The sequence below is a fragment of the Sciurus carolinensis genome, chromosome 1, assembly GCF_902686445.1.
Source record: "Sciurus carolinensis chromosome 1, mSciCar1.2, whole genome shotgun sequence".
Taxonomy (NCBI): domain Eukaryota; kingdom Metazoa; phylum Chordata; class Mammalia; order Rodentia; family Sciuridae; genus Sciurus; species Sciurus carolinensis.
The window spans coordinates 97,197,671-97,269,759 of NC_062213.1; the positions used below are offsets into that span (position 1 = coordinate 97,197,671).

General features: G+C 40.9%; 3 protein-coding genes and 2 pseudogenes across 4 annotated transcripts; all 5 read left to right on the forward strand.

Moving 5' to 3' along the window:
* Positions 1 to 4,976: 4,976 nt before the first annotated feature.
* Crnn (cornulin) lies at positions 4,977 to 10,245 on the forward strand. Its single transcript, XM_047559588.1, has 4 exons — positions 4,977 to 5,066; positions 7,156 to 7,306; positions 8,452 to 9,117; positions 9,478 to 10,245. The coding sequence occupies exons 2-4, from the start codon at positions 7,169 to 7,171 to the stop codon at positions 10,081 to 10,083; spliced, it is 1,410 nt and encodes a 469-aa protein (XP_047415544.1). The 5' UTR covers positions 4,977 to 5,066; positions 7,156 to 7,168; the 3' UTR covers positions 10,084 to 10,245.
* A 9,861-nt stretch (positions 10,246 to 20,106) lies between these two features.
* LOC124989653 (60S ribosomal protein L5-like) lies at positions 20,107 to 21,219 on the forward strand (annotated as a pseudogene).
* Positions 21,220 to 42,077: 20,858 nt separating this feature from the next.
* LOC124989667 (60S ribosomal protein L7-like 1) lies at positions 42,078 to 42,836 on the forward strand (annotated as a pseudogene).
* An 8,359-nt stretch (positions 42,837 to 51,195) lies between these two features.
* LOC124989640 (apomucin-like) lies at positions 51,196 to 54,727 on the forward strand. Of its 2 annotated transcripts, XM_047559575.1 has the most exons (3): positions 51,196 to 53,023; positions 53,291 to 53,372; positions 53,451 to 54,727. In XM_047559575.1, exons 1-3 carry the CDS (start codon positions 51,332 to 51,334, stop codon positions 54,578 to 54,580), a joined length of 2,904 nt encoding a protein of 967 aa, XP_047415531.1. In that variant the 5' UTR covers positions 51,196 to 51,331; the 3' UTR covers positions 54,581 to 54,727. The 2 variants fall into 2 exon arrangements, with proteins under 2 accessions (XP_047415531.1, XP_047415525.1); XM_047559569.1 differs by having other exon boundaries at positions 53,291 to 54,727.
* LOC124989635 (uncharacterized) lies at positions 54,590 to 60,058 on the forward strand. Its single transcript, XM_047559558.1, has 2 exons — positions 54,590 to 54,794; positions 55,017 to 60,058. Exons 1-2 carry the CDS (start codon positions 54,725 to 54,727, stop codon positions 59,915 to 59,917), a joined length of 4,971 nt encoding a protein of 1,656 aa, XP_047415514.1. The 5' UTR covers positions 54,590 to 54,724; the 3' UTR covers positions 59,918 to 60,058.
* The last annotated feature ends 12,031 nt before the right edge of the window (positions 60,059 to 72,089 follow it).

Consider the following 72,089-nt stretch of genomic DNA (forward strand, 5'->3'; position numbering starts at 1 on the left):
TGTCACATATTTAGTACAAACCAGTCTTGTCCTCAAAAAGGGGCATAATCTACAAAAGATGATTAAGCAAATAAACAAGCAATAATCATGATACAGTGAAATAAGTGCTATAAAAGATGCACCATCAAGAGTATTGAGAGCAAGCTAAGAGCTCAGAGGTTTAGGAGAAATCTCAACTGTTTGGGATAACCTGGAAATCTATTATGGAGGAAGTGATATTTGAGTTGTTCTGAATGGGAGGAGGGCATCTGCATGAGGGAGATGGAGAAGCATTCAAAGCCAAATGAAGAGTTTGCAGAAAGTCAAGAAGGCAGTGAGAGCTGTTATGAGAAGGATGGTAGGTCCACAATTTTGATGAGGACCAAGGACATAGTGGTCCCATTATATGTAAGCCAATAAACCTTTGGCAGCACCAGCACATTGCAGAGTTCTGAGAAAAGGCAAAACAGGAAAAGGAAGAGTTCCCCTCCCCCAACACTCCTGCTGTGATCTTTCTTCTTTTCCAGTGGGAAGGAGGAGGGTAGAAACGTACACTTGCTTGTTCTAGGAGCTCTGTGTAGGGATTGGACACCTAGATCTGAGATATTCAGAGTCCTTGAAAAATGGACAGTCCAAGTTTCTTGCCCAAATCATGTGCCTCTGCCTGGACTAGAATTCAGAAACAACAGGGCCAACATAACCTGTCAAGTCAGGTATTAAACCCAAAAGGTCTCATAGATCCTCACTAAATTACTGGAAACTATGTCAACAGGGACATCTCAGGTATTTGCCTAATCCTTCCTGGTATTTCCAGGGCTGAACTTGATCACCCAGGCTTCTGGGATGCTTTGACTAGGGCCTATGTAGGGTGTTAGGGGAGAACAGGTTCTTGTTGAAGTAGAGAGAGGATAAGGAATCCTAAAACTGTTCACTGGGATTCCCTGCTCCCCTTGCAAGAATATGTACCCAACACCCAATCTTTCAGTAAGGATATATGGCCAACAGGTACCAGATAATTCTCTCTTTACCCAAGCAACTTCAGACAACAGCTCTCTGGCTTTCAGACTTTTTCTTCATTAAAGAATCAAGATTTTTCCAGCTGCTATTTTGGAGGGGAGATATGAATGGCCACCCACTAGCCATCCCCACTGACAGCCCCTCTCCCACGTCACCACTGAGTACTTCTGGATAAAAATGAAGGTGTCCAGTGAGCAGGTTGCTTCAAGGGGGTGGTTTTGCTGCTGCTGTTATAATGACAGCTAAGCTTCCTCAGAGTTAGCAGTTGTTAGGGTCCAATATTGACAGATCCCCAGAGAGTCAAAGTGCACACACGGTAATGCAAGACACACAACAAGGTTTTATCTCAAGCTCGAGCTTGGACCACAACCAAGCCCCTCAGCCCACTACAATGGTTGAGTGGGGAGCGGCCCAGAGGGGTGAGAAAGCACTCTATTTAAGGGATTTTCAAGTATTCACACACAAAGACCTGTACATACTTGGTTAACATTTGAACAGCTAAACATTTATCCCCTTTTGGTTGGGTCCCGCCAATCTATTTGAATCTTATTGGGTCCCACCAAAACTGAACGGTCCTGGAGGAAGAAGGGAGGAGGGAAGGGGTGAACTTATGGGAAGCCCAGGGGCCCAGCACATCCTGTTTGTCCTGTATTGTGGCATCCTGGTGATTAAGACAGTTCTTCATTCCTTAGTGTTTGAGTGCACCTTCCCTGTGGGGGTTTTACAGGCCATTTCACGAAATGGTCTGTTTACCCAAGATGGCTGCACAGATGTCACCCTGTTCTCAACACATTCACTTGCCTGATCCCAGAGAAGCCAGATGACTTACCCTGGTACCTCCCTATTCCTCCCATCCACCAACCAGTAGGATATGGCAGTAGATATTGATGAAGATGCAATGGCAGAGATGCTCAACTAGACAGATGAGGTTTACTCACAGAATACTCTACATTGGTCCCTTCCTCTTTGGGACAAAGCTTTGCACAGTCAGGAAATGATGACGTGATGATGATGTGGGGCAGGATAGAAACCAGGGAAGGCACCCTCCACAAAAGTGGTTCTCCTGGGCTGAGCTTATGGATGCTTTTGCCAAAAGTTCCAGATTTTGCCCCTGAAGTACAGGGTAGGGAGTAGTGGACATCAGTGTGCAGAGGAATTCTTCCCTCGGGCTTTGCCCGCAGGGTCCACAGAGCCCCTAGATTTGTGAGCTTGCCCTACTTGTTACCCTCTATGGTCCCTCAAGTGATCCACTTAGGGTTGAGATGGAACATGCCACTCCAAGCTGGGTTTAAGTCAAAGGAGATTCATGTTCAAGAAGCCCAGGGAAGAGGCGGGACAGAGGGGCTAAGAGACTGGGTTCTGAAGTTGGATGGATCTAGGTTTTATCCTACGTTTGCCATTTATCTGCTGTCTTTGGGAAGTTCAGTTAGTTGTTTAAATGGTAGTTTTTTCCATTTTTCATTTGCAAATTGTGAACTTGGAATAATACCTTTGCTGCTATAGGGTGCTTGTGATGGTTAAATGAAATGATGCATTTCAGCTCGTCATCCTCATCTGCATATTTCTGAGCACCGATCCTTTTTCACATAACTCATGGTGTTTGACTACATTTTCCATTTTAGTATTTTATGAAATCTTTCATTATTAAATAGTTGTTATTTTTGGTGTGTGTGTGGCCTGTTCACCCAATTAGACTGATTTTCTGTAAAGCAGATCTTATCCTTCATTTGTAGCCCTAAGTTTAGCAAATCTTGGCTGTATTGAATAATAGTTAATCAAGTAGAGGTCAGCAATGAATTGTGGAATAAATGTGTAAGAAGGAATCAAAGTGCAAAAGTGAGAGCCTGTAGCTTTGAGGGGTTTCTGTTTGCTAGAAGGTAGAGTGAGCAGAGCAATTGACTCAACTTCTGATCAGGTCCCTGGCATTTCTCTTTCTCCAGCAAACCCATAAAATATAGATGTCACTAATTTAAAACAACTCTCTGCAAACTTTACAAAGTAACAAATTTACACACTCAAAAACTATCAGTCCAGTCTATCCCACCTCCACACCCCGCAACCCTACCCACACAGTTTTGCCAACTCCCCAACTCAACACAAATATACTTCAGTTAGTTCTACTTCTATGGTGCCCCAGCAGCTCACAGCTGGCCACACTGCAGACTCAGTCCTGCCCCAGGCACAGGTAAAGACAGGCTTTGAAGGTAGGTAGGCCTAAATTCAAATTCAGACGGATCACTTTTCTAGAGGTATATGACTTTGGGTATCTTACTAAGCCTCTCTGTGCCTTGGTTTCTTCATGTATAAGTTGGGTGTGAAGATACATAACTCATAGTTACCTCATAGATAAAGCATCTGGCTTGTTACTTTCTTAACTTACTTTCCCTTGGCTCCCAAATCTTTCTGGAAGTTACAGGATTCTTCAGATAAATCTTAGAACATAATCCACAGAGGAAAATCTAAACTGCTGGAGACTCTCTTGTTCCTCAACTCCCCCCTCTCTTACCAGCCTTCTCTTAATTAGTTACCATAGCAACCTCCACCTGCTCCTGCTCCCAAATGTTGGTGCCACTACTCTGCTCTGTCCTGGTCAGTTCCCCCACACCACCTTTGCCCTGGGACTGGAGTCAGCCCCTTCTCATGTGAACAGTCTTCTCCAATCACAGATCCTGTGGCCTGACCTGCTGCAGGATGCAGCCCACCCAGGGCTCTGCCCACCAGATGTGCTAGAGATTCTGCTGCCCTCTCCATGCCAGTGCCTTCCTTCCTGACTGCCATTCCCTCTTCCATCTGTTGCACACAGATGTATAAGTAAGGGTGGTGAAAGTGGTGGTCCCCATCCAGAGACATGAGAAGCTGTATCTACTTCCTGCTGAAGCTCCCATTGGAACTTGTCTTCAGAGATAGAAAGCTTCCTTCTCAGAATCCTCAATGATGGTGGCACTTCATGAATTGATGATAAATTTGATGTTTGTAAAGTGTCAAAAATCTATGAGACAGTGTGCTGTAAGAGAACCAGGGCCTGGAGTCGGAGGGCCTATAGTCCAGCCCCATCCCTTCTTCACTGAGTAGCCACTTCTCTGAGGATGTCTTAGTGTCCTCACTTATAAAAATGGGCTCAGTCATATCACCTCAGAGGATTGTCAGGTGAATCAGGAAAAATGAGATGGTAATGAAAATGAAATCAAATCAAATCAAATGGTAATTGTCATTATCATTAACCTCTCAGGGAGTCTCCCCTGCTACAATCAGGTTGTAAACTCTGAGAGTTGAAACTGTTACCATCTTATTCCACAATGTGTTCCCCACAGGGCCTTAGCCCTATGTCTGAAATGGAGTGGGCTTTCCATAAAATTTGTGTACTAGTTAATCAGTTGAGTTCCCCCTTTCCAGTGAAGACCATGTTAGACTTCTTATCAGCTATAAAATGGTACCTACTCATAGCATGGGGTGGGAGGAATGTTTAACCTTTTATTTTTGTTTGTTTTAATTAAAAAAAAAAAGACACCAAAACCCTAAAGAAATGAAACTAGTTTTCTTGTGTGTCAGAAACTAGGTAAGAAAGGCAATTCCAAAACAAGAATTCAAAACATATTGTAAGTAACAGCAATGTAACCCGAAAATATACTTTGAAAAGAACCCTTGGCACACAGATATATTTTTGGTTGTTCACATAAAAAATTAAAAAGTGTCCTAAGATTTTGCAGGCTTATAAATACAAGGAGTGATAGCCATGAGCCCCAACCTGTGCCAAGTATTGCTGAGACCAGCTCATTGGAAAGGAGCATTCTTGTCATGAGCAGACAGACCCAGCTAGAGTGACCCCAAATGTGGTAGGAAAGACCTACCAAGTAGGGAGATACAGCCACGGGTCAGAAGGTGAAATAGAGAAGAGAGGAGGTGGGGCTGGGTTGGGCTGAACCTTGAATGAATCAAGTCTTCCTGTAGGGTGGGGACATCCTGTCTAAAACAGGAGCTTGATTAAATCCCCTATAAAAGGTTCTCACCGCTGACCTGGGTACTTCATTCGAGGCCTAACAGCCACTTGCCTCATCCTGCCTGGACATTAGGTAAGTCTCCTCCTGAGGAACCTCTTTCTCATTTTCAGTGTCTTGGTGATCTGAGCTCATAAAACAAGGCTGTCAGATATGAGCTGTACATCCATAGGTGCTGACTGTGGGCAGAAAATGTTCCTTCCGGGCCTCAGGCAGACCTGGAGCCAGACCCATTGGGAAATGATGCTTTCCTGTAGCAACCAAGCTTTCTCTTCCTCCCCCGAGGCTGGTCTGGCAGCAGCTCCTCTAACTAGGAAGCTGTGTGGGCAGCAGCAACAGAGTCACCCATTTGCCCTCCTAGATCAGCAAAGATCTCTTGCTCCTAAGGTCCTGGAAGGTTCTTTGCAGTGCCTGGAGTCCATGTGATAATGAGCTCAAGTCATTTCATGGGTGAAGGGGCTTACATATCTCTTCTCCTCTACCACAGGGTGATAAATTTAGGTAAGATGAGTTTGTAGATCTCTTCTAAGAATCAGAAGTATTTTTGCTATTAATGGTTCAGTGTTAAAGTCTGCTACATTAATATCTAAAATATTAGAGATTTCCATCTAGGTTGAGGAACAACGTTCTCAGTTCTGTACCCTAATGTAGGCTGATATTGTTGGCTATCAGGTCATAGAAAGGAGCTTGATTAAATTTCCTATAAAAGATTCTTACCCACTAAACTGGTACTCCACCAGATAGCACACCTGGGGTCTGTACCTGCTTAATCTTTCTAGCCACACTGAAGTGCTTTTTCCAGCATCCAAGTCTCCATTTTTCCTTTCCTCTCAAGCTTCTTTAGCTATCCTTCCCATTTCCCATGTTCTTCCCCCTTACATTCCCTGGTTTTCCAGCTGTCACCTTGTCATCTTCAGTATTGTCCCTACTTTGGTTTCTTTGGGGATCCTGCTTAATACATCTCTCAGTCTCCCTACCTCTTGACCATTCAGCCACACTTAGGCCTCACTCAACCTACCTCCAGATTCCTGGTTAATGAAAATGGAAATCTTTCCTCTCAGTTGGGATCTGCTCCTCTTAGGTCACCAGGACTCTAGGCTTGATGGAGCCACATAACTGTTGTGCAAGCTCACCTCCTGAGAAGTCTCAGGGCTCAGGGCAGAGGTCACATGCAGAGAAACTTGGACCCTCAAAATGGAAAGATCAAACACCCAGAGAAGACACTCCTCCTCACCATTCTCAAGAGGTGGTAGCTCAGCCTTTTCCTGAATACCTCCTCATTAGGAGGCAGGAGAGGACAGAGTTAGGTCCCTGAATTTCCAGCTGGGCTCCCAGCCAACACAGAGGTCTACCCATGAGTGTGCTTACCACCTTCTAGCATTCCCAGTCAGACCCTAGGCACCCTTGTGAAAGGTAAATGAGCCTTGTCCACAGGGTACATTCTAGAAAATCTATTGCATTTGTGTTGAAATGACTTCTAGGATTTCTTAGTCCCTTAAATGCTGTGTGGTCTTGATTTAAGGAGGCAGTAAGTAAATCAAGGCCTTCCAGCACCGAGGGCAGTTGTTCAGGAAGAAAAAAAGAGCACGAGACAATCATGAGAGCCCATGTGGTCTGAGCCCATTTCCTCACCTATAAACAAAAAAGTGAGATAATAAGGATTACAAGAGATGATGCATAAGAAAATGTTTTGTGAGCAGAAGTGTATATGTAGATATACACAAATTATATATGTACCTATGGATATAATAACAATAATGATATTTAATAGCTAGTACTTAGTCTAAGCCAAGCATCTGCCAGTGCTTTTCTTTATGAATTATCTCTTTAAATCTTCACAATAACGCTATAAAGTAAGTACTAGTGTTATTTTTATTCACAATTAGTAAACTGAGGCATGGAGAGGTGAAATGACTTGACTCAGCTCACATGACAGGTAGGTGTCAGGGATGGCACTTAAATGCTGACTTAAGATCTTGCCTCCAACCACTGTGTGTGCCTCCTGCCCATACTTAAAATACATCATGGAGGAAGGAGGAAGGAAGGCAGAGAGACCAGAAGCAGCACTGAGTATTCAAAGAGAGGATGGACAGAGGAGCAGAAGTACTCTGAGGAAATGATGAAGCCGACTGTGGATGCTCACAGGGATTTTCATCTTTTGCAGCCTGACTTCAAAGATGCCTCAGTTATTAAGAAACATTAACGGGATCATTGAGGCCTTTGGGCGCTATGCCAGAACGGAGGGCGACTGCACAGTGCTCACCCGAGGGGAGCTAAAGAGACTCCTGGAGCAAGAGTTTGCTGATGTCATAGTGGTATGATGGCTGAGCCAGGGGAGGGACATAAAAAGAGTGACCCGTACCTGAAGAAGGTTTACCTGGGGGATTTAAGGAGGCAGTAAGTAAATCAAGGCCTTCAAGCACTCAGGGCAGTTGTTCAGGAAGGAAAAAAGAGCACGAGACAATCATGAGAGTGGACAGGTCCTGATCCTTAGAGACAGGACAAAGTTCTTGGTCCTGGTTCTTGGTTTTAGTTAATTCTAATTTGAAGACAAGGTAAAAGGACACTAAAGGGACAGCTGAAGGAAAGGAAGATACTTGAAATGTTCTAGAAAAGAATGATTACTGCTTTCTGCTTCTTAAATTTGGTGAACATTTCCCAAGCCTATCTGAAATTTGATCATCCATTAGGCATTCATTAGAAACAGAGTTTTGTACCTTGCACAAAGAAGTTATTCAAAAAATTAGCTCACCACTCATTTCAGAAGTGATATTTTGAAGCATATGTTATTAACAGGTGGAGGGAGCATCTACCCAACAAGCTAGAACCGGGGTCTTGTGCACTTTCCTGCCTTTAGTTTGAATCTAAAGTAGGCTGAAGAAGCCTTGGGGACAAGGAAGTGTTGGCCCAGCCAGATGTTGCCTCTGCATGCTCAGAGCAGCCCTATGGTCACACAGGCAGGGTCACAGGCAGGGTCCTTCAGAATGCCCCCTACCCCCTGCTGTTGTCACATCCCATCTTGGTGAAACATTGGAGCCTCAGTGAGCTCTCAGAACTCCCTGGGATCAGGTTCCTGCTAACCTTCTCTTTGTGTGGGGCTTGCTGTAGAGAATCCAGCCTCTGTGACAAAGGCAAGGTGCCAAGGACAGTCCCCAAAACCAACCCTAGAGTTGCATTATGAATGCATGTGTTCCATTCTTTAATACAGCTTTACCCAATTATCCTGTAGGCCAGAAATTGTACCAGACAGAGAGGATACAAAATAAAAGGTGCTTCCTACACTTGAAGGAGAGAGACAGAACTAAAAAAGATACAGGCAATTAAGTATTAATGCTACTATAGTAGAATGTGTGCAGAGCTAGAGAGTGGGCTCCTGGTCAGGGGGTGGAAAGCCTAGAAACTGAGTGATCTGTCCTAATCACATTTCAGGGATGCTGACTTGGCCTCACCTTCTTTCTAGAAACCCCATGATCCAGCCACTGTGGATGAAGTCCTGCGCCTGCTGGATGAAGATAATACAGGGACTGTAGAATTCAAGGAATTCCTGGTTTTGGTGTTTAAAGTTGCCCAGGCCTGTTTTAAGACACTGAGCCAGAGTCCTGGGGGTTCTTGCAGATCTCAAGAGTCTGGAAATCAACACTCTGGGTCCTCAAAAGAGCTGGAGGAAAGTCAGAGAAGTGGCACTGAAGTGGGAAGTGACAGGCAAGGTCAACATCAAGAGAGGAGCAGTGGTGAACAGAGCCAGCAGACTTCCAGAGGGCAGGGTGGGACTGGGACTCAGACCCAGGGTCAGGACATTAGCTCTACACAGGTCAGCAGCCATGACAGGCAGGTTGAGTCCCAGAGGCAGACACAAGTAACAGGTTCTGTGGAGCAGACCCCAAGAGTAGGAGACAGGAGTCATCAGACCAGAGAGAAGAGGTCAGAGAGACAGTTAAAGACCAGTGAACAGACAGGTGAATCTAGGACTGGAACTGCAACTCAGACCCAGACAGGTGCCACCCAGACTGTGGAGCAAGACAGCAGCCATCAGACAGGAAACACCACCATTCGGACACAGGGGTCTTCCTCTGGCCAGACCAGGCAGACTGAGACACAGGGTCAAGACAGGAGCCAGACCAGCCAGGTTGTGACAGGAAGACAAATCCCAACACAGGCAGGGTCACACACTCAGACACACACCCAGACTGTGGAGCAAGACAGCAGCCATCAGACAGGAAACACCACCATTCGGACACAGGGGTCTTCCTCTGGCCAGACCAGGCAGACTGAGACCCAGGGTCAAGACAGGAGCCAGACCAGCCAGGTTGTGACAGGAAGACAAATCCCAACACAGGCAGGGTCACACACTCAGACACACACACAGATTGTGGAGCAAGACAGCAGCCATCAGACAGGAAACACCACCATTCGGACACAGGGGTCTTCCTCTGGCCAGACCAGGCAGACTGAGACCCAGGGTCAAGACAGGAGCCAGACCAGCCAGGTTGTGACAGGAAGACAAATCCCAACACAGGCAGGGTCACACACTCAGACACACACCCAGACTGTGGAGCAAGACAGCAGCCATCAGACAGGAAACACCACCATTCGGACACAGGGGTCTTCCTCTGGCCAGACCAGGCAGACTGAGACACAGGGTCAAGACAGGAGCCAGACCAGCCAGGTTGTGACTGGAGGACATATCCAGACACAGGCAGGCTCATATACCCAGACCACAAAGCAGGACAGGTGCATGACTGAGAGTCACATAGACAATAGTCAAAAATGGACACAAGTGAGCAACTCTGAGGCAGGAGAGTCAGCCCTTGGAGGACAGATTCAGACTGGGGCAAGCACTGTGTCAGGAAGACAGTATGGGAGCAGCACTCATGCAAGTATGACAAGAGAACAGGGACAGAGAGAGCCCACAGTGGTTAGGGAGGAGTGGGTAGATGATCATACAAGGGAAGTAGTGATTCAAACTGAAGACCAAGGCAGCCAGCACACCAGTGCTCCTTCATCACAGGGCCCAGATGCAGCCCAGCCAGGAGGGAAGCAGGGCATCACAGCCAAGGGGCTGTATTCTTACTTCAAAAGCAGCAAGCCATGACTCTCCCTTACTCCAGTACAGAAGCCTGCTGAAGAGCAGTTAGCTTGTCCTGCCCTGGCCAGTTCATTGGCACATCTTTGGACTCAGCTCTTATTCATAGTGTTTCCCTTTTAGATCATTTCTGCAAGGTACTTTCTACCCTAAACTCCTCTCTCCTGCCTGCTTTCCTGTTCAAACTTTCTCAAGAATGGGAATACATGAAGCAAGCCCTCCCTCTGTACTGAATCTCCCTCATCTTGTAGGGGTTTTCAGAGTTACTTTTATCTCTACTATCTGTCTGTTGCCCCATCCATCCTAATGCATCAATAAAATCTTAAGTAATTGATTTCTGTGTCCTATTCAATTATCTTCTGTTGATGTAACAGGCTAAGGGTTACCATCCCATGAACAGCATCTAATTGAGAAAACATTGTATGATATTCTAAGAGTGAGAAAGAGTCAAAGTGACACTTGGTAGAAGGGATTAGGGAAGACTTCTTCCAGAAGATACTTTGTGTGATAACCCTTAACTTATTCTAGGTCTTTCACTATCTCTAATTCTAGACCCTGAAGTCTCTATTCACCTGTGTGAGGTCACACAGGACTGCTGACTTGATGGAAGGGTCCAGCAGCTGTGCAGGGGAAGTGGGGGAAGGTATCATTACCAGGCACTGAGCCAGAAGCCAAAGCCCCTGGAGCTTCTCTTCCCTACCTCCCCCTCAGCCTCAGCTCTGACCTCTCCTGATGTTTTTCCCACTCAAAATGAATAAGCTATAGGTAGAAGCTCTCAACTCTGGTTTATTGTTGGAATCACACCAGAGGAACCATTTTTGCAAACTGAGGTTTTTAAACCTAACCCAAGAGAGACTGACTCCTAAGGTTTGAAGCAAAACATATGAATACTGTTTAAAAACTTCTTGCAGGAATGTGTGTTTCTGGTGGTACAGAAATTTAGGTACTCTGAAAACTTCCCACAAAGAAATAAATAGATCTTGCATAAGGCATTTCTCATTGCATTGTTGGTTTTTGAGAATTAAGAAGAATCTCTAAGGAGAAAACAAAATGTTGTAGGCTGAAAAATTACCTCCAAAAACGTCCATCTCCTAAACCCAGGAACCTGTGAATATGTTATCTTATATGGCAAAAGGGGCTTGCAAATGTGATAGTGTTAAGGATCTTGAGACAGTGAGATCATTCTGGATTACATGTGTGAGCTTAATAGAATCAAAAGGGTCTTTGAGTGAGTCAGTGAAAAGACATGTGGGATGGAATCAGCAGTTGGAGTCATGGGCTAGCCAGTCAAGGAACAAGGACAGACCCTAGAAGCTGGAAAAACAAGGAATTTCCTCCCAGAGCCTCTAGAAGGAATGTAGCCCTTCTAGCAGTTGATTTTAGACTTCTGACTTCTATGGTTGCAAGAGGATAAAATGTTTATAGTTTTAAGCCACTAAATTTGGGGTAATTTGTTTCAGCAGTAATAAAAATTAACATACAAAACAAAAACCTAGAGCTGAGGCAGGCAGGGTGGTACACGCCTGTAATCTCAGTGAAGCAGGAGTCTGGAGCAGGAGGATCACAAGTTTGAGGCCAGCCTGGGCAATTTAGCAAGACCCTGTTTCAAAAACAAACAAAATAAACAAAGAACATAAACTTAGAGCTGAAGCCAGAATAGTAAGGGGGTAATTATGTATAAAAGGTGAGGACAAACTGATTTTATATTCACCCAAACTGGCCTTTAAATACAAAGGCCAGACAGGGGTTGTAGCTCAGTGGTAGAACACTTGCCTAGCATGTGTGAGCCACTGGGTTTGATCCTCAGCACCACATAAAAATAAATAAATAAAATAAAGGTTAAAAAAAAGCTCAAAGAAATAATCTATACCTTTTAAATAAATAAATAGGCCAAAGATGAACAGCAAAGAACTTGCAGGCTCAGGGAATAACCCTGCCATAAGCTCTTCCTGGAGAATCTTGAAGAGGCATTTTCACACACACACCCAGAATCACAGAAGCAGATTTTGAATGATACACACTTAAACATTTAAATATGTCTAACTTCAGAACTGAGACTAAATAATGTGGACAAGGTGATAGAACAGCATTAATGTTGTGTGCTCTGAAAATATAAATACAATATGGTTAACGAAAAATGAAGATAGGAGAAAGCATATGGAAAATGGAGTAAGCTCATTGATTGTGTTATGTAAGTATACTTTTAAGAGCAAATTGGGAATAAAAGAATATCACTTCAAATTAGATGTGGGGAAAGTGAAAAGAGTTATAGAAAATATCATTACTAGAATAGGGAATGAATAGACAAAATACAAAGGGGATATAAGATACACACTACATAAATATGTATGATAAAGGTAGGCAAAGATAGAATATAAGCAAACCTTCCTCAACATCAAAAGATATTCCAAGGTTAGAGATGTAGCTCAGGGGTAGAGTGCTTACCTAGTATGTACAAGACCCTCGATTTGATCCTTAGTATCACAAGGGATACTACACACACACCACAATCCCTACACGGACCTATGACTATACATATGTGTAAATGTGTATATGTTGTATACACATACATATATGAATTCTATACATATACACATACATATGAGTTCTAAAACCCAATCATATAGTAACCTAACAATAAAAACTATTTATAAAATATCCAATACTAAGATGCAAATAAAAAATGTCATCAAACTGCATTATTCAGAAATAGAAATAATACAAATAGAATTCTTATAGGCACATGCAATATTGATGAATATTGCCAAATCTGTGGTATCAGTTGTTGATGGAAATTAACAACACATACACACACTATTAATCAACTTATGGATAAAAGGAGATGAATAAGAAGTAAAATTGTTGAACTTTTAGAAAGTAACAATTAAACAAGACATATGAGGATCAATTGAAAAGCTAGAGAAATAACTACAAAGAAAATGAAACAAAAACAAAAGGAAGAATTAATAGAATTATAAGGGGAAATAAACAACTAAAACCAGAAAATAAGTGAATAAATAAATAAATAAATAAATAACCTACATTTTGGAATCAACAAGGTAGTAAATTATTAATCAACGTAATTTTTTAAAAGGTAAAAAAAAAGGTGGGAGTGAGAAAACACAGATACATAAAGTAAGAAGTAACAATGGGCAAAAGATGTAAAAAATTCACAGAAGAAATACAAATAATTCTAAAATATGTGAAAGATGCTACACTTGTTTATAATACTAAAAACACACTAAAACTATACTGAAATAGCATTTCTCACCATTAGCATGACAAAATGTCTATAAGTTTGAGGTGGAGCTCACACTTCCTGGTGGGGATGCAACATGACTGCTCAGAGGAGGGGAATTTGGCAAAATTCATCAATTGTATAAATACATGTTTTGTATTTATTGTATAAATGTTGTTTCCCCATACTTGAAGTAGGGTCTAGCAAATAGTAGCATTCAATAATTAGTTACTGAGGGAATTAGATGACTTGATCTCTCCTTACACATACACGAGTTGATATCCCTACAGACTTGAGACTATGTAAAGGTAGATATAATCAAGCTCATAGCAAATAAGAAAATGAAGTTTTCTTTAGTGTTGCTAAATGTCCTGCTGTTAGAAAGGGGCAGAGCTAGGACTAAATCCAGGTCCTCTGAATACAAACTCAGTGTCAAATCACACCTCACAGAGCAGATAGAGCACCAGAGAGCGTGAGGATCTACCAAAGGGGTTGAAAGTCATAGAGTTGTCCTTCAGTCCCCATCACCATACCCACTGGGTGATTCTGGCCATGAAAATATGAAGCCCACATATGCCTGGGAGAGAAAACCGCTCTCTGGATCCATGTTCCCAGGGAACTCCCAGGAATGGAAAGGGGGTTATGAATCACCAGTCCTTTTATCAGTTGTATTTCTTGCTATAAACAGATGGACTGGATTCATGAATGACAATTCTAATCTTTGGGTTTGGCAGACGTGAGACTGACACTCAGGAAGGATCTGCCATCACGGTAGTTCAGAGCCTAGGGCCTAAGTGAGGTTCTTCCTAAGCCTCTGCATTCCCCAAGGTAGCCCAGACTGCTCCATTCCAGGTCATCCCTTGCCTCCATCTCCTTACTGGCCTCCCTTGAACTTTTAGTTTCCACATATATTTGTTCCTTTCAAACAATGTACATGTTATTTGAGAGTCAAAAGGAAAAATTTGTGTAAAATAGAGACGTGTTGGGAATGGAGTGTTTATTCACAGCCCCTGAGGTGAACTCTTAACATTTCTCTCGAAGGATATAGAAGAATCATTCTTTCACATCATATTGAACACAATAAAATGTACCTACGTGCCACTGACATACGATTTTTGCTGAGAAATTTTTTAAAGAACATTTTTATAATTTTCTTTTTTAGATTATTTGGATGGAAGTAGCATATTTATCTGATTTTGACTATGATATCCTTGCAATTACAGTGCACATACTTGAGAGGAAAAAAAAATCTATATTAAAAGTTTCTTAACAAGTAAAAGAATTCATTAGTACTAAATTTAACAACAAATGAAATTTACAAAGTTTTATTTCTAGGTATTTTAAATGTTTATGTATTTCTATTTTGCACATTTTAAAAAATTTTGGATACCTACAGAAAGATGTCTATTTATTTTTGATTCATACATTTTTGCTGGTCCTTGTAAAGCTCATAAGCCCCAGTCACACTAGCCACAAATGTCTAAAGTCCTGTTCCCAGGAATACTGGGGCAAAGGGCTCACCCCAAAGGTCCAGCAAAACAGATAGCTTCCCATTTCTAGAGAGCAGGAACATCACACTTCTGCCCCCTAGTGACAGTTAAGACTAATGCCATTTTCCTGGAACATGTTAATCAAACATTGGACAGGCTTAGTAGTGTGGTGGTGGGCACAGCAGCACCCAGAGAAAGTACATCAACAGTGACCAACTCCAGGTTTCTTTGAACCACACAGTTTATTGTATGTGCTTCTGTGTTTAGGGGGTGCCCTTCACAGATCCACTTTCATTAGCAAATGGCTTCCAGTATTTGTACAGTTACATCATTTGCCAGGGACTTGGTTCCACTAAATGGAGACGGCCCTGTGGTTGCCTGATTATCTTACCTGTGAAAGCACATTTCTGGTGTAGTCCAACAGAGAGGCACAGAGGTAAACATCTCATGGCTCTACCTTTTCAAGACAGACAGTGGCAGTCTGTATATTTCTTGCAAGGAGGGGGTTCTGAGACCAGAATATGGCCTACTCTTGTCCTGGCCATTCATAGAAACACTGGATTCATCTCCCGGCACTGATACAGACAACTCAGCTGTGTGTGGCACATTCTCAGTGTTCCTCACTGATATCTGAGCTACAAATAATCAATGGTGGATCCCTTTGCTACATCTCTACAAAGAGAACAGAGTTTGGGTTGGAGAGTGTATATCCTGTTCTTAAATATTTCCAAATTGACAGAGGGGGAAAAAGTCTAAAAAACTAGATCATTCAAATGGCTTTGCCTTTAGTGTCTGCAGATGTGGTGAGAGCCTTGCTGATCCACAAGGCCCAGTTTTTATAGAGGTGCTGAAAGTCAGGGTGTGGGGCCTGTTGGAACTGACAAGGCTGTTTTCAAGGCAGCACCTCCTACTACCCATCATGCCTGAAAGAGACCCCTGAACCTCCTTTTCACAGCACTGAACATCTCTCCAGGGCTAGAGGCTCCCTATTCCATGGTGCCAAGCAGAAAGTTGAGGCAGTTTTGTGGCCCATGACTCTGGATTAAATATGAAGTGGACACTGGTTCCAGTTTGTCTAGGGATTTTCTGGAAAAGAACTTTATTACAAAGTGATGCAGTGGGGGCCACCCGTAAGAGGAATGCTTCTTGGAGAAGTGTCTTGGGGGCCAACACAATAACATTTGCATTAGAAGTCACTATTCTAACCGGAAAAGAAAAGTACAGTTAGGTAACCAAACAGTCGGGTGCTATACTGGACCCAGAGTTTTGCCTGAGCTTTGTATATTTGTATACTGAGCAGGCAGGAACTCTTTCAATCCATGTTTTTAAATGTTCCACACAATGAGACACAAACTTGACTACAAATCATTATGTATTTATCACAGAAAAATCATAAAAGATGCAAGCAAAAAGGTTAATACAAAAAATAAATAATACTATTACCCAGAAATAACCATCATTCTTTAATCCCTTCTAGACCCTCCTCTGTAAGGATATTACCTTCTAAATATCTCTTTAAAATGTATCTGAATATGTGCAAATGGATACACCAATATCTATGTTATATATCTATCTGTAAAATATATAAATTATACCTGTATGTAAATCATATGTACAGGTATAAACATAGATATGTGTGTGCGTATTATACAAAGATATGACCATGGTTCATGAGGGAATAGCTTTCATGGATTATTTTCAGTAATTTAGAGCATTCCACATCAGTAGAATTTGTTGGTTAGGACTGTTTACTAGTGAGCAAGTTTACCAGAGTTCACACCTCAGTTGTGTACCTTACAAGAAGTGTGCCCTTGACCACGATACTTGTTTTAATTACCTTAACTCTGAAGTGGAGAAAATAATGGTGTCTCCGCATATATATATGCAAGGATAGAAAAATTCATATATTTAATGCCTTGTATATGGCATGCTAAGCCCTCAACAAATGCTAAGAACTGAATGAACCATTCTTTAAGGACAGTCAAACATAAAAGCAAAGAATGCTTGAAGAAGAAAGAGAAGTTACAAATGATTCTAATCCAATAGACCTTGATGAGTACAGATGACTCTCATGGACTAAACTTTCTTCCTTTAAGGATAATTGCAGCTTTTAGCAGCTGCTCTGACCATATATTAATTTAGGGGATTTCCATTTCAAAGAAAAGAATTAGGGATAAGAAAAAAATTAGGGATGAATCAGTATTATTCCAAAGTAAAGATGTAGCACCACCCAAGTCCCTTTTCTCCTAAGTTCCTGTCCTGTCCATCAGGGAAAAATGTTTCTCATTGTTCACCTTGCTCCCTCTTAAGATTATTAGACTGTGAGATAAGAAGCATCTAAGTAGCAAATCTCTAACTGGTGTTTTTCCACAGGACTCAGGGAGAGGAATGGAGGGTATGTGTGCTAGGAGAGGGCAAAGGCAACCATTTGCAATGACTGCATCTGACTTAGAGACTAATATTTAACAAACTAAAATGATCTGGGCCACAATGATGAGAACAATCTTTTGCTGCTGTTGTTTTATGATGCATTTCATAATTTAGGTTATATATAGTTTTTTATTCCAAGAAAAAGCCACCATCCATGGAGGAAAATTCCTATGTAGGGACTGAAATCTACCTTATTTTTCAATCCCAATCCCACATGTAAATAAACGCCAATAATAAAAATGCTATGCTATCTGCTGATTTATATATGTGAACACCAGTTTTGTGCTGGGGTCCTATTATCAAATGATCTGGACTTTCTCTTCCCATCAAACAGCTATGACGAAGTTAATAAACACAATAAAAAGTATACTGAAATAACCAGGGAATCTGAGCTTGTACTGAAAAAGTCCAAGTCCTCTGCCTGTGGACCCCCCTAGACTAATATTAGATTGATATGGTTCCAGATGGCTTTGCTACAGCCATCGTGAATCCTGAGAATAGCTGTTTGGGCCACATTCTCTGGTGTTTGCAATGGCAATCTGCTCATCAGAGCCATAAACTCCCCATCCCAAAGCACCATCTGTCATTTCATCAGATGAAAAGCCTACCACTCACAACAAACACATAGTTGCCCTCATAAAACAGGCAACTCAAATCTACTTCTATTTTCCATGATAAACCAGCCAGGAACTCAGGACTCTAATTATCAGCTATTGTTTCATGATAAGATCAGTAGGCATGCCTACTGTTGAAGTATTTGTTTGTCTTATGACAAACAAATTGGTGTTGTAAAATGTAATTATACTATTACTCACAATCAATGAAAAATTGTCACACCTTCACATAACTCAGGGTATTAGTTATCCCCAAATTAAATATCGATGCAGTAATCTGAGGTAAACCACAGATTTATATTTTTTCCACCCATGACCAAGTCTTTCTGACTTAACTGGTTCCAGTCTTCTGCCCCCTCTATAGGGTTTTGCTATCAGATTAGTTTGTTGATTTCTCTGCTCTACGCCCTTACATAAAGCACCCCTCCTAGGTGGATGTGGGGCCTGCAGGTGGCTCTACTACGATTTGTGTATCTATTGAAATCAGTCAGCTTATCTAGTGCAGTAGCATGCCACAAATGATAAGCCTACGCTTCTTCAGGGGAAATGGAGGCACCTTTTATCATCCCAACATAGATAGGCAACCCTCATGTCTCCCCAGATCCAGAAACTAATAATGAAATTTGTCTATAAATATGCCAAGATTTTTTGTTTCAACCTTGAAACCTTTCTGTTCCTCCTGTATCTCAGGGTGCCGATCATCTCCTGAGAATATCATGACGTAGTGGAAAGATGCTGATGCCAGTCTCTGGTGTCAGAGTATCAGCAGACCTGGATTGAATCCTGGCTTTACAAACTGCTATCTGTTCAACTTTGAACCTGAGCCTCTTTCTGCACTTCAGTTTCCTCACTGGAAAATGAGGATCAAAACAGCTCCCTTATAGAATAGTTATGAGATTAATATATATGGGAAGCAATTTGCATGCTGAGGTGCTCAATAAATGCTGGTTCCCCATGTTCTCCCTTCTCTCATCTGTGCCTAATCCTACTCCCTTACCAATATACACAAGAAACTGCCAATTTCTATTATTTTCCTCTAATAAAACTTCCCAAATTCTCCTTTTATTCTGCTTCTTCTACCCACAATCTCGGGTTGATAAGGTCTGTGGGAACCTAGGACCAGAAATATGTTGTTGGTAGATCAGTTATCTGGAGCCCCATGTTGAAAAACTATTTTTTGAGAAATGTGGAGTAAGTTAGTAAATTAGAATAAACTATATGAAAAGAAACTTATTAACATACATCAAAAGCTTTAGAACTATTCACACCTTTTGATACAATAATTTCACCTGTAGGAATTTATCATATTAAAGAAATAATTGGATAAATTATCAAAGATTTATATATAGGATAGTCATTATAGTATTTTAGTGGTGAAAATGTGGAAGCAATCAAAATATTCAAGAATAGGATGCTAAAATAATGAAGTAAATACTAGACAGTCATTAAACATTTTGTTTAGGAGGGGCTAGGGTTGTAGCTCAGTCGTAGAGCACTTGCCTAGCATGTATGAGGCACCGGGTTTGATTCTCAGCACAATAAATAAATAAAGTTCCTTTGAAAACTAAAAGTATTTTTAAAAATTATATTTAAGAGTTCATAATATCATTGAGAAATATTCACAATATGATACAAACTTGAGTACACTATCAAATTTAAAAGTATATTACGTAAAACAGAATTATCATATGCTCTAGCAATTCTGCTCTGCGTATATATCAAAAAGAAGTAAAAGCAGGGAGAAGAGATATTTGTATACCTAGGTTTATAGAAACATTTTTCACAGTCAAAAATTAGAAGTAGGCCAAGTCCCACCAGTGGGTGAAAAGATAAGGAAATGTGGTACATAAATATAATGGAATATTATTCAGTCTTAAAAAGGTAGGAAATTCTGAAGCATGCTATGATGTGCATAAACCTTGAGGATATTATGCTAAATGAAATAGGTTAGTCACAAAAGGACAAATACTGTATGTATAATTTCATTTATATGAAGTACCTAGAATGGTCAAATTCATATAGAAAGTAGAATGGATGTTGCCAGATGCTAGGAGGAGGGATCAATGAGAAGCTTCTATTCGATGTATACAGAGCTCAGTTTGGAAAGATAAATTCTGAAGACAAATGGTGGTGGTAGTCACAATATGGATATACTTAATACCACAGAACTGCACTGCACAACTAAAATGGTTAAAATGGTCCCTCCCCACCTTCTGTAGTGCTGCTAGGCCTGCAGGTCTGTGTTGAGCCTTGCCACAGGATGGGATTTATTAAAGCTGTCAAGAATAAGATCTACTTTAAGAAATAACAAGTGAAATTTAGAAGAAGACATGGTTAACACCAATTACTATGTGTGGAAATGCTCAGTGATTCTGGATAAAAGTAAGTATAACACATCCAAACACAGGATGACAGTTCATGTAACTAACAGAGATATCACTGTCAGACTGTTTATGCCTATATAAAAGGGGATATGATAGTGTGTACAGCACATGCACACAAATTACCAAAATATGGTGTGAAAGTCGAACTGACAAATTATGCTGAAGCATATTATACTGGCCTTCTGTTGGCCTGCAGGCTTCTCAATAGATTCAGCATGGAGAAGATCTATGAAAGGCTAAGTGGAGATGACCAGAGAGGAATACAATGTAGAAAGCATTGATAGTCAACCTGGTACCTTCACCTGCTGTTGGGATCCACTTTGCCAGAACTGCTGCTGGCAATAAAATTTTTGGAACCCAGAAGGGACCTCTGGATGGAGGCTTGTCTATCCCTCATAATACTAAATGATTCCCTGGTTATGATTCTGAAAGCAAGGAACTCAGTGCAGATATGAACATCATGGGTCAGAACTTTGCAGATTATACGTTACCTAATGGAAGAAGATGAAGATGCTTACAAGAAACAATTCTCTCAGAATCTAAAGGGAAATGTCAGATGGGTATGGTGGTGGGTGTCTGTAATCCCAGTGGCTCAGGAAGCTGAGGCAGGAGTTTTGCAAGTTGGAGGCCAGTCCTGGAAACTTAGGAAGATCCTGTCTCAAAATAAAAAATAAAAATGGGGTTGGGGCTGCGATTCAATGGTAGAGTATGCCTGAGTTCAATCCCCAGTACTGCGCGCACACACACACACACACACACACACACACACATTAAAAATAAAAAAGTACAATGTAACTCCAAATGTGGAGGAGATGTATGAGAAAGTTCATGCTGCTTATACAAAAGAATCCAGTCTATGAAAAGAAGCCCCAGAGACAAGTTAATAAGGAGAGAACCATCCCAAAATGTCCCTTGCCAAGAAGAAAGAGCAGGTAGCACAAAAGAAGGCAAGTGTCCTCCAAGCTCAGGAGCAGGCAGCTGAGAACTAAACCAAATAACAATTTTCTATGTAGATTTTTCAGGTAAAGACAATTAGCTTGCTGACAAAACAGTTTTAAAAAATGGTTAAGATGGTAAATTTCATGCTGTATAGGTTTTACCATAAGAAGACATGTGATATACACATACACATATACATACATATTTGTGCAATTCATATGTACATACATAAATACACACATATAAATGAAACACCAAAAGGCTATAAGCCAAATGTTAGTGACCTGTAAAGTCCAAGTAGTAAGATATTTTTGCTTTCTTCTTTATATTTTCCTGTATGTTACAGCTTTTCTACTATGAACATGATGCATTACTTTTATAGCCAGGGGGATAAACGCTCTTTTTAAACCACTAGAATTTCTTTCAACAGGTGGTTTGCTTTGATCAAGGAGGAGGCTGGCCAGCTGTTCTCTGCTGGGCCTACAGGCAGATGTGTGTGTGTGGTCCATAGCAAGACTTTCTCCTTTCAGATCTGCCCTTAGTCTTTACAAGACAGTTTCACCCTCACAGAGCTCGTAAAGAGTACCTGCCCACACACAGGCATTGTTGAAGAGCATTTACAAGGTCTCTGGATCTAGTACATGAATTCTTGGCTGTTTTCATCGGGACTCCTCCCGATGCCCCAGAAACTGTTTGGGCTGTTTCCTCTGACTTACAGCCAAATGAGTCAAGTTGAGGCTTGGGTGGCAGAAGCAGGATAAGCAGCAGAGTAGCACAGCTGAAGGTAGCCATCAGAATTCCACAAGGTAACCATTGGCCAGATACTCCCTTCCTCTGGTCCCTCCTTCCTTCCTTCACTGGTAAGATGAGGGGCTCAGACAAATCAGAATCTCTTCCTTCAAATCGAGCTCATGATTCACTTGGTCTGTGGAGACCTCCCTGATGAACTCCTCCAGATTCTGAGGGTCACTTTAGCAGTTGTGTCCTCAAATCCATCTCTATAAAGTTGCAGTCAATATTTGCAAATATACCACATTTTCTTTATCCATTCATCTGTTGAAGGGCACCTAGGTTGGTTCCATAATTTAGCTACTATGAATTGAGCTGCTATAAACATTGATGTGGCTGTATCATGATAGTATGCTGATTTTAGTCCTTTGGATATATATATTGAGGAATAGGATAGCTGGGTCAAAGGGTGGTTCCATTCCAAGTTTTCTGAGGAATCTCCATACTACTTTCCAGAGCGATTGCACCAATTTACAGTCCCACCAGCAATGTATGAGTGTACCTTTTCCCCCACATCCTCTCCATCATTTGTTTACTTGTATTCTTGATAACTGCCATTCTCTCTAGAGTTAGATGAAATCTCAGCATAATGAATTTGCATTTCTCTAATTGCTAGAGATGTTGAAAATTTTTTTCACATATTTGTTGACCATTCAAGTTTCTTCTCTTGACAAGTGTCTGTTTAGTTCCTTTGCCCATTTATTGATTGAGCTATTTTCTTTTTTTTGGAGTTAAGTTTTTTTGAACTCTTTATAAAATATATCCTGGATATTAATACCCTACCTGAGGAGTTGTGGCAACAATTTTCTCCTATTTGGTAGGCTCTCTCTTCATGTTCTTGGTTATTCCCTTGCTGTGAAGAAGCTTTCAAATTTGATGCCATTCCATTTAGTGATTTTTTATTTTACTTCTTACACTTTAGGAGTCTTGTTAAGGAAGTCAGTTCCTGAGCCTGAAGTGGAGTATTAATCAACCATAAAAAAGAATGACTTCATGACATTTGCCAGTAAATGGGTAGATCTGGAGACTATCATGCTAAGTGAAATAAGACAGTCCCAAAAAGTCAGTGGTTGAATGTTTTCTCTGATATGTGGAAGTTAACTCACAATGGGGTGGGGGATTAAAAAGAAGAGAACTTCAGTGGAGTAGAAAAAGAGGAATGAAGGGATGGGAGGGGAAATGGGAAAAGGAAAGACAGTGGAATGAATCTGCCATAACTTGCCTATGTACATATATTAATTACTACAGTGAATCTCACCATTGTGTACATTCACAAGAAATTAATTTTAAAAAATAACTATGTAAATGGCAGAAAAATCAATAGAGGGAAGGGAGCAGGGAGTGGGGAAGGGGAGGGGAAACAGAGGTACTGGGGAGGGAGTTATGTAAAAATTGATTCTACTGCCATATATAACTAAAAAAAGAACCAATACATTTTTAAAAATTTAAAAATGATTCACATATAAGTTCTTTAGCAATTATCATGTGAGTCTTCCACAGTGCCAAGGAGTTAGCATCCATCTTCCAGTCTTCTGCCTGACCTTCCATTCCCAGCAAAAAATCCCAATCCTAAGTGATTAAACAGGTCTCAGGCAACTCACAATTCAGCAGACCCTGTGTGTACTGGACACATCACCTGCCCTATTAGAAGTCATCATTGATTCCCCTGTGCCCTTAAAATAAATTCTGAACAAAGTCTTTGTTCTGATAAAGATATATAAAGGTCCACAACCTAGTTTCTGTCTTCCTTTACCAGACTCAGCCTTTGCTCTGCTTCACTCATGCTTTGTCTCTGTTGGTATACTTTATATGCTGGCTATGTCAAGCTTCCAGAAATTCCCTTAACACATCATGCCATAAATTAGGTAGGAGCCTTTGTATCTGCTTGTCTTTTCTTGCTCTATTTGGACTTGACATCTTTAAAGACACAGTTCAAATGATAGCAATCCCTTACAATACAACTTAGAAACATACTGTTCAAACTGCCTGTAAAATACTATTCTGTTTAAGTAAGCCAGAGTTGGCCACTGTTACTTAGTACCAATAATCTTGCACATCATCTTCTAGAAAACCTTACTGAATGTCTCCCAATTCCAGGCACTGTGCTGGTGTAGAAGGGTGGAGGAATACAAGGCTGCAAACCTACTCTTAAGGAGTTCACATCTGTGTGGAAAAAGACAGACAACAATTCAAGGTAAGTAAAGAAACCATCTGAATACTTAGGAAAACATATCTTAGATCTGTAAGAACCCAAATAATGAAGTATTTAACTGCAATGGTGAGTCAGAGACTTCACAGAGGGGGTGACAAACACCTGAAGAGGCAGCACAGTATCAGTGCTAGAGTGGGCTCTAGAGCCTGTTTCAAATCCTGTCTGCCATTCACTGGATATGTAGCTTTGGACAAGTTATTTAATGTCTTTGGTTCTTGATTTCCTCACCTCTGAAATAAGCAATAATAATAAGACCTATTTAGTAATGGCCTCTGCAGCTGGCTCATTCTCCAGGGTCTTTATATAGAACACACTCCCAGGTTTGGTTCCAGTTTTTCTTAAGAAATCATCCATCTCAAGCCCAAGCCTCAACTTCAGTCATTAATTTATGAATGAGCCTCTTCTCCTGGGTAGAAGGGTCATTCTTTTGGTCTCTAACTAAAATGTGCCCCAGCCCTTTCTTGTTCTTTCCAACTTTACCTGTGTTTTAAGTTTGGGTCAGCACTATTTCAGGTTTAGCTTTCTTATTCATTGAAGAAAAAATGATCCACTCCTCTACAACTGCTCTGAATAGTTCTCCCTGAAGCTAACCAAACCCTGGATATTAGCATTCTCGATTTTCCATAACAACACTCTTCTTAACCTAAGTAACCTGGTATATCAAAACCTCCTAGGCTTTTTGAGTGAAAAGGTCTGGGTTGAAATTACAGCTTCACTTCTAGCAGTCAAACCTTACAAAAGTAACTCACCTCTTTGAACCTCATTATCTACTTCATGCAATTATTTCAACACCCAAATAAGGAAGATGTGTAACAAATCTCTGTTGAATGCCTTCCCTTAATTGGTTGCTATTATTTTCTGTATTCCTATTTTGAAACCTCTCTGATGGTCACATCTACAACCATTCCTGATTTCTCTACTTTCAGATTTTTTTTCTAAAAGTCCTGTCTCCCAAGAGTCATACTTATAGGTTTTTGGTGCTATCTCCTTGGTCATGCTTTGCATGAAAGCCATGTTCACTGTCATTCCATCTTAGCTCAGTAAAAGTATTCTCACTTTTAATTTAAGTTTACATCATCATATTATGCTGAAAAGGTATGTCATTGAATTTCAACTGGATATCTGACAAGCTCTTTTATCCTTATGGATAAGTTGAAGAAATCTTGGGTGCATAAGCAATTATAATTGCCTAAACAAAGATGGTGATTAATGAATCAGTGTCTTTCCTAAGAAAGCTTGTAGTGTCATGCTAGGGTTCTATCCACACCCATTATGGCTAACATTTTCATTAATGATTTGGATCCTGATTTCTAAAACAGATTCATCAACTCACAAATGCCATGAAGTTGAGAAGGATAATAGATACTTTCAGATCAGAACAAGTTTTCTTTTTAAAGCAGCTTAGTTTGATGGACTGAATAGAATAAGAAAAATTTTCAAAGGCAAATGTAAAGTTCTTTGCTTGGCTCTAGAAAACCAGCAGTATGATCGACTGGTTTAGCAGTAGCCATTCTCTCCACTGAAAGAATGATTTTATATTATTTATATAATTGCTCAAAGTTCCATATAATCTTAGGAAAAATTAGAAGTCTGGCTTCAGAATAAGGAAGGTTGAGGAATACCCTCATGCAGCTAGATCACACCTTTAGAACTGGATGCAGCTAAGGGTGACTCATTTTAAGAAAGATAGTAATGTGCTGTAATGCATTTTTAAAACATAATTAGGATTATAAATTATATAAAATTGGAATGTTTGAAGGAGGCAGGAATATGTAGACTGACCAAAAAATTTACAAGATTCAAAGGGAACAGGACAGTAGAAGGATGCAGGAAGTATAGGACAGGTCCTCATCTCAAGGAGCCCACCAGGTGACCAGTGTTATAATAGAAGATTTGAAAGGGGAAATAGATGATTAATTAATAAATATTAATTTAGGGGGAATCTATAAAGTTAATATCCAGGGTGGCTTCGGACAGAACAATTTACAACAGTCTCAGAGGAATGAATCATTACTTCTTCCATGAATAGGAAAGCTAACCCTGACAGAGTGCTGGCCCAAACTTAATGCAAAGGGAAAATTGGAAAGAGCAAGAAGGGGCTGAGGCACATTTTAGGTTGAACACTTCAAGAATGAGCCATAACTTTGCCTGAGACAGATTCAGATTAGAACCAAATCTCAAGAGATTTGGCCCTGGCCTAGAACCAGTTTGTGAGCTGACAGCTGTGTGCCCTGAATAAGTTCTTGCTGATTTGCTATCTTACCTGACCAACTGCAGTGACCTTTTTTTCCACTTTTTATTTGTTCTTTGCCTTTGTTCCCCATGCAGCCTACTGAAACCCTGTGGTTGTCCTAACCCTTCTTAGCCTTTTTATAACTTATATATATGTATGTCATTATGATTTTAGTGTTACAGATATTAGTAATTAAGACTGGAATAAAAGAACCTGGGATTGCCCAGTTTATGTCTCCCAGGTAACCTGTAAGTACTCAGTGAGCTGCAACTAATGACAGTGATGTAACTCTTGACATTGTGGAAAGAAGCAAACATACCTGGTCTGTGTTAATGATATAGCTCTCACAACAATAGACTTTTGGAGGCTTTCTAGAGCTTCATTCTTTCAGCTCCTCCCACATTCACATGATCTCTAAATTCCTACATTAATTCCTACATTAATCTTTTATTCCCATAATACAGTGATTCTCTTTTCCTAACAAAAATAAGATGGATACAGTAGGCCTAATTTTTACATGGCTGTCCCTACCCTCTTATAAAAAAGAAGAAACAAAATCTAATCATTCTGACCTCCATTCAACTCTAGTTTTCTTGGCAATGTTGCTTGAAAAAACAGTTGGGGATACCTCAGACATTATTGCTTTGAATTATTGAATCATGCCACCCTAAAATGCTTCCTGCATTCTTGAGAACAGGCTTCCTTTTGGATGCAGTGTTCTCACGTAATTGGATACTTTCATCTCAGACTAAACCCCAGCATTCCTAGTGGCACTCATCAATAGGAAGCCAGGTAATGAATGTAAGATTTGGACATATTATAGGACTGACACTGGATCTTCTTTAACCCCTTCCTAAGCAGTGATTCACTATGATCATACTCAGTCAGTTGTTTTAGAAAACAAGAAAGTTCATTACACTACTTGGAATCTCCTACCTCAGGTGATGCAGGCTCTAAAGCCAGCTGTGTACACAGGGTGAGTTGGGCACATTAGTTGGGTGGCAGAGTTAAAGAGCCAGCTTTGTCTAGCTTAACAGATAAGTTCAACTTAGTTCTGGCCACAGAGTGGGGCCAAATTGACTTGGGTTAGGTTGTACAGAACCTGGGTTTCTGAATCCTCTTTGGCTGCCAACTGTTGTGATCAGAGCACAAACTCTGCAGCCAGACTGCCTAGGATTAAATCCTGTTGTGATTTGGGGAAAGCTGCTTATGCAATAAAGTGAAGATTAAAAGAATAATGCACTTAAAGTGTTCTATACATGACTGGTATGATAATAATAGCATTATTGGCTCTGCACTAAAATCTGTTTTCTCTTCTTGGTCATTCTCTTATTGCCATTCCATCTATTTTTTCCCAAATAACAATTTTTATTACAGACTTGTGAGGCATGCCCTCTACCCTCACTCTATCCAAAGTACAGTACACACCATGGAATAGTTTTTCATCTCTGTCTGGGCAAGCCTACCACTTGGCTTCAACACTTTCCCATCCAACTAGTGCTTAAATTATCATACAAGCATATAACCACTACTGTAATATGATCTTGTCTCTCCCCCACCACCTTTCAAACTTCATCTTCTAAATGAACAAAACAGCTCTCATCACAGGACCTTTACCCACCCCAGAACCCTTTTTCCTCTCTAGAACACTCTTCCCCTGCAACCATGGCTTGAGCACTCACTTCTGTCTTGTCTTTGCCCATAAGTCACCTTCTCAGGGCTTCCCTGATCCCACCCCCATATAAAATAGGCAACTTTCCAATTTCCAATCTTTTTACCTTATTTTTATTCCACAGTGCTTATCAATGTCTGTAAGACCGTCTATTTATTCATTTATTAATTAGCTCTTTCTCCTCATTCCCATTCCTATTAGTCTCCCTGCCTATACATGTCACTGGAGAGGAAGACACTCCATCCCATTCACTAACAGCATAATGGGATTGGACCTGCTATAGCCTCTGGACTTTTTTATTTTTATTTTTTGCAACACTGGGGATTGACCAATCAGGGCCTTGTACATGCTGGGAACATGATCTACCACTGTGCAACAACTCCAACCCTTATTTTATTTTGAGACAGGCTGACCAGTTGCCCAGGCTGAATCTGAATTTGCAATCTCCTGCCTAAAACTCCCAAGTAGCTGGGATTCAGATGTACACCATCACACATGGCTAAATATCACTTTTAAAAAGTGGTAGGATAGTACACTCTTCCCACATACATAAGGCAAAATAATATTTTTATTGTCTTATGAATATATCATCTATATGGTCATTCTCTTATATCTCTTGCCAATAGTAAAGCTGGGGGCTGTAGGTATGCAAAAAAGGAAGTGATAAATATGGAAAACAATATGTGCATATGTAAATTATAATAAGGAACACTGAGAAGCAGATACACAGAGTTGGGATGTTCCACAGGTTCATAAATTCCCAGTCCAGATCAAAGGTAACACACTGAGCTGAGCTGCATAAGGACTTCAAGTTGAACCCCTGTGAATTCTGTCTTAATGATTTTTTCCATTCCTGCTAACTCATTACATGGTGAGTTAATCTCTCTGATAGAAAAATGACAAACTGTTATAGTGGCAATAGGAAACTAACAAGGAAATAACTTGTTATTGGTTGTTGTGTTACATACCTTTATATGTTCCTAGATGATGTGGTTCCTATTAAATTACCAGGTGCCATGTCTAGAGCCAACTCACATCTTCTGTTATCATTTTTAAGGTAATTATGATGTATTTTGATACATGCCTATTGGTTAATTTGAGCAATATTGATGTAGACAGTAAATAAGTATTTATTGATTAATTGATTCACATTCTGGACTCTATAAATTCAAGTTTCCAAATTCAGACACAGAAAGTCACCTCATATTTTTTTGCTTGAGTCTTCCTGAACTCTGAGATACTATTTGTCATTTTTCCATCAGAGAGACTATAACAAATGCCACAAATTTCATGGCTTAAAACAACATAAGGACTGGGGTTGTAGCTCAGTGGTAGAACACTTGCCTAGCATGTGGGAGGCACTGGATTTGATTCTCAGCACTGCACATAAATAAACAAAATCAAGATCCATTGAAAACTAAAAAAAAAAATTAAAAATTTAAAAAATATAAAAAGACATTGAAATTGAGCAACACTATCATAAAAAAAAAACATAAAATTTTCTCTTACAGTTCTGGAAATTTGATGTTTGAAATGAGTCTTACAAGGTAAAGTCATGGTGTTGCCAGATCTGTGTTCCTTCTAGAGGTTCTAAGAAAAAACCCACTTCCTGGCCTTTCCATTTTCTAGAGGCAGTCCACATTCCTTGGCTCTCTCCATCTTTAAAGTGCATCCTTCCTACTTCTACTCCCATCACAATATCTCTCTGACTTTGACCCTCTTGCCTTCCTCTTACAATGAACCCTGTGATGATGGCAGGCTCATGCAAAGAATCCAGGATAATTTCCCTATCTGTGTATCCTTAATTTTACACATCTTGCAGTCTCTTTGTAAGTACCACATAAGGCAACATAATTTACAAGTCCAGAGATTAAGAAGTGGAATTTCTGGGTGACCATTATTCTGTTTGCCACAGAGGTCATTAGATAAATAAGCACACAGTTTAATAAAAAGAACAATGAACTAGAGGTCAAAAGGCCTGGGCTTGAGTATGCAACTCAACTGGCCTCATTGAGTCCATTTCCTCTAAGGCAAAATGAAGATAATAATACTTCAAATGGCTATTATGAAGACCAAATCAACAAATTAGATTTAAAAAAAAAACCTGTCAACCAAAAGCTATTAAATTTTAGTTGGTTCTGTTCAACAAGCATATCCTAACCATGCTATGCCTGACATATGTAGGTGACGAAATATCATGAAAAATAAGACATAACCTTAGTGTCAAGGAATAGTTTAGAAGACAGATAACCAAAGATTACACTTTACAAACTTGTGTTTTTTTAATTTCAAGATGGGTATGGAAAGCAATACTCATTCAGTAGAATCCATACTTCAAATTCTGAATTTTGTTCTTTTCCTCTTGTGATGATTGAACAGCAGTAATGAAATAGAACTCTTAGCCCCAAGATCATGAAAGTAAATAACTGATACGCTGTAGTGTACCTGTTGCTAAGTTATGATGGTCAGTAGGTCTGGTACATTAGCTACATTTTCAATTTATCATATTTTCAACTTAGGATGGGTTTACCAGGACATAGCCCTATTGTAAGATAAGGAGCATCTGTAGTGTGATTAGAGCAACAACATGATTACAGAGGAGGAGAGACAATAAAGAAAAGGGCAGTTCCTGAAGGAGAAAAGGTACCAACAAAGGCTTCACAGGGAAAGTGACAATTCAAACAAGGTTTAGAGGGATAAATCAATTTTCAGACTGATAGAAGAAGGAGGTCACTATACACAGAACAAGAGCCACGACAAAGCACAGAGGTGGGAAACTGCACTGTGCAATCAGGAGTTTTATACTAGTGTTTCCACGTGAGGCAGGGAGATAGGAGTCATGTAGCAAAACAGACTGGAAAACTGAGGGGAGATGAAGAAGTGTTTCCTATGCTGTTCTCAAAAGCTTAACTTTGCATGTACTGAGAAATCATTTAAACATTTTAACCTGGGAGGTGACCAACTATTCCATGTTGCCTGGGATTATCCTGGTTGTTGTAAGGACAGTCCTGGGACCCAGGATGGTCATTCTCTGAGACAAATTTGATCAACTTATTTTCCATATAATTCACTGTGGCTAAAGTGTGGGGGTGAGCTACAAAGCAACAGAATGGAAGAAAGGAAACTGATAAGAAACCGAGGCTATAATCTTGGGGAGAGATGAGGAAGACTACACTGAAGCAGTGGCTGTGAGGAAGAAGGCAGAGGCGAGAACAAGCTGTTCAGAAGCAAAATTTACACAACTTGTTGAATGACTTGGCATAAAAAATGAGGTAGCAGAAGTGGTGTACGATAACTCCCAGGATCTAAAGCAACTGGCTAAGTGAGTTTAATGCCAATAGGCAGAAAGAAGTAAGGAAGCTAAGTGAGTTGATTGGGACAGGGAATTTCCACTTGGAACATGTTACATTTGGGTTTTACGTTTCCATGGGACATGCAGGTGGAGTTCTCCAGGGCATGATCTAGAACTTAGGGTCAGCTCAGATCTGGAAAGGCAGTTACATTCTGCACAAAAGTGTAAGGAGATGGAAGAAATAAAAAAAAAAGGTTGTTTACAAACAACAATTATAATAGCTACCACTCAGTGGTGTTGGGACCTCTGGTTGAGAATACAAGCTAGTTTGAACCAGTTTAGTAGACAAATATGTGGGGATGAGTCACCAAACACAAAGGCATGCCCTAGATCTCAGAAATGGACAGGAGCCAGAGAAGATCCTGCCATCAGGGCTCTTTATCATCACAGTCTTCTTTGTGCCTCTGCAACCTGCTCCATCCACTATTCTCTCTTGCTAGAAGTTTTTTGTTTTGTTTTGTTTTTTTTCCTGCTTCACAAGTTACATGGCTGTCCACATAGTTAACATCTCCATTCAGGGCACCAGGCAAAGACTAACAAGGTAATCACATAGTGCTAATACTGAATTCCAAGGGAAAATACTTATTATCCCAGCTTGAATCGGGCAGAAAATCTGGACCAAATGTTTATGGACAGGATTTGGAAAAGAATGGGCAGACCCCAGAGAAGACAACAGCAAGGACAATGACCCAAGTTATCCTTTGCCCATATGTTCTTCCTTATCCTTAGAATAACTCTGTGAGGTATTTATTATTTCTATACCTTAGACCATAAATTGTCTGAAGGCGAAGAGCTTATCAACTTGCTCACTATTATATTTCCAGCCACGATGCCTAGGTCAAGATTAATAAGTACACTTTGTATAAGGGAGTGACTGAATGAATGAACCTCACATTTTCATTTGGGGAAACTTGGCAATGAGGAGGTTCAATCACTTCCCCAGAGTGACACAGCCAGGTAACAGGAAGGAGAATCAAATCCAAATCTAATCCACTTCAGACCTTGTGCTCTTTAAGTGAGGAAAATTCATTTCTGATGAGGTCCTCACTGCTACCCTAAAAAGCCTGAATTTCTTTAAGAAACAATATTTTGGACCCTAAAGATAAACCAGTACCAGTGAATCAAAGTTATATCCCACCAGATAAGTTCTCTTATCAGGTCTGTTTTGTGCTGAGACCCAAATGAACATTAATATATCCACACAACTGTCTGGAGGCCAGCTCTTTGTACTGGGCACAGTGCTCATGACTGGTGGTAATAACACAACATAAGACACTGGGAAGGCATTTGTGGTACAGCAGCCCTAGGCAGTTCTGTCTCATGACTTGACCATCTCACAACTAAAAGGTCCAACTGAAAAATATCCCAGGTATGCATCCAACCAAGAGCTAAATAAGATGATCTTATACCCTTCGAGAAGGTCACACAATTTTCAGTCCCTTAATATAAGAATTCAAAACCACCAATTAACAAGTACCTCTTCAGCACTTATGTTAGACAGTTAGGAAATATGGTAAAAGGACCAAGGACTAAGAACATGTGATTTGACGAAGTATTTTTTCTACTAAATTTCTTTATGTATCTAAATAAGGACTTATATGGTCATATTTAAGTATTTAACAAATCATCTCTTGCCTGCATTATTGCAATGCTTCATACTTCATCTCCCCAATTCTTTTCTTGCCCACTCACAATCTATTATCAACGTAAGGGTAGGGTAAAATTTTGAAAAAGGAAATCAGATCACTCTTTTGTTCTAAATCTGACATGATTTCCCATCTTGTTTAAAGTAAAAGTCAAAAGTTGAAGCCTAAGAACCTGGATCATACCTCCTAAGTAATTATCCTCTCACTTACTCTGCTCCAGACACAATAACCTCCTGACTGATTCATGAAATTGCCAGTCACACTCCACTCCAGGGCCTTTGCACGGGTTGACTTGTTGACTGAATGGTTCAAAGAACAAAATAATCTCTTGGGAAGAATTTAAACAATATAATGCAGAACTATAATTTCTACTCTCTGAACTTAAAAGCTAGTTAGATTAACAAAATGATTCACATTTTAAATAATCAGATTGATGTGTAAGAACAGATGCTAAATTGTATATGTGGGACTGTAAGTGTTACATAACTGGAGAAAAGAGAATTGGGTGGCAAAAAATATTTAAAGAATATATGGACTGAAAAATAGAATAATGATAATGATAATCTACATAGTACTGAAGGGTTTAGAGCAAGGCTTTGTAACTTTGTTTTCATTTTATCCTCACAATAGCCCTTTGAAAAAAAAGTGCAAGACATATTACCACCCCATTTTGTAGAAGAGGTAGTTGAGTGGAGAGAATGGTGTGATTTATCAGGAGAATACAATCAGAAAAGGATAGAGGTAAAACTCAGATCTCCTATAACAAATATCTATTTATTTATCTTCCTGTTCAACAAATATTTTAGCATCTTCCATGTGCCAGTTACTATTGTAGGTATTTATAAGACAGCAGTAAATGAATTAAGCAAAGTCTCATAGAACTGATATGCTAGTGAAGGGCAGAGGCAATTATTAGATTATTTAGTAAATTATATAATATATTGGATAATGGTAAGTGCTATGGACAAAATAAAGGCAATGGGAGTTGTATAAAGAGGAGGGACATTAATTAGGATATTCATATAAACTAAGAATCAATAAATGGGATGACATCAAACTAAAAAGCTTCTTCACAGCAAAGAAAACAAGAGTATGGAGAGACAGCCTTCAGAATGGAAGAAAATCTTTGGCATCTGCACCTCAGATACAGCAATAATCTCCAGGTTACATAAAGAACTCAAAAAACTTAAAACCAGAAAAACAAATAACTCAATCAATAAATAGGCAAAGGAATGGAACAGGCACATCACATAAGAAGAAATATGAATGGTCAACAAATATTGTGAAAAACTGTTCAACATCTCTAGCAATTAAAGAAATGCAAATCAAAACTACATGAGAGTCCATTTCACTCCAGTCAGAGTGGCAATTATCAAGAATACAAGTAACAATAAATGCTGGTGAGGATGTGGGGGAAAGGGTACACTCATACACTGCTGGTGAGACTGCAAATTTGTGCAACTACTCTGGAAAGTAGTATGGAGATTCCTCAAAAAACCTGGAATGTAACCACCATCTGACCCAGCTATCCCACTCCTCAGTATACATCTAGAGGAGTTAAAATCAACATACTATAGTGATGCAGCCACATCAATGTTTATAGCAGCTTAATTCACAATAGTTAAGCTATGGAACCAACCTAAGTGACCTTCAACAGATGAATGGATTTAAAAAATGTGACATATATACACAATGGAGTATTACTCAGCCATAAAGAAGAATAAATTTATGACATTTACAAGTAAATGAATGGATCTGGAAACTATCTTGCTAAGTGAAATAAGTCAGTCCCCAAAAGCCAAAGATCAAATGTTTTCACTGATATGTTGAAGCTAACCCACAATAAGAGGAGAAAGGGAAAGAAGAGATATTTAATAGATTAGACAAGGGGGAATAAAGGGAAGGGAGAGGGAAGAAGAAAAGGAAAGACAGTGAAATGAATCTGACATAATTTTCCTATGAATACACCATAGTGAATCCTACCATCACATATGTCCATAAGAATAGGATTCTATTTAGAATAAAATATATTTCTTCTTTGTACAATTATGTAAAAATGAATTCTGTCATGTATAACTAAATATAAACCAATAAAATAAAAAATCATACTACAAAAGTAATATTTTAACATTTATTTTTAAATTTTTTCCAAATTTAAACTTTTTGGTATATAGTTATTCAAACTTTGACAAGTACAAATAGGTGTATAACAACTACCATAATCAAGATATATCCATTACCACCAAAACTACCCCATGCGTTTTTATAGTCTCCTGTCTCCTCAGCCCAGGCTCTGGCAAACACTTATTTGATTTCTGTCCTGATAGCTTTGCCTTTTTCAGAATGTCATTTAATGGAATTATACAGAATGCAGTCTTCCAAACCTGACTTTTCACTTAGCATAATGCATTTGGGATTGATTTTATTATTGATTTTATTGTATATATCTGGAACTATGTCACAATTTTTGTTTATATATTCACCAGGTGAAAAAAGTTTGGGTCGTTTTCCAGTCTTTGGCTATCATAAGTAAAACTGCTACAAATATTGAATGCAGGTGTTTGTGTGAATGTAAGTTTCCCTTCAACTGGGGAAATGTCTAGGAGTGTGATGGTTAGGTCAGATTGTTTATTTACCTTTAGAAGAAACTCAAGTTTTCCAAAGTATCTGTACCATCCTTTCATTTCCAGAGTCCTCCTTACTCTGCATCTAGTTAGCACTTGGTATTGCTAGTGCAACGTTTTTTAAAAATGTATTCTAATAGGTATGTAGTAGAATCTCATTGTAGTTTGTTTGCATTTTCCTAGAGACTAATAACATTGAACATCCTTTCATATGCTCATTTACCACTAGTATATCTTCTTTAATGAAATGTTCATTCAAATTTATTGCTTATTTTTTCCAGTGAGTTGTACTTTCATTGTTGAGTTTTGAGGGTTCTTTTATATAAACTAGAAACAAATTTTTTATCAGATGTGTGATTTACCAATCTGTGATTCATTTGTCATTCTCTCAACAGTATCTTTTAAAAAATTCTTTTTTTCTGTTTCCTTTTTTCATACTGGAGATTGAACCCAGGGGTGCTTTACCACTGAGCCCTTTCTATTTTTTATTTTGAGAGAGGGTCTTGCTAAGTTGTTCAGGGTCTTGCTGAATTGCTGAAGTTGGCTTTGATGCACCACCACACCTGGCTTCTACATTTTGATGAAGTCCAGTTTATTTTTTTTTCTTTCAAAGGTTGTGCTTTTACTACAGTATCTAAGAAAACTTACCTAACCCAAGCTCACAAAATTTTTTTCCTGATTTGTTTTCTTCTAAGAGTTTCACTCCTTCTCTCTCTTCCTTTCTCATCTGACTATTCAATTGTCCAAGCACCATCTGTTGAAGAGACATCTTTCCTCTATTTCCTAAATGACTACCCTTTTGCTAATAGGACACTTTCTTGCTTAATGTAGCTATATAGTCTTCAAGAACCAGTGGGAATCCCATTTTCTTTTTTTCAGGTTTTTTTTTTTTTTTTACTATTTTAGTTCCTTTTCTTTTCCTTACAATTGGTAATTTCTTTGGAATTTTCTACATCAACAATCATGTTATCTGCAAATTGAGAAATTGAGTTTTTACTTCTTTCTTTCTATTCCAACCAGTAATTTCCTTGCATAGGCCAAAATCTCCACTATGATTCTGAAAATGAGCAGTGAGATCCATACTTCTTCCAATCTTAAAGGTAAAGATTTCAGTCTTTTACCATTAGCTGTAGGAATCTTGTAGGTACCTGCTATCTGGTTGAAAAAGTTCTCCTCTATCATTTTTAGCCTACAGATTTTTTAAAATCACAGATGAATGTTGAATTCTACCAAGTGCCTTGGCATCTATTAAGATTATAATAATGTCTCCTTTAGTTTTTATATGACATAGTACCTTGATTGATTTTGGAATACTGAACAATCGTGGCATTCTCAGGATAAACCCCAGTTGGTCTTAACATATTATGCTTTTCATACATTGTTAACTATGACTTACTAAATTATTATTAAGAATTTTGGCTCCTATGTTCATGAGGAATATTGGTCTATAGTTTTCTTGTCTTATAATGTCTTTGTTTTGCACTAAGGTAATGCTGACATCATAGAGTGAGTTGGGAAGTATTCCATTCTCTTCAATTTTCTGGAAGAGTTTCTGTATAATCTGTGTTATTTCTTCCTCAGATATCTAGTAGAATTTATTATGAATCTTTCTGGGCCTAGAGTCTTCTTTGTGGGAAGGTTTTAAATTACATAGTCAGATATTTAATAGATAAAAAGCTGTTCAGTTCAACCATTTATTTCTAGTTTATTATATGTTGACAAATTATAGTTGTATATTTCATTTACTTTTTAGTAACCTTTAGTGTCTTTTAAGGAATTTTTCCATTTTATTTAAATCATCAAGGTTAAAGTTATTCATAATATACCCTCATTATTCTCTTAAGATCCTAAGACTCTGTGATATCTCCTCTCTCATTCTTGAAATCAGATATTTGTGTCATCCCTCTCTTTTTTCCCTAATATGTTTGGCTAATCATTTTGCAATTTTATTTACCTTTTTTAATAACCATATTCTGATTTTATTAATTTTCTTCATTAATTTTTGTTTTCCACTTTGTTGACTTATTGCTATTTTTAAAACCCTTTCTTCTTACTTTTGGCACAATATTCTTTTCTTTATTCTCAGGATGGAAGCTGAGACCATTGATTTAATACTATTCTTATTTTCTGATATTGACACTTAGTGCTATAAATTTTCCTTTACTGCTTTGGTTGCAACTCATAAATTGGGATACATTCATTTTTTTCATTTCTATTCAGTTCCGAATACTTTCTGATTTCATTTTTAATTGGTTCCTTGATTCACAAATTATTGTGAATTTTATTTTAGTTTCTAAATACTGGAGTTTTCATAGATTTTCCTGTTAGTTTCTATCTTCACTTCATTATGATCAGAGAATATACTTTGTATGATTTGAATAATTTTAACTTACTGAAACTTACTTCATGACTCAGAATTTCATCTGATAACTATTCCATGTGCACTGAAAAAGAATGTGCATTCTGCTATTATTGAGTAGAATGTTCTATAAATATCATTTAGGTCACTCAGATTGATAGTGTTCTTCAAGACTTCTACATCTTACCCATTTTGTCTACTTGTTTTTATCAATTAAGAAAGCCTGTAATTGAGTATTTCTCCTCACAGTTCTAGTAACACTAGAATTGTACTGACCCTGCCTGAATTCCCTCTACTGTCTTGTGACTTGGGAACTTGCTACCAGGCTTTAAGTTGGGGCAATTGCAGTGCTTTCTTCATTTCTCCCCTATTGTATGATGGCTAAAAACTTTGGTGAGTTTTTTATTTTTCTTTCTGGAATTAAGGTAACAAAAGTGAGAAGGTTAATCTTATCCATATTACTTCATTTTCCCAGAAAATTCTGAAGGCAATAATTGAATATAGACTTAAAGGAGGTGAGGAAACAATATCAGAAAAGAGCACTCCAGAGAGAGAAAACTCTGAGATGAGCATGTCCCTGGAAAGTTCATGGAACATTAGGGAGGCCAGTGTGACCATGGCAAAGATTGAGAAGAGAGCAAGAGATCATGAGTCCCACTCAGGCCACCTACAGAAGCCACTATAGAGTGTTAAGCAGAGGAAAGACATGCCCAGACTTTTGTTTAAAACTGTTGACAGACTGTGGAGGATTAAGAATAAAAGTAAGCATATCAATTAGGTAGCTAATAGTACCAGCAACAATTGATGACAGCTGGGATAGGATAGTAGTAGTGGAAATGATAAGAACTACACAGATTCTGATTATAATCTGAAGGTAGAATCAATAGGATTTGTTGACAGCTTGACTTGGAGGTAGGAGAGAATAAGGGTATCAAGAATAATCTAGAATAATTCTAGAATTATACTGTTATATTCATCTTTTACACTTGACAAATAAGTTTAGGGGTTAGCTCTTCTACTATCACATTTACAGTATGAACACTGGGTATATATTTAATACTTTTTCTCCTGTTTCTTTCCCAAGGGTATAACACATATCAGCACATATAAATATTTCTTGGGTATAAGAGTTAAAGTCTATGGGACTATTCAAATTGGCAAACATTGAAGTGGGTTTGGTGCAGACATGTATGAGAATAACCAACATCTGTTTATCTTAGTGTGGGAGCCACAGAATCTACATTAAAATTGACATCCACAGGGCCCTCCCTTCACTACCATTCTCAAAATGGAGACCCAACCTGTCTTATCACTTACAATCCTGTCTGATAAATAGCCAGGTTCCAGATTGATATGTTGTAGAACTAATAGTGAGCAAACCAGTCCTACAGCAGGCAGGTTCTGGACGTGGCTGGTTTGTCCCTGACTCAACTTGCCTCTGGCTTTTGAGAACTAAACGGAATTGGGCTTTTCTTCATCTGAACTCCTGCCACTGGCAACTTGAGCAGCTTTCAGGTGAAAGAAACAGTGAAATTTGGTGAATCAATTTACATGTACATAAAAGGTTTTAAAACTGTAGAATGTAAACTCACATAAGGCCCTTTGGTCAGCAAACATTTCTCTGCCATTTAGACCAATCTGAACCACTCAGTACTACTTACCTGTCAGAATCCTATAGACAAGAAGTAGAGAAATCCAAAATTCCATAATCCATTAGAAACAACTGTGAATCTGGTGTCTCATGAAAGAGAAAAGACAGAAAAGTTTTCTATGTATAAAGACCCAGAGAATTCATGGCTTCAAGATTTGTTAAGAGTAAGTCTTCCTAGTGAGGATGAGGTAACTAAGATCCATAGACAGCCAAGAAGAGGTGCTCCCAGGGACTAGAGTGCAACCAGAGGAAGTAAGATTATAGATTAAAGAAGCAGTACAAATATATCAATATAACCCCTCCCCTAGTGGATCAGTAATAGATTGAATGGAAGAGAAAGATGGAGACAATCTATATATCCTAAACTTAGGACCTATACTTTGACCTGAAATCTTCAATATAAATGGTTTTGATCTGAGGATTATATCTCCATTATGGACAGAATACACATTATTATCATCACCATAATAAATAGCATCAAGATTATTAGCATCATAATCATCTATAATCAAAGGGTCCACCAGTTCACTGAGCCAGAACCACAATCTACTTCCAAGCAGATCAATCAGAGGCTACTTTTGTACATTTCTATATACCCCGAAATACTGATGGATCCCAAACACAATATCTGACATATGATTTTAGTTCTCAAACGAAACTGGTACAGTAAGTTTCATAATGACAATGTCCACAAAATGCAAACAGTATAGTATTTTGATCAAATATATAAAAGATAGCAATTTTTAAATTTTGAATAAAAATAGCAACTTGTACATTTATTGAATGCTATTTTGTACTAGGCACTTTACTCGCTATCTCTTTTAGGTTTTATGACAATCCTGTGAAGAAAATTTAACTAAGTGACCAAGGCAGCATTCCAACCGAGATCTGCCAGATTCCAAAGTTCATGTTCTTAGTCACTGGGCTAAACTGCTGTGCTTATTTTAGATTTTAGAGAGAAGACAGGAAATGTAATCTTTTAAGAATCTTACCCTGTGTCTTCTCTGGATTCTTCTATGTGGACCAGACTCAGGGAACATGTGTGAAAATGGTCGTGGCACAAATTTAGGCTAACAGCTTTCTCTTGGGGCCAAGTCCCAGGACCCATTTTCCATTTGTATTCCTGCCTCTTAAACCACTCCCATCCCAGATATGAGTGAAATGTCATCTCTCAATATCTTAGAAAGCTAAGAATTGGTCTTCCAAGGTCAGGGGTCCTGGTACCTCAGGTAACAGATTCTACTCAAAGTATCTCCAACTTGCACAAAACTGAGGATACTGGGTGGGGTGATTGGATTCTGCAACACAGTGAGTCTCTGAGAACTTAGTCACCCTATAATAGTTACATAAAATAATTACTCTATCTGCCTTTTGCAATTAACTCACTAAGCTAATTAACTAGTGTCCCTTTTTCAAGACAGCAAACCATAAGTAAGAAAACATCCCACTAAAAAAAGAGGAATACTGTGGATGTGATTTTCCAGAGATCTCACTTTATTATCCTTTGTCTTAGAGTTCATATGCTCAGAGGTGAGACATAAACAGACAGTCCCAGAAGGTCTAAACACTGAAGCAATTAGTGCCAGAGGCAAGGAATGAATGCATAGGCGGAATGACTACTTATAATAGATTTTAAAAACATAATTGATTGTTAAAGAGAGAAAAAATGAAATTATCACAATGGCAATAATTAATAATATTAATTGGATTACTTAATGATTTAAAATTTAATCCTGATGCCATAACTCATAGAAGTCCTGGATTTATTTTTCCCTAGTCCTACTCAAAGATGTCATCCTAAGCAGCCCACGGTAGAATTTTTGTCATTTCTTTCCTCATATAGAACACATGAAAAATCAGTCTCATTATGTATTGTGGAGTAAATCTGTCCCTAGTTAAAATTTTTAGTGATTTAAGGACAGACAGACAAGGCATTCTGGGCAATCCCAAAAAAGCAAATAGCAAATCCTCAATGCCCTTTAAAAAGGGTCTATCAAGATCACCAAAGAAATATGATGGATAATTCCAGAATTATAATTAATTCCAAATCAGTATAACTTCATTGAAGACACTGTGCCTAGTACTGGACCTTTTGTGTTATAGATCTTTAATAATATACATTAACTTTGTGTGTGTGTGTGTGTCAGAGAAAGAGAGAGAGAGAGAGAGAGAGAGAGAGAGAGAATGGAGGGAGAGAATGTGTGTGTGTGTGTGTGTGTGTGTAATATATACATAAATCTTCAATTTTCCCTGATGCTCAAAGGGGCTAAACTTTAGTTCCCATCTAGCTTCATCGTACTGTTTCACATATTCTCAGAATGCCTCATTCTGGGAAGAACGTAACAAAGAAAAGAGTCATGAGGAAACAGTAATCGCAGCTCTGGGAAGATGGCAGAGGAAGAGCAAAGAAAAAAGATCCCTCTGGTTCCAGAAAATCTCCTGAAAAAGAGGAAGGCTTATCAGGCCCTCAAAGCTACCCAGGCAAAGCAAGCGCTTTTGGCAAAGAAGGAGAGAAAAGGAAAACAGTTCAGATTTAAGCGACTGGAATCATTCCTACATGATTCCTGGTGGAAAAAACGTGACCAGGTGCGTGACAGATGACTAGAAGTGAAACCTCATGCTTTGGAAATGCCTGATAAACATTCCTTGGCCTTTGTTGTATGCATCCAAAGGATTAGTGGGGTGAGTTTGCTGGTGCAGAGGACCATTGCCAGACTTTGTCTGAAGAAAATATTTAGTGGTGTCTTTGTTAAAGTCACCCCGAAAAGCCTAAAAATGCTGCGGATAGTAGAACCTTATATGACTTGGGGATTTCCAAATCTGAAGTCTGTCCAGGAACTCACATTGAAACGTGGACAAGCAAAGATCAAGAATAAGACCATCCCCTTGACAGACAACACAGTGATTGAGGAGCACCTGGGGAGGTTTGATGTCATTTGTCTGGAAGATCTCATTCATGAAATTGCCTTCCCTGGGAAGTATTTCTGGGAGATCTCTAGGTTCTTTTGCCCTTTCCATCTCTCTGTGGCCCGTCATGCTACCAAAAATAGAGTGGGCTTCCTCAAGGAGATGGGCCTACCTGGTTATCAGGGTGAACGCATCAATCAGCTCATCTGCCAGCTGAACTAAACCCAGAATATCTGAAAGCAGTGCATTGGAAGCACATGTTTTTGTTTGATGGAATTGTTATCAATTATCTTCAGAGAAGATTATTTTCTGCCTTAAGAAAATGGAAGGAAGGGATTGGGGAAGAGACAGTAGTTATGATCATGGCAGGCACCTGTCATCACAGACAAGTTCCAAGGAAAAATTTCATTGTTTCCTACATTGACCCACCTCTGCCTCTGAAATCAACACATGCCATGGAGAAAGAAGTCCTGCTTTGTCAGGGGTTTAATGTTGGTGAATGAGTAACCCAAGCATGTATACAAGGCCCCCTAAGACTTGTAGCAGTTGACCAAGTCTAGGAGCATACTTGAATCTAGAGGTCCCAAGAGTCTTGTTTTGAAAAGACTTGAAATACTTAGGAAGAAAAGTACAAAATCTGTGCTCTTCTGTCTCTGTTGAGTCCATGTTCCACCTTTTGAACAATAGCTTTGTGAACTCTGAGACTTGCCTTGGCTCTAAGTGTATCTGGGGGCTTTCTATCCTGGCCTGCAACAGACTTAAGTTCCTTTCACTAGCTCAGAGTTTAAAAGAGGAAGAACCCTTCACCATGAACACATATACTCAAAATTTTGCTTGGAATTTCAGGGTGTTCATAGACCCTTCTCTTTCAGGACCTATACATCTTCTCTGAGGAAATCCTGTTCTTATAAGCATTTGGACTAGTCTTCTGTTTCCATGTTCTGTAGAAACCAGCCAGTTGTGTTTCTGTTAAGAACATAGTGGCACAGACCTGTAATCTCAAAAGCTCAGGAGACTGAGGCAAGATTACAAATTTGAGGCCAGCCTTAGCAATTTAGCAAGACCCTGTCTCAAAATTTTAAAAAGTGTGTGGGAGGATGTAGCTCAGTAGTAAAGCATCCCTGGGTTCAATCCCCAGTACCAAAAAATAGTGACAGATTGTTCACTTTTGCACCATCTATAACTCTATGTTACTGACCATTTCCCCTGCCTGGGGTTCAGGATGAAATTTCCAGGTTTCCCTGATCAGCCTTCTCCTTAAAATCCAGATTAGGAAGAAGAGTCATTTTCTTGTTTTGGCATGGATGAAATTAGCACTATTTGACTTTTAGGACTCCAACAGGCAACTTGCTTGGGTTTGTTTTTCCATATTCTGGACTTAAGTGTCCTTTATCTTTCTGGTAATGAGGTAGATCAACAAGGCTTCTGGAGATGTTAATCCTGAAAAAAGTGGATACTATTTGTTTTCTGTCTACCCCTAAAAGTGGTACTCCCTCTGTTCCCTCACTTGCTTCAGTTTGCTGTCTAAGCAGTTGGTGAGAATGTCAGAGCCCAGTTAAACTGAAAACATGCTTAATCATTATGTTTCTTGGTCCTTTGGGTCAGCTCTGCTGCAGTTTTGGCTCTTGGAGACCCTCAAATACAGCTATGAAAATTGAGTGAGATGCATAGGAATGTCTTAAAATGTGCCAGTTTATGAGGTAATTAATTAGGTTTGGTTCCAGAGTTTAACCTGCGAGGAAGATTCTATAAATGTGTTACTTTTCTATTGGAGAGCATTGTGAAATCAGATTATTTTAAAATGATGTATCACAAAATCATGGAAACAAAAAACAAAAAATGTAAAAAAAAGAAAAGGGTCATGAAACCGTAGAAAGTTCTAAAAAAATATTCAGTGAAGTAAAATGAATTGTTGAGAGTCCCTGGACCAAAGAAATGAGTCCAATTATTTTAAATTCATACTCAAGAATGGACTTCTGTTTTCTAACCTTACCAGTTATTCCCTTTACTTATGAACTTGAGTTCAAATGTTTATAAATAGTTCCAAAAATCACATTTGTGATTAAAAGGTCAATATTTTTACTCACCAAATAATATTCAAAAGAATGTAAATGCAGCCAGGAGCAGTGGCACATGCCTGTAATCCCAGAGGCTCAGGAGGCTGAGGCAGGAGGATCAAGAGTTCAAAGTCAGCCTCAGTAAAAGCACGGTGCTAAACAACTCAGTGGGACTGTCTCTACATAAAATATAAAATAGGGCTGGGGATGTGGCTCAGTGGTCAAGTGCCCCAGAGTTCAATCCCTGGTACCCCCCAGCCAAAAAAGAGAATATAAATGCACAAAATGTTACAACATTTTAAGCATACAGTTAAAGATTTTTAGGAAACTACTCTAATTGCAGAGGTTCTTTAAAGAAGAAAACCACCTGCTTTACTTATATTTGTGCCTTGCAATTTGTCAAAATATATAGCTGAGCTCATTTAGTGAATACTAGGAGTTCTAATGCCAATTAAGTTCCTTTTCCTTCAGTGAGTTTTAACTAGCCAGTAAGTTTCCAAATCCATCACAGAGCAATCTCTTCTCCACAATGTCATCACAGGTTATTGATACTGTGACTGTAAGGACCATATAAGCATCCAAGATTTAACCTTCAGATATGGAGAGTTCAGCAAGCATCAGGAGATTCCAGGTGGGATATCTGAGTTAAATCTAACAGGTCACTGAAGCCCCATATTGTATTTGGAAAGCCTGGGTGTGTCAGCCAGCATCCTCTTTGTGAGAACCCTATTGCTCCAATACATGAATCTCAAGATATCAACGATCTTGTGGAAAAAGTAAGAAGGAATCTGTGGATGAGGGCAATCTTGGCTGGTGTAGGTAGTAGGTCTTCCTCCTGAACTTTTCATAATAAAAATTTTAGTTCCTTTGAAGGCCAAGTTCCAAAAACTCGTCCTGATTTTACCTAGAAAGAGAGACCATGAGGAGTGAGCAGTTAAAAATCGTCTCTAGGAATCATCACCCACCCAAACCTAATTTGTATCTTTCTAAATCAGATTAAACTTGATAGTAAAAAGGAAAATACAATGAATTTTCATCATGTACTAAGCATTATCTTAATATATGACATCTAATTCTAAGATGTTTGTAATTGGCCCCATCACACAGGTGTGGAAACATACTCAGATTTAGAAAGTTTACCATATTACAGGTGGATCTATGATACAAAAATGATCCACCTTGTCTTAAGTAAAATTAATTTTTTTCCCTACTATATCATCATCTACAGGCCAAGAACAGGTCCCTAAACTGCTTTTGGAGAAAAGATTTTTAATACATATCAGTGTTCCTGGATAAAGTCACAGGTATCAGCTCTAAGTCGAGTTCATTGAACAACACTGAAACAGGGATTTCTAAGAATCACAGCACAGAAAAAAATGATAGACACAAATTCTCTTAGGTCCTAAGGCAAATTCTTTATTTGAACACAATAGGAAATAAAGCAGATTACTCTAACTTGGAGAAGGTTCACCTAGAATAAGATTAGATGTAGAAACAAATCCAACATCAAGTGAAAAAACAAAAGCTGGAACTTTCACACATGCAATTAAAGTTGCTTTAATATTCAAAGTCATTTTTTTTCCTTTTGAAGACAATCCAGTGGCCAACAGTGCCTAAGCTTCACCAAATGGGTGTATAGTCAAAATGTCTGGTGGTTCCTGGTAGCCTAGCACAATGTGACTATGGAATAAGCAGAAAGGAGACCCAAATAGGAAGTATTATAGCTAAAATTGTGCCCTACTTGTGTACTTCAGGCCTCTGATTCTTTGAACTAAATATCTTTTCAGAACCTGAGCAAGCAAAGGTCTCTACTGATATTATCAAATTAATCCTTAGAAACCAGTACTTTGGTTCCTTTCCAAATGGTAGTTAGTCCTCTCTGAAATGGTGACAATAATTGTTCTTCAGAATTGCCACTGAAATAATCTGACATGTGTCCACTTGTGACACTAATAATACCTTATGGTTATTAAATAGGGAAAACTAAAGCATTGAAAATGGGGAAACTTACCTAAGGACACAGACACCACGAGAACCATGACTTTCTTGCTCAACCATGCATACACAAAGACCCACTAAATTATACACTTTTAAAGGCTAAATTTTGTGACATATGAATCATGTTTCAATAAATGTGTTCTATTTTAAAAAGTCAGAACTTACCTTCCAGGCAATACTTTTGACACAGAAATAGTATTTCTGCCTTAAAAGATCTACTACTGGTTTCTAATTTGTTTTTACCAAATGCAATCAAGCACCTCTTACATATAAAACCCTGTGCTAGATGCTATGAAATATTTAGCAAAAATGAGCTTGCAATAATTACATAGTTTACTAGGCATTTAATATATACCACGTATTATTTCTATCAGTATGGTTGGTGCTGTTATTCCCATTCTTTAAGTTTGGAAGCTGAGGCTGAAAAGCTTAGTTGCTCAAGTAACATAGCTAGTAAAAAGGTAGAGCTGAGATTTGAACTCAAGTCTTTCTGATTACAAAGTCTTTAATTTTATCCATTATGTTAAGCAAGTGAGAAGAGGAAGAAAAACCTGAATGCAAAGGGTATAAAAGAGTAAATGGCAGAGTTCTGAAATTTGACAAACTATGGAGAGTTTCAAAGCTCTAAACTAGAATGCTGGAGTTACCCTAGGGGAAGACTTTACAATTCTATCTCAATGTGGAGTGTGGGGCCTAAAAGTCTTCTTGACACAGAAATAATTTTAACAAAAACAGCATTCTAAAAGATTCATATAATTGAGAATGACTATAATATCAAGGGAAAACAACTTTCTATATGGTTTTTCTGTAGAAAGACTCCCTAGCTACGATATCTCAGGCAAATTCATTAATATTTTGTGAATAGATGCTCATTCTAAGAATTTACCAAGCTCCAGACACTGTCTAGAGGATGAGGTGAATCAGCCATGATAACTGCCTCAAAGAAGTGCCCAGATAGGAGCTGACTAAGCCCAGATAGGTGGTGTATGTGTGGTTAAAAATGCCAGGCCTTAGCATCAGACAGCATGTGTTTCTATCATCATGCTTACACTGACCCTGTGTGAATTTGAGCACTTTTAAATTTCTTTATGTTTCTACCTCATATGTAAGACAGGGTAATTCTGACCTTACAAGGTTAACATGAGAAAGAAATATGTAAAACCACTATGTCTAGAAGACAGTGAGCACTTAATAATATCTATTCTCATAATCAACTGGTGGCAAAATACAGAAGAGCTAGCTTATCATGCCTAACACAGCTTTCTGATTATCTTTCTACCCTCAAATATATTTGACCTATTTTATGTATATAACTGACAGTTTCCCAAGGGTCCCAAAGAAATCAAATTACCAATGGATAACAGAGTATTGGAAGAAAGCCCACTCTAAATTCACCTTGAACATGTCTGAAAACATTACTTTATATACAGTCCATTATACTTTATAGCCTATAAAAGAGCGTTCATAGGGCCAGAGAATGCTTGCAGTGCTCTTTACATTACTCTTTCATATTATTTGTAATTGACTGAACTCCTAAAATGGTGCAGAATTTTTGCATAGTAGTTATGCAATAAATAGAGTAAGCTAGTGAAATGATTAAGAGTAATGGTGCTGTAATAAGGTAGATGTGAGTTCAAATCCTGATTCCTCCACCTTGTAGCTATGACTCTAAATACTTTTATGCTTCCTAAACTTGGATCTTCATCTGTAAAATGAAATATAAATGCATATAGAATGTTGTGAAGAGATGATATGATATGTGAAACATTCAGCACACTAGAACAAAGTAAATTGTCAATAAATGGAAGTTATAATTGCAAAGAGATATGAATTAAGTAAACCTAGTAGTTTGGGTTCATTTTTAATTAAATTTTTTGTGCACCTGCCAAATATCTTTCACTCTGCTACTTTCTGTGGGTATTAGATAAAGGAAACAAATTACGTGAGTTTTCTAAAATGAAGTCTCTGCTTTTCACATGCCTCTGACTCTAAACAAAGTGTCCTGTAACATGTCCTCATACTGGAAGGTGGGGCACAGTACCAGCCTTTAGGCAATCACCTTAGAGATGAGAATGTGAAGAAGGAGGAAGATAAACATGTAGAGAGGTGGAGTTAGATTTGATTGGAAATTATCAGTCCTTCCCACAGAGGACAGCACCCACATTTTATAAGCTATATAAGGATCACTATTCCAATCCACCATTACCCTGCAAGCTGCATCAGGCTTTATCCTACTTGTTCCTTTGGTGAACCAGGTGAGAGAAAATCTCATTCTGTTACATTTATGAATATTTGGTGTTATCCATGTTAGAAACTAAAGAGTATGAGATAAGGCAGAGATTGCATATATTTTGTCATTCTTTCCTATTTTTCTTTTTGTTGCTTTTTTGTATGTCATTGTTTTTTCTGGACTGTAAAGCTCATATAGGGAAGAGTCTGACATTGTGGTAGAGTCTCCTCCTTGTTCAGTGTTGGTTCCTACAGCTTCAAGATCTAATTATCTGCTAGTCAAACTCCTGCCTCCATTGCTAAGCTTTACTCCCTGGTTAATGAAAAAGAACAGTGTTTCATCAAGTGCTGAGATTGGCTCATTTCCCCATTTTTAATTTGCTGAATTCAGGACTTGGATCCAGTATACTTCTGCTGCCCAAAGGGGATGCAAATGTCATGGCAGAAGAACTATCACTTTTGACTCAAGAACAGCAGCAGTAAAACTAGAGAGAATGGGGCAATGGTGTCTAAGTGGTTCTGAAAACTTTGGAAGCTCTAGGACAACACCCAAAAGTAACCAAATTGTAGAGACATTATGCAGAGACTATATTCATTCCTGATACAAAATATGGAGCACTCTGAGATCTAATCCTTATTGGACAAACAACATGCCATTTCTTGAACTAAGCAAAGTAATTCAAAGTTAATAAAGTTTTCGCTATGTTGAGCAGTGCCATAAAATCCCTAATCCATACTAATATGTTGAGGCTTAAAAGAAACAGAGGTTTGAAAAATAATAATATTGAAATGAGAACTGTGTGACGCTCAGATTCAACTCTGTTCTTGAACAATAAAATAAAATGAGATAAAATCAAATGAGAGTGTAGATGAATTAAAAGAAAAGAAAATGAATAATAGTTTTTTGTTATTTTTTCATTCTAGGTTTACTTAAACTTGCAAAAAGATGACAGATCTTTTAAGAAGTGTTGTCACTGTCATAGATATTTTCTATAAATATACCAAGCAAGATGGGGAATGTGGCACACTTAGTAAGGATGAACTAAAGGAACTTCTGGAGAAAGAATTTCGTCCAATTCTGAAGGTGAGGACCATGTGCAAGTCCACTAGGGTCTTGCATGTGCTCTGTTATAGAACCAAGATTAGCTGTGAAGGGCACAGCCCCAAAGGCCTTTGAGAAAATACTAAGAGCAAAACTTTGTGGACATTATAAAGTTTATTAAGGCACATGTATTTTTAAAAGGCAAATGTTTCTTCCTCACTTTCCTGTGCACACCCACCTTATAGACTCAGTCTTTCTCATGCACTCAGGCTTCCCTTCTGAAAATAAATTTGTACTACATGAAGTAATAAGTTATCCTGTCAAGTAGGGAAAAGTGTATAGAGTCTGGATATTATCCACAAGGGAGTTAATAATGTGGCCAGGGTGATTAAAAAAAAATACAAGCACTTTTTTCCATCTACATGGGAAGGACTGTTATTGACTTCAAAATAATAGGTCCTAACAAAGAATATGTTAACATGTATATTTAAAATTTATGTAAAACTAAGATATACCAGCTAACCGAGTGTGGTTTCTTCCACTCCTTCCCATATGCCATACTTGAACACATAAATTTCTAGCTTAAATTCTTGAAATGTTTTCTTTGGAGGATTCCAATAGTCTCTATTTTCTATTACTCCTTCATATTTGCTAGGTCCTGCTAGCTGAAAATAATGCTTGATTGGACTAAAACTACAGAATGTGAAATACCCACAAATCCATAGCCCTACTTGGTTGTTTTAGTTGATAATATGGGCTACACTGACCAGGTCTCCCTTGGTGTGTCACTCATATATAGAACCCAGATGATCCAGACACAGTAGATGTCATCATGCATATGCTGGATCGAGACCACGATCGAAGACTAGACTTTACTGAGTTTCTTCTAATGGTATTCAAGCTGGCCATGGCCTGCAACAAGGTTCTCAGCAAAGAATACTGCAAAGCTTCAGGGTCAAAGAAGCATAGGCATGGTCACCGACACCAAGAAGAAAATGAAACAGAAGAGGAAGAAGAGGAGACACCAAGACGGAAAAAAGGTTACAGACATTCAAGTTGGAATGAGGGAGAGGAGCATGGATATAGTTCTGGGGGTTCAAGGGGGACTACAAAATACAGACATGGGTCCAACTCCAGGAGGCTGAGAAGGCAAGGTGAATTATCCAGTTCAGAAGGATCTGAGAAAAGGTACCAGGGGTCTAGTTCTGGACACTCCTGGAGTAGTGGCGAAGAGAGATATAGTTCCAACTCTGGAGAACTATGGGAAAGAAACAAGTCACATGGTAGCCCCTCTAGGGAATCTGGGGAGGAATATGAATCTGGATCTGGGTCAAAGAGTAAGGAAAGGAAAGGTCATGGTGGTTTGTCACATGGACTAGAAACTAGTGAACATGAATCAAACTCTACACAGTCAAGAAAGAGTGGAGGACAAAATCTTGGGTCTAGCTCTGAAGGTTCAGGAGACAGTAGGAGACAAAGTCATGCATGTGGTTATAGTAATTCAGGTGGGTGTGGAAGGCCACAAAATGCCTCTAGCTCTTGTCAGACAAGTAGATTTAAAGGGCAAGGAAATGCATCTAGCTGTACTCAGTCAGCTTGTCGATCAGGAAGTAGTGGAGGGCAAGGTCATAGATGTGTCTCAGGAGGGCAGTCCTATGGTCAATCTGAGCCTAGTTCCTGCAGCCAGTCTTATAGTCAAAGAAGACATGGATCTAAAGAATGTGGTCAACCACACAACTGTGGAGGACAACAGGGAAGAGGCTCAAATCAATCCTCTTGCTGTGCACAATATGACTCTGGAACAAGTCAGTCTTCTAGCTGTGGTCAACATAGATCTGGTTCTTGTGGACAGTATTCAAACTCTCATCAAAAGGGGTCTGGTCCAAATGAATTTTCCAAATGTGGTCAGCATGGTTCTGGTTCAGGTCAGTCCTGTAGCTATGAACAACATGGAACAGGCTCCAGTCAGTCCTCTGGTTTTGGGTATCATGGCTCTGGCACAGGTCAGTCTTGCTGTGGCCAGTGTGAGTCTGGCTCAAGTCAGTCCTCTGGCTATGGTCAACATAGCTCAGGTCATTCCTCTGGCTTCGGGCAGGGTTCAGGCACAAATCAGTCCTCTGGCTTCGGGCAGCACGGGTCTGGCTCGGGCCAGTCCTCTGGCTTCGGGCAGCACGGGTCTGGCTCGGGCCAGTCCTCTGGCTTCGGGCAGCACGGGTCTGGCTCGGGCCAGTCCTCTGGCTTCGGGCAGCAAGGGTCTGGCTTGGGTCAGTCCTCTGGCTATGGTCAACATAGCTCAGGTCATTCATCTGGCTTCGGGCAGCACAGTTCAGGCACAAATCAGTCCTCTGGCTTTGGGCAGCATGGGTCTGGCTCTGGGCAGTCTTCTGGCTTTGGGCAGCATGGGTCTGGCTCGGGCCAGTCCTCTGGCTATGGTCAACATAGCTCAGGTCAGTCCTCTGGCTTCGGACAGCACAGTTCAGGCACAAATCAGTCCTCTGGCTTCGGACAGCACGGGTCTGGCTCGGGCCAGTCCTCTGGCTTCGGGCAGCACGGGACTGGCTCGGGCCAGTCCTCTGGCTTCGGGCAGCACGGGTCTGGCTCGGGCCAGTCCTCTGGCTTCGGGCAGCACGGGACTGGCTCGGGCCAGTCCTCTGGCTTCGGGCAGCACGGGTCTGGCTCGGGCCAGTCCTCTGGCTTCGGGCAGCACGGGTCTGGCTCGGGCCAGTCCTCTGGCTTCGGGCAGCACGGGTCTGGCTCGGGCCAGTCCTCTGGCTTCGGGCAGCACGGGTCTGGCTCGGGCCAGTCCTCTGGCTTCGGGCAGCACGGGTCTGGCTCGGGCCAGTCCTCTGGCTTCGGGCAGCACGGGTCTGGCTCGGGCCAGTCCTCTGGCTTCGGGCAGCACGAGTCTGGCTCTGGCCACTTCTCTGGCTATGGTCAACATAGCTCAGGTCATTCCTCTGGCTTCGGGCAGCACAGTTCAGGCACAAATCAGTCCTCTGGCTTTGGGCAGCATGGGTCTGGCTCGGGCCAGTCCTCTGGCTTCGGGCAGCACGAGTCTGTCTCCGGCCAGTCCTCTGGCTATGGTCAACATAGCTCAGGTCATTCCTCTGGCTATGGTCAACATAGCTCAGGCACGAATCAGTCCTCTGGCTTCGGGCAGCAAGGGTCTGGCTCGGGCCAGTCCTCTGGCTTCGGGCAGCACGGGTCTGGCTCGGGCCAGTCCTCTGGCTTCGGGCAGCACGGGTCTGGCTCGGGCCAGTCCTCTGGCTTCGGGCAGCACGGGTCTGGCTCGGGCCAGTCCTCTGGCTTCGGGCAGCACGAGTCTGTCTCCGGCCAGTCCTCTGGCTATGGTCAACATAGCTCAGGTCATTCCTCTGGCTTCGGGCAGCACAGTTCAGGCACAAATCAGTCCTCTGGCTTTGGGCAGCATGGGTCTGGCTCGGGCCAGTCCTCTGGCTTCGGGCAGCACGGGTCTGGCTCGGGCCAGTCCTCTGGCTTCGGGCAGCACGGGTCTGGCTCGGGCCAGTCCTCTGGCTTCGGGCAGCACGAGTCTGTCTCCGGCCAGTCCTCTGGCTATGGTCAACATAGCTCAGGTCATTCCTCTGGCTTCGGGCAGCACAGTTCAGGCACAAATCAGTCCTCTGGCTTCGGGCAGCAAGGGTCTGGTTCGGGCCAGTCCTCTGGCTTCGGGCAGCACGAGTCTGTCTCCGGCCAGTCCTCTGGCTATGGTCAACATAGCTCAGGTCATTCCTCTGGCTTCGGGCAGCACAGTTCAGGCACGAATCAGTCCTCTGGCTTCGGGCAGCACGGGTCTGGCTCGGGCCAGTCCTCTGGCTTCGGGCAGCAGGGGTCTGGCTCGGGCCAGTCCTCTGGCTTCGGGCAGCAAGGGTCTGGCTCGGGCCAGTCCTCTGGCTTCGGGCAGCACGGGTCTGGCTCGGTCCAGTCCTCTGGCTTCGGGCAGCACGGGTCTGGCTCGGGCCAGTCCTCTGGCTTCGGGCAGCACGGGTCTGGCTCGGGCCAGTCCTCTGGCTTCGGGCAGCACGAGTCTGGCTCTGGCCACTTCTCTGGCTATGGTCAACATAGCTCAGGTCATTCCTCTGGCTTCGGGCAGCACAGTTCAGGCACAAATCAGTTCTCTGGCTTTGGGCAGCATGGGTCTGGCTCGGGCCAGTCCTCTGGCTTTGGGCAGCATGGGTCTGGCTCGGGCCAGTCCTCTGGCTTCGGGCAGCAAGGGTCTGGTTCGGGCCAGTCCTCTGGCTTCGGGCAGCACAAGTCTGTCTCCGGCCAGTCCTCTGGCTATGGTCAACATAGCTCAGGTCATTCCTCTGGCTTCGGGCAGCACAGTTCAGGCACAAATCAGTCCTCTGGCTTCGGGCAGCATGGGTCTGGCTTGGGCCAGTCTTCTGGCTTCGGGCAGCATGGGTCTCACTCAGGTCAGTCCTCTGGCTTCGGGCAGCACAGGTATGGTTTGGGCAAGTCTCATTCTGGTCAACATGGGTCAGGCTCAGGTCAGTCTTCGAGTTACAGTCAACATGAGTTTCATTCAGGTAAATCCTCTGGTCATGACCAAAAGGGATCTAGGAGAAGTGAATATATTCCCAGAGGACAGGGAGAAATCACACATTCAAAATCAAGTGTAACTAGAAGACGAAGTGGGAGTCAGACCAGTGACACTCAAGAATACTCAGAAGATTCAAACAGATACTCAGGATCCATACAGGGACGTGCTGGATCTCAACACGGAGAATCGGGATCCACAAGGCAAGAGAGACAGGGAACTGCTCATGGACAGTCAAGAGATACCACTAGACGTACACAGTCTGGACAGAGGCAGTCCTCACACTCTGAGTCCAGGACAACTCCAAGATCATCTAATCACAGTGAGTCAAGTGAAAGTGAGGGGCAGTCGGGCATCTCTCACAGACACTCAAGATCCACTCAGGGACATGGTGGATCTCAACACGGAGAGTCGGGATCTACAAGTCAAGAGAGACAGGGAACTGCTCAAGGACAGTCCAGAGATACCACTGGACGCGCACAGTCTGGCCAGAGGCAGTCCTCACACTCTGAGTCCAGGACAACACCAAGGAGATCATCTATTCACAGTGAATCAAGTGAAAGTGAGGGGCAGTCGGGCATCTCCCACAGACACTCAGGATCCACTCAGGGACATGCTGGATCTCAACACGGAGAGTCACGATCCACAAGGCAAGGGAGACAGGGAACTGCTCAAGGACAGTCCAGAGACACCACTGGACGTACACAGTCTGGCCAGAGGCAGTCCTCACCCTCTGAGTCCAGGACAACACCAAGGAGATCATCTATTCACAGTGAGTCAAGTGAAAGTGAGGGGCAGTCGGGCATCTCCCACAGACACTCAGGATCCACTCAGGGACATGCTGGATCTCAACACGGAGAGTCGGGATCTACAAGTCAAGAGAGACAGGGAACTGCTCAAGGACAGTCCAGAGATACCACTGGACGCGCACAGTCTGGCCAGAGGCAGTCCTCACACTCTGAGTCCAGGACAACACCAAGGAGATCATCTATTCACAGTGAATCAAGTGAAAGTGAGGGGCAGTCGGGCATCTCCCACAGACACTCAGGATCCACTCAGGGACATGCTGGATCTCAACACGGAGAGTCGGGATCCACAAGTCAAGGGAGACAGGGAACTGCTCAAGGACAGTCCAGAGACACCAGTGGACGTACACAGTCTGGCCAGAGGCAGTCCTCACACTCTGAGTCCAGGACAACACCAAGGAGATCATCTATTCACAGTGAGTCAAGTGAAAGTGAGGGGCAGTCGGGCATCTCCCACAGACACTCAGGATCCACTCAGGGACATGCTGGATCTCAACACGGAGAGTCGGGATCTACAAGTCAAGAGAGACAGGGAACTGCTCAAGGACAGTCCAGAGATACCACTGGACGCGCACAGTCTGGCCAGAGGCAGTCCTCACACTCTGAGTCCAGGACAACACCAAGGAGATCATCTATTCACAGTGAATCAAGTGAAAGTGAGGGGCAGTCGGGCATCTCCCACAGACACTCAGGATCCACTCAGGGACATGCTGGATCTCAACACGGAGAGTCGGGATCCACAAGTCAAGGGAGACAGGGAACTGCTCAAGGACAGTCCAGAGACACCACTAGACGCGCACAGTCTGGCCAGAGGCAGTCCTCACACTCTGAGTCCAGGACAACTCCAAGGAGATCGTCTATTCACACTGAGTCAAGTGAAAGTGAGGGGCATTCAGGCATCTCCCACAGACACTCAGGATCCACTCAGGGACATGCTGGATCTCAACACGGAGAGTCGGGATCCACAAGTCAAGGGAGACAGGGAACTGCTCAAGGACAGTCCAGAGACACCAGTGGACGTACACAGTCTGGCCAGAGGCAGTCCTCACACTCTGAGTCCAGGACAACACCAAGGAGATCGTCTATTCACACTGAGTCAAGTGAAAGTGAGGGGCAGTCGGGCATCTCCCACAGACACTCGGGATCCACTCAGGGACATGCTGGATCTCAACACGGAGAGTCGGGATCCACAAGTCAAGAGAGACAGGGAACTGCTCAAGGACAGTCCAGAGACACAACTAGACGCGCACAGTCTGGCCAGAGGCAGTCCTCACACTCTGAGTCCAGGACAACTCCAAGGAGATCGTCTATTCACACTGAGTCAAGTGAAAGTGAGGGGCATTCTGGCATCTCCCACAGACACTCAGGATCCACTCAGGGACATGCTGGATCTCAACACGGAGAGTCACGATCCACAAGGCAAGGGAGACAGGGAACTGCTCAAGGACAGTCCAGAGACACCACTAGACGCGCACAGTCTGGCCAGAGGCAGTCCTCACCCTCTGAGTCCAGGACAACACCAAGGAGATCATCTATTCACAGTGAGTCAAGTGAAAGTGAGGGGCAGTCGGGCATCTCCCACAGACACTCAGGATCCACTCAGGGACATGCTGGATCTCAACACGGAGAGTCGGGATCCACAAGTCAAGGGAGACAGGGAACTGCTCAAGGACAGTCCAGGGACACCACTGGACGTACACAGTCTGGCCAGAGGCAGTCCTCACACTCTGAGTCCAGGACAACTCCAAGGAGATCGTCTATTCACACTGAGTCAAGTGAAAGTGAGGGGCAGTCGGGCATCTCCCACAGACACTCAGGATCCACTCAGGGACATGCTGGATCTCAACACGGAGAGTCAGGATCCACAAGTCAAGGGAGACAGGGAACTGCTCAAGGACAGTCCAGAGACACCACTAGACGCGCACAGTCTGGCCAGAGGCAGTCCTCACACTCTGAGTCCAGGACAACACCAAGGAGATCGTCTATTCACACTGAGTCAAGTGAAAGTGAGGGGCAGTCGGGCATCTCCCACAGACACTCAGGATCCACTCAGGGACATGCTGGATCTCAACACGGAGAGTCACGATCCACAAGGCAAGGGAGACAGGGAACTGCTCAAGGACAGTCCAGAGACACCACTAGACGCGCACAGTCTGGCCAGAGGCAGTCCTCACCCTCTGAGTCCAGGACAACACCAAGGAGATCATCTATTCACAGTGAGTCAAGTGAAAGTGAGGGGCAGTCGGGCATCTCCCACAGACACTCAAGATCCACTCAGGGACATGGTGGATCTCAACACGGAGAGTCGGGATCCACAAGTCAAGAGAGACAGGGAACTGCTCAAGGACAGTCCAGAGATACCATTGGACGTACACAGTCTGGCCAGAGGCAGTCCTCACACTCTGAGTCCAGGACAACACCAAGGAGATCATCTATTCACAGTGAATCAAGTGAAAGTGAGGGGCAGTCGGGCATCTCCCACAGACACTCAGGATCCACTCAGGGACATGCTGGATCTCAACACGGAGAGTCGGGATCCACAAGTCAAGGGAGACAGGGAACTGCTCAAGGACAGTCCAGAGACACCAGTGGACGTACACAGTCTGGCCAGAGGCAGTCCTCACACTCTGAGTCCAGGACAACACCAAGGAGATCGTCTATTCACACTGAGTCAAGTGAAAGTGAGGGGCAGTCGGGCATCTCCCACAGACACTCAGGATCCACTCAGGGACATGCTGGATCTCAACACGGAGAGTCACGATCCACAAGGCAAGGGAGACAGGGAACTGCTCAAGGACAGTCCAGAGACACCACTAGACGCGCACAGTCTGGTCAGAGGCAGTCCTCACACTCTGAGTCCAGGACAACACCAAGGAGATCATCTATTCACAGTGAGTCAAGTGAAAGTGAGGGGCAGTCGGGCATCTCCCACAGACACTCAAGATCCACTCAGGGACATGCTGGATCTCAACACGGAGAGTCGGGATCTACAAGTCAAGAGAGACAGGGAACTGCTCAAGGACAGTCCAGAGATACCATTGGACGTACACAGTCTGGCCAGAGGCAGTCCTCACACTCTGAGTCCAGGACAACACCAAGGAGATCATCTATTCACAGTGAATCAAGTGAAAGTGAGGGGCAGTCGGGCATCTCCCACAGACACTCAGGATCCACTCAGGGACATGCTGGATCTCAACACGGAGAGTCGGGATCCACAAGTCAAGGGAGACAGGGAACTGCTCAAGGACAGTCCAGAGACACCACTGGACGTACACAGTCTGGCCAGAGGCAGTCCTCACACTCTGAGTCCAGGACAACTCCAAGGAGATCGTCTATTCACACTGAGTCAAGTGAAAGTGAGGGGCAGTCGGGCATCTCCCACAGACACTCGGGATCCACTCAGGGATATGCTGGATCTCAACACGGAGAGTCAGGATCCACAAGGCAAGGGAGACAGGGAACTGCTCAAGGACAGTCCAGAGACACCACTAGACGCGCACAGTCTGGCCAGAGGCAGTCCTCACATTCTGAGTCCAGGACAACTCCAAGGAGATCGTCTATTCACACTGAATCAAGTGAAAGTGAGGGGCAGTCAGGCATCTCCCACAGACACTCAAGATCCACTCAGGGACATGCTGGATCTCAACACGGAGAGTCGGGATCCACAAGGCAAGAGACACAGGGAACTGCTCAAGGACAGTCCAGAGATACCACTGGACGTACACAGTCTGGGCAGAGGCAGTCCTCACACTCTGAGTCCAGGACAACACCAAGGAGATCATCTATTCACAGTGAGTCAAGTGAAAGTGAGGGGCAGTCGGGCATCTCCCACAGACACTCAGGATCCACTCAGGGACATGCTGGATCTCAACACGGAGAGTCGGGATCTACAAGTCAAGAGAGACAGGGAACTGCTCAAGGACAGTCCAGAGATACCACTGGACGTACACAGTCTGGCCAGAGGCAGTCCTCACACTCTGAGTCCAGGACAACACCAAGGAGATCGTCTATTCACAGTGAGTCAAGTGAAAGTGAGGGGCAGTCGGGCATCTCCCACAGACACTCGGGATCCACTCAGGGACATGCTGGATCTCAACACGGAGAGTCGGGATCCACAAGTCAAGGGAGACAGGGAACTGCTCAAGGACAGTCCAGAGACACCACTGGACGTACACAGTCTGGCCAGAGGCAGTCCTCACACTCTGAGTCCAGGACAACTCCAAGGAGATCGTCTATTCACACTGAGTCAAGTGAAAGTGAGGGGCAGTCGGGCATCTCCCACAGACACTCAGGATCCACTCAGGGACATGCTGGATCTCAACACGGAGAGTCAGGATCCACAAGGCAAGGGAGACAGGGAACTGCTCAAGGACAGTCCGGAGACACCACTAGACGCGCACAGTCTGGCCAGAGGCAGTCCTCACACTCTGAGTCCAGGACAACTCCAAGGAGATCATCTATTCACAGTGAGTCAAGTGAAAGTGGAGGGGGGTCGGGCATCTCCCACAGACACTCAGGATCCACTCAGGGTCATGCTGGATCTCACCATAAAGAATTGGGATCTGGTTATACACAGTCACATAATTCTCACCAGCTGTCAAGAGATAATATAAGGTGGCAATCAAGTAGTATTCATGGTCAGTCTGGAAGAAGACATTTTCAGTCACAGAATAGTAGAAAACAAAGACATGGATCAGGTCACAGTTGGAGGCATGGCAGTTATGGTTCTGCAGAGTATGACTATGGGCAGTCTGGGTATGGACCTTCTGGGGGTAGCAGAAGTAGCAGTTGCACAACTAGCCCTTTGAGGTCAACAGGCAGAGGTACAAATACTCCTGTGTCCACACATGGACAATCCTTTTCTATCTCTGATCAGAGTGGATTCAAAGCAACTGGAAGAGCAGAAAGGCAGGTTTCAAATCATGGACAGTCTGAAGTAAGTCAAGGGCAATTAGTTGATTCCTACAATCAGTCTGGATCCCATGTATCAAGAAGACAAGGATCTAGTCATGTCCATTCTATAGTAATTCCTGAACAGTCAAGTGACATGGATGTTCAATCTCAATTTGGTACAACTGGAAACAAGGGTTCTATTCACAGTCAGTCAAGTGACCACTCTGGATCTGGTCATAGACAATACATGTCATTTTGTGGACATCTGGATTCTAGTTCTACTAGAAAGCAATCTGGTTTCAGCACTAATGAAAGGCAAGAATATAGGCAGAGCCAATCAAGTGATAGCTATGAGCAATCAATTGACAACATAAGCAGAAGTCAAAGATCCTTTTCTAATCATTCCCTATATAGTCAAGGCCCTATGGGAGCTAAAGAGTATAGGTATTTACCAATCAATTCAATCACATGGGGTGAGGGAAGTCAAGGGCAAGAGTCAAGAACTAATCCATCTGGGGACATCAGAAGATACAGTCAGGATGTAGATGATAAGCAGACAAGAGGCTCTGAAGCCAGAGATTACCATGGGAAGGGAAGAACAGACTCACATTCCCTCTACTTAGATAGTAATACTCCACTCTATGAATATGTCCAAGAACAAAGGTGTTATTATTTTGAATAAAAAGTAAGTAGAAAACAAACTTACCCAAGATAAGAACCTAATGAAAGATGAGACACAAAGTAAGAAAAATAGGATATTTAACAGAGTCCTTCTTTTGGTATTTGGGATTTTATGTCTGTGCTTCTGTATTAACTATAGTACTGTATTCTTATTAATTTTGTTTGGTGCTGGTCTTTTTGTAAGGCTCTATAATCACTGAGCTCCTTGGATAGAAAATAGTGAATGGAAGAAGTAAACAGCATTTGGGCCTATATCAGAAGTATATAATAAAGTGTTCTGTATATTTAAGGAAAAAAATGAGCATTAAAAATTATTTTGAGACTCAAAATTTGGATTTTCTAGATTTTTATTTAATTGATTATTAATAAACCTATCCAAGAAGCTAAGACATATAGTTTAAGAACCAAAATTTCTCTAATATATACATTCCATGCCCTAAAGAAAGAATGTGGTAGTTCTCTAGGTAAAGATTCAGAATATTTCATCTTTTTTGTCACCATTAGAACTCTGTACACTATTGAATTTATTGTCATGTCCTCCTGGATATAAGGACAAAAAACTGCACTGCATTAAAATTGACAACAAACTTCTTCGAAGCATTGTTTCTCTTCTCTTTCATACCCACAAACACAAACATAGCTCCCTGTCATGGAGTCAGATGCACATTTTTTCTTCTACCTCTGAACACGTAGATGGGAGTAAAGCACTCAGATATTAATAATAAGGAGTTCAGATCTGTTTGCTTCACATCTCCTTAGGAGTTAAAAATGGAGCTATGTACTCCAAAAAAAAGAGTTAAGATGTTTCAATGACAACCCACACTAAATTCAGAACAGAAAAATTATTGATTTCTACCTGATGTGAACATCTGCTTCTTGATACAAAAGAACATATGAAAGATAATAAAGTTGAGACTAAGAGGTGCAGCTCAGAGGGAGAGAACTTGGCCTAGATTTGATTCCTAGGAATTAAAAGAAAGAAAAGAAAGAACTGGGGGTGTTTCTCAGTGGTAGAACATTCGCCTAGCAAGCACAAGGTCTAAGTTTCTTCTTCAGTATTGCAAAAGAAAACAAAAAATGAATAAATTAATTAAGAAGTTCCAAGAAGGCAAAAGTCAACCATATCTGATCTTTTCCTCAATGTAATCATTGAGGAAAAGCATTGACAGGAAGAAAGGCTTTACACTGAGTTGACCTATGCTTTGGTTAATCATGATCATCACAGCAAACATTATCAAACATAACCCCAAAAGTGGCTATTTCCTAACATGAACTAAGCTCTAGAAATAAGAACTGTGCACTATAGATTTTCTCTGTCAACGATATTATTGAAACACCCCTATGAATGGAGGCTAATAGGAGCCTGAAGTTTCCTGTAGAAGAAAAAAGATTAAAAATATATTCCTGCCTAAGAGAAGAAAATATATGAATTTACTATGAATAATGAGAGAAATAACAAGCAGAAAAAATAATGACTTAAGCAGAAAGTTTACCATTACAAAACCAAAAATAATTTCCAGAATGTGAGAGCTAATAAGAACTTCAAAGATCATTCCCTTAATTTGCAGGTTAAAAGAAAAAGAGCCACTTGGAATATTTTTTAATAATTCTCTAATTATCCAGTAATAATCTCCTAAGTCAGAATTTAGTATTCTACCTCTCTTTGCCTCAATATTAAGTTGTTTTTCTCCTACCTTCCTTTTATAATTCAAGTTAAAGTACAATTTGTCAGGAGGTATATAAAATCACTAGCCATAACATTTCCAGATGGTCAAATGGAGGCACCCAGAATTCATTCACTTTCTCCCTCACAAAGAACCAAAGCAACAAGTGTACTGCTACAGTTTGAGGTGAGTGACCATGGGAGAACACAGGAAATCAGCAAGATGGGGACTGGAACCTAGTAACATTCACAGACCTGGGATAGCAGCAGAGTAAGAGAAACAAAATATTCTGGATTCTGCCCTACTGGATCTATAGCCAGAGAAGGGCTTTACCCCTTTGCAGGTTAAGGGTGAAAGAGAAAGTCCCAGCAAACCTATCAGTACAGATACTGGAAATCCTAACCACTAAAAATTTTGCAATACTCACAGACTTGCAGTCTACTTAAGTAATATGAAATCTGCACAGTAGCCTTGCTACTTTTTGACCCCACAAAAACACCACTGCACTGGCTCAGGGGATAGTTGCCTTGTGAACCAAAGCTGGCCTGGTAGAATGACTATGACTCAAACTCACTGCACTGTAAATCAAAGCTGCTGTGACATGAAGGAGAATGAAGAACACTGCCCTCAGGAACCAGCTCAGGGAGCTTGCCCTCAGACCAGGGGCGTGGCCATGAGAATTCATGTGACTGCAGGCAGATGCCCATGAAGTTCCTTCCCTCTGTACCATGGACAGTGATTTGCTACTAACAGGGCAGAAAAATAACACTGTGGACCCATTGCTGCCTGGCTTACATGGCATGCTGAGGTGGCCTTGAGCAATGCCACTTCTCTAGCCATTACCTTGCTTGTAGGCACACATGGACAAAGGAAGTCCTAAGAGAAATTTTGCCAGGCTCTGGCCATATCCTGCTCTTGCCTACTCCCTGAGGGCACTAAAGTTGAAAGTCTGGTGGAGAAAAGCTCTTGCAATCACCCAATCCCTGGGCATGCATACCCAAAAGAGGCCTGAGAGGAATTTTGCCTGGCTCTGGCCATGTCCAGTTCTCACTGGCTCCAAGGCAGGCATCCAGCTGAAAGTCAGTGGGAGAAAAGACCTGGTCATCACCCCATCCCCAGGTATGCACAATTTGGGTGGGGAGGGGACCAAAGTTACACTTCTATGTGGTCACTTCCACAGCTACAGTGGAAAGAAACTTACAGTGTCTGCTGCCAACATACCTGTACTGTTCCCACCACCAGATATCCCCATACCATGTCTGACTGTTGTACTGTGGTTCCTGCTGCCACCTCTCCCCATGAAACCCGTGATCCTACACCATCATCTGGTCAGTGAACAAGTGTTTCATTCCCTTCATTGCTTATGATGTGGAGGTCTTTACAAATAACAGAGACATCATCAACAGTACCCGAGAAAACTCATCATTTAACAGAAGCCACCACTTACATTGTAGGAGTAGCCACATAGTAAGATCTTTCACTCTGCTCTCTATACCATATCCACCTGACTATCCATTCTTGTGTGGCCCACAGAGATCATGGGTCTCTCCAACTCTGAAACTAGTGCCCCAAATCACTAACCACAGCCAAAAAAACTATGGGGAGGCTACACTAAGGTGCACAGATGAAAATAAAGCCAAGAGTGCATAACAATCCAAAACCAGCAAAACAACTCTGAGAAAAAGCTACTTACTAAGAAGGCTACCCCCTCCCATAAAAATGGGCATCATTACCAGATAAATAAATCTCAACAAAGGAACACAAGAAATATGCAAAAACAAGGTAATATGACATTTTCAAAAGATCTTAATTCTCTAACAACAGAAGACAAAGAAATTGAAATGGATGAAATGCTTGGTACAAAATTCAAAAGAAAGATTATTAAAAAGCTCAATGAGATAAAAAAGGATAAATAGTTAAATGAAATTAGGAAGAAAATGAAGAATGTGAATGAGAAATATAGCAGGAAGATGGAGATTTTGAGAAAGAATCAAACAGAAATCTTGGAATAAAGAGTTCAATTAAGTTAAATAAAAACATTAGCTGAAAGCATCAACAATAGACTAGATTAAGAGGAAGAAAGAATATTTGAGCTTAAAGACAGTCCTTTTGAAATATCCCATTCAGGCGAAAAGAAAAACTGAAAGAATGAAGAGGGTGTTCAAGGTTTAGGGGACACCCTTAGACAAACAAACACCCACAGCACTGGTATATCTGAAGGTAAAGAAATAAAGGTTAAGGACATAGAAAACTCATTTCAATAGTGTAAACATCCTTATTCTTGGGAAAGACATGGCCATCCATGTACAGGGCTTACAAAACTACAAATAGATGACCAGAAAAGATTTTCACTGTGGCATATTATAGTCGAACTGTCAAAAGTGTAAGACAAAGAAAGGATTTTTAACCTGTAACAAAAAAAACACCAAGTCACATTTAAGGGCAACCTCATTAGACTAACAGCAGATATCGTAGCAGAAACCCATAGGCTAGAATGGAATGGAATGATATATGCTAAGTCTCAAAAGAAAATTACCAACCATGATTATTATATCCAGCAAGGCTACCCTTCAGATAGGAAGAAGAAATAAAGACCTTCCCCATAAGCAAAAACAGGGAATTCATGACTGAAAGACCCTCAGACCCCCTGTCCAAGGAAGAACTCACGTGATCCCTGGCTGCAAAAGCAAGAGGCAGTTTATTGATTACACAGGCGCCTGCGGGTGCTCAGTAAAACCTCAGCCGGAGCTTCGGTGAACTGGCACACCGGGCTTTGGGGTACAGGTTTTTTATAGGGTAAAGGGGCAGGTTTCGCGCGCACGGTAAGCAACAGATTTCCTATTGGTTATTTTGAATCCAGCACGTACACAGCACCTAGGTTACTTGAAGGGTAAGGTTATTATATCCCAAAAAAATCCACAATTATTACTTGGTATTCTTGGTATTTTTATGGTTCCTGGTTCCCGCTTATCAGTTCCTGATTGTTCAGGCACTCCCTGGGACCCGATGATCTATGCTTTCCCAACCGCCCTATTCTTTCTTAACCTAGTTATCAGTTTAATGACCTCCAGGTAGGCCGTGCAACCTTCCCAGGGGGGGGTTTGATAGAGTGTCCTAGGTCATGGGTTTAAGACAAAGAGCTGGGGCCTTTCATTTCCCCCCTTTTTCTTTATCATGGATAGAATCTTATATCCATTTGTCCATCCTGCCTCGGTTATGCTGATGTTCTAAAAGTCCCAAGAAGTGAGCGCACCCTACATCTTTTATAGGTTAAAGTCTCTTTTGTTCTCCAGTTCTCTCCCCCCTTACCTCTCTCTCCTTCCTGCCTTCGTGACTAGGCCCGGTTTTGCATAAGTGAGAAGCCAAGGGCAGGGGGAGGGCCAAGGTGATTCAGGCAGGTAAGGGCCCAGGGGGCATTAATTAGCATCTCCTTGCTTGCAGTCCTTGATAAAGGCAGGTAAATTTGGTCATCAATGGGCTCCGGAGATCCTTGACATTCCATTCTTCCAGGGGCAGTCTCCAACTTCCAAAGGCAGATGGCTTTATGGCCTCCATTTCCTCGAATTGACCCGATTCCCTATTTCTACACTAACTACCTATCCTTAATTCTGGCTTCATTCCCCCCTTTAGCTATAGCAACTCCCAACTGCTTTAAGGAAAAGGGGGCGTCGGTCGTTCTGGCTGCTTCGAAGCTGAAAGGGGGCAGTGAGGGGCAAGCAGTTTGGAGTTCCTTTTTTAAAAATCGGGTCAATCGAGGGGTCCAAGGTAGAAGTCTGATTGGGGAAGAGCAGGTTGTAAAGTCATCTGGGGGTGGGTGCTTCTATGATAGAAGAACAAAAAGACATGAGTACTGAAATGCAATTAGTACAAAGTAAATGTTGCAGCATCTGGAACATGCCACTGAGTATCATGAAAATGACAGAAGTCAATCTCTCACCAGGAGGTGGAAGAACTGAGAAATTGTTCCCATAACTAGACCTAGCAAAGGCTGGAAAGGACAAGGCCTTTATTTGGGAACTTTAACATTGTCCAGGTTATCAGGAATGTAAACACAACATTTAACTCTTAAATGTCATAGATATCCCAAAAAATATAGTTAAGCTACTTAAGTCATCTGATTTTGTAAAATATCCCTTTATTGGTATAACCTGTGTTTAGTAGAGAGCTCTATACTTCTGTTACTTAGGGCTAGGTAATCATACAAGCAAACATAGATCAAGTCTACCTGTATAGCTTAGGAAGGTCTGCAGGCCTTAAACTGACTAAAAACTTCTGACTCTGGCAGTTTCTCTTGATAGTTATCAGGCACATTTGCTGAAGAATCTTTCTTTCATTTGTAGCTTCCAGTTTTTATTCTAGTGGACTAACACAAGTGTACATCTTAAGTTACATTTAACTGTTATTTCTCTTAAATGCCCAAGAATGGTTATATTTTGGTTTTAACTGTTTTGCTGGGTGTCTAACATCAAGTTGGTCAAATTGACCTGGTTCCTGTCTTGTTAAAGAGTCAGCTGAGTTCCCACAGGGGCCACTTGTAGAGAACTTAAGGGCAGCTTCTTAGCTCCACCAGTGCCATTGGTTAGGTAGGGTCTCCTTGATGAGGTGACTTCCTTTGGAAGCATTAAGGGATGTCTCCCTTTTTCCATGACCCTCCTTTGCAGCAGATGCACTGAGCGATTCTCATCCTCTAGTCTCAACAATCTCCTTGATCAGGAGGTTGTGTGACACAGAGTTGCAAAGCTCCTTAGAGAAGTTCTCTTGTTCGTGGGTTCAGGCTGACTGAGGACAAAAGATCCAAATACTGGCCTATCTTGCCTTCTGTATTTAATTCCAATCTCTAAGTTTGATCTTAATCATCCAGCAAGCCAGTTTCACTAGTCATAAAGTAAGAGTACTGGGCTTTAACTTTAATGTCCATAACTTTACAGTTATTTACCCTTTTATCTAACTGGAGTCTGCATTAGTTCTGGAAGTTACCACTATCTGTTCTGATATCTGTTACCACTATCTGTTAGGTGATGGCTTATTATCACAAGTTACCTAGGTTGCGTGTTCTTGAAGCAGCTACTTCTGCAAAACATTAACAGGTAACAGTTTTACAAAATGAAATTAGCAAGAGTAAAAATATATTCTGCTTGTATAATAGCTATCTTGAATTTTGACTGAGAACCACATTATATTTCCTATTTGAGATCATGGTAATTTTACAAAAAACCAATCTTTTGATTATAACTTTAAATAAGCTGAAGTCTGACTTACAAATAAATAAGCTGGAGTCACTCTAACATGCAGTAAGGTGGGAGGCAGAGCCTTATCTCAGGTAAGGCATGGCTCTTTACAGACCTTAAGTGTTCTAATCCTACAACTAATTTTTGCCCCTTTTGCCATGACCAGCATGACCAAATTTTCAAGTTCAGTGAGGGTCAAAGGAGTATTAGAAAATAAAGGTTTATAAACACAGATTTTGAAGATTAAGCTGAGATCAGATGGAGCTCTATTCTCTGATGGAAATGTAGATCTAAAGAGTTATGTTAGCAATCTTTATACATGTCTTATTATTAAGTTAAAGACTATGTAAGCATTATTCTTTGTTTTTAGGAGAGTTACAGAGACTAGACCATCTATGCAACTTTTTCCCACAACTGCAAAGTGCAATGTTAGGAACTCTGTGTAGCTCTCAAATAAGTCCACTGTCCAAAGTTACTGTAAGGTGGGCAGGAACTAGAGAAGGGAACTGATGAAACACTGGTTATCTAGCAAAACAATTTCTTTCTGCCCAAGAGCTGTGTGCCTGATATCAATGTAAGAGCTGATAGGACTCCTGTACAGAGCCTCCCCAGGGAGGTTACTGCCACAGCAGTTAGGCATCTTGTGCTCCTACACAGGAACACTTCCAGGCACCAGGCATGCTACAGTCATGAAGTCAGGGACCCCAATCTCAGTCATTGTTGTCCCATTTTTGCTATAATGCATTATACTCTTTCTTAAATTGTCATTTAAGAAGTTTATATATATTGATTTCTGAGTCCATATGAACATTAGTTAACACAGTCTAACGTTATATCCAAAACAGGAATCAATCAAAGAAAGGCTGAGAGAGCTTTTAACTTTTCTTTTGTGTAGCAAAATGCTTTTACCTTCTATAATATGAACCTTTAAACAAATCAGGCTGTCAGTAACTCTTAGATATACATTTACATTTAAATTTGAAGTTCTTTATCTCAGTGTAAAAAGTAACAAATTTTACACGTACCCCATTGAAAGCAGGTCCTATAATAGAACATTAAATGATAGAAATTGATCCCCAATAAAATTTATTCTTTATAAGCTTAAAATTACCATTACAGACAAGTTTATCTGGAGAATAGCAGCTCGATAAATTTCCTGCTTTAAAAACTTGTATACCTGAAAAATATGAACACATTTAATATACAACTAGAAACCATTTTACAATTACCTTGACACTTTTTTTCTTACCAAATTTAGTTTTTTTTAAAGAAAAATTTAGACTCTGTAACACAGTACAATACTTTAACAGTTGTTTAACCATAATTGTATACACCCCAATTTTTATGACTAATTGTTCTAAAGAATAAAACTTAATAGACACAAAGTTAAGAGTAAATTAGTGTTTCTAAGAAATCCTTGTTATTTTACCATATAGATTAAACTTTGGTTTATATCAGAACATTAGTATTTCACCTTAGGAAAAACCTTAAATAGCTTTAGCTGTCTCACATACATACAACCAACTTAGTTACACGCAAACTTGTTGAAACTTGCCCTTTACATACACAGACTTTCTTAGCACTTACTTAGACCCTCATGTATTTCATCATACAAGCACTTTCTTACCCAGAAACATTTCCTTTTTCCTTTTACTAAATATATTTCCATACCCAGAACCTTTTATTTTCTTTTTCCTATTTGTTGACCCCTTTTTGTTCACATTCTGAAACAACTCTTATGAAATTTCTGAATTTAGATAAATTGCTCTATTTTAATAAGATTAAATAGTTTGTTGTTTATAGTACTCTAATTGAAACACAGTTGAAACTTTTGGGACCCTTTGTATATAGAATTCCACTTGTTAGGACATAACTCTTAGTAACTTTGTTTTTAGTTTAGTGATGACACAAAGCAAGTTTAAACCCTTTTATTTACCAACCTATGAAAACACCAATAAGGTTTAAGTATGATACCCCATGGAATTTGAGGAGTTAAGAGTACCTGATGTTATTTAACAATGAGCATTTTAATTTTGCAAATTAATCAGATGTCACCAACAAACACATTTGAGTAGTCCCATACATGTTAACTCTAATTTACTTATTCTGTAAAAACCAAGAAAGCAGGCAGGTGTCCTGAACAGTATTTGCTGTCTCTTTCCTGTTGAAGAAAAGTCCTAGGAACAATTGATATTAGACATTTTATTAACATCAATATTTTATTTGCTTGACCACCTAGAGACTTGTGAGTTATTTTCAAAGACATTTTACTTTCATTAGTTTACCCAATTTGAATTGAACCTTTAAATTACGTGAATTAAAAGTATTTGGATCCATTTTAAAAAATTTAATTTTTATGCGCGCTTATATTTAACACAAAACTAAAGGCCTTGTAATATTCATCTCCATTGCAATGTAGCAGATGTTTAAAAATAACTCGAGTTGGATAAAAAGAACTGATCAAAAATCATTAACCTAGGTCTGTAGGATCGAGGGTGAGACTCAGAGGGGTCACCATGGATTGCCCCATTTCAGTCTTGCTGGTAAAAAAAGGAATTTAAGAAACAGGCACACAAGAAAACATAGACCAGACAACAGATTACAAGCGCTGCGCGTCTTGGTCGGAGAGTGCAAGCCCCTCCGGCCAAAAACAAGTCCCGACGAATCGAGCACCAAACAAGTCCCGACGGATCGGGCACCAAACAAGTCCCGACGGATCGGGCACCAAACAAGTCCCGACGGATCGGGCACCAAACAAGTCCCGACGGATCGGGCACCAAAACCCCTAGGACGTCTCCCAGGGTAGCAGGAGAGAAGTCAGAGTTCGTCAACTCCTTCTCAGACTGCCCAAACTACAAATGGAACACGCGTGCCCCTACAAAGTACAATCGCTGCGCTTCAGAACGAACAAGACAAAGCAACTACACAAGACAGACAAAGACAGACAATAACCCCCTGCTGGCCAGCTTAACTCACCTCCCAGAGTATTTGGCCGTTCCTCAGGCAGGGGTTTGGGGTGTCGAGGGGAAATCTCGGTGGGACCTCCAAATGAAAGACCCTCAGACCCCCTGTCCAAGGAAGAACTCACGTGATCCCTGGCTGCAAAAGCAAGAGGCAGTTTATTGATTACACAGGCGCCTGCGGGTGCTCAGTAAAACCTCAGCCGGAGCTTCGGTGAACTGGCACACCGGGCTTTGGGGTACAGGTTTTTTATAGGGTAAAGGGGCAGGTTTCGCGCGCACGGTAAGCAACAGATTTCCTATTGGTTATTTTGAATCCAGCACGTACACAGCACCTAGGTTACTTGAAGGGTAAGGTTATTATATCCCAAAAAAATCCACAATTATTACTTGGTATTCTTGGTATTTTTATGGTTCCTGGTTCCCGCTTATCAGTTCCTGATTGTTCAGGCACTCCCTGGGACCCGATGATCTATGCTTTCCCAACCGCCCTATTCTTTCTTAACCTAGTTATCAGTTTAATGACCTCCAGGTAGGCCGTGCAACCTTCCCAGGGGGGGGTTTGATAGAGTGTCCTAGGTCATGGGTTTAAGACAAAGAGCTGGGGCCTTTCAATGACCACCAGAAAAACCTTACAAAAGTTGCTTAAGGGAGTCCTATATCCAGAAGTGAAAGAAAGATAATGCCCAGCATGTGAAAGTATAAATCCCCTAGAAGAGTAGATACACAAAAGAGAAACAGAAAATAATAAAACATTATCAATGCTGTAAATCATCAAACCCCACAGATGAACAAGAAAAGAAGAAAAGAAAAAATATTCAAAACAACTAGAAAAAAATCAATGAAACAACAGAAATAAGTCCTCACCTTTTAATAATAACCTGAATGTAAATGTACTAAATCTTCTAATTAAAAGATACAAGCTTGGTGTGGAGGCACAAGTCTGTAATCCCAGCAACTCAGGAAACCGAGGCAGGATAGTTGCAAGTTTGAGACCACCCAGAGCAAATTTAGTGAGATCCTATCTCAAAATAAAAAATAAAAAGGGCTGGGGTGTAGCTCAATGGTAGAGTGCCCCTTGGGTTCAATTTCCAATATTGCAAAAAAAAGAAAGAAAATGAAAGCAGAACTAGCTATAGTTACATTTGATAAAATAAACTTCAAGACAAAACTGTCAGAAGAGACAAAGGACAAAGAGGATCACCACATAATCATCAAGGGCTCAATTCATCAGTCGGAAAAATGAGAGATTACACTCCATTTATGTATGAGCTATCAAAATGTGTAAATGCATTCTGCTGTCATGTATAAGAAATTAAAACAAATAAAAAATAATTAATAAGATATAATGATTGTAAA

Bases quoted from the DNA above. Each gene is read 5' to 3' on its own strand.
- Crnn (XM_047559588.1), top strand. From the start codon at position 7,169: ATGCCTCAGTTATTAAGAAACATTAACGGGATCATTGAGGCCTTTGGG. The intron at 7,307-8,451 runs GTATGATGGCTG...CCTTCTTTCTAG, and splicing joins AGTTTGCTGATGTCATAGTG to AAACCCCATGATCCAGCCAC. The intron at 9,118-9,477 runs GTTGTGACAGGA...CAGACCAGCCAG, and splicing joins ACAGGAGCCAGACCAGCCAG to GTTGTGACAGGAAGACAAAT.
- LOC124989640 (XM_047559569.1), top strand. From the start codon at position 51,332: ATGAATCAAACTCTACACAGTCAAGAAAGAGTGGAGGACAAAATCTTG. The intron at 53,024-53,290 runs GTCAACATAGCT...CCTCTGGCTATG, and splicing joins CGGCCAGTCCTCTGGCTATG to GTCAACATAGCTCAGGTCAT.
- LOC124989635 (XM_047559558.1), top strand. From the start codon at position 54,725: ATGGACAGTCAAGAGATACCACTAGACGTACACAGTCTGGACAGAGGC. The intron at 54,795-55,016 runs GACAACTCCAAG...CTCTGAGTCCAG, and splicing joins TCCTCACACTCTGAGTCCAG to GACAACACCAAGGAGATCAT.